A 72,089-nucleotide genomic window follows, 5' to 3' on the forward strand; every position below is an offset into this window, starting at 1 on the left:
CAGAATTTCTCTAACCATCTTTGTAGAAGTTTGAAAAAACTGGAGAAAAATGTAGTTCTAGCTTTATGCACGGATGGCGCCAATGAAGAAACACTAACCGGACCCCGGACAGATTACTGGTAACCTGGGGGTTAGAGAGATGTTTCCCACGAGGGGTTAGACCCTTGGAAGATGGTTCTTCTGATAACCTGCAAAACAGACACCGTGAGCTAGTCACTGAGAAGGGGGGGTTCCTCCTTGTGACCACCCTCCGGCGTGAGAATCAGACTAGATTGCTCTTTAAATATAAAAGTATATTAAGAGATTGCTAGAGCAGATATCAGGTATAATATGATGATAATGTGATAAGATATGATAAGATGAGATGGTCATACCATTTGTGGTATTTATAGCCGAAGGTAGGTTTCCAAGGAGGTATGGCCGGTTGCAACAGTGTTCCTGTTCCACCAACAGTAGCCTACGCACGTGCCCTGCTGGTAGTTGGTGGGTAGTTAGCGGCTGATAGTGACCAGGCCTGCTGTATACTATTCCTTTTCCACCAACTGCCGGCTACGCACGTGGTATGACAAGAGTTGGTGAGTAGGCAGCGGCTAATAGTGACATACAGTGTAGGAGCATGCTGCTCGCCATACTGTTGTCCATTAAGCTGTCGTATCTTTAGTCAGATCTTTTTCCCATACCTCGTCAGGTACAGTACAGAAGATCTTCCCGTATCGTACGGACTGGCTTATTTGGGCGGGAGTATTCCCCCTCCCGCCCTTGTGCGGGATTGTTCCCGGCTTCGCTCATTCCTTCAGGTGACACTGAATGAGAGCTAAGTGCCTTGTGCGTGTAGCCTTGCTGCGCGGGTAGCCTTCCCTAATGGCTTGTATCCGAGGCTGCGGGGACAGGCGGAGTCCTTCACCATTGGGAGGCATTTCCTGCGGGACCAGCTTGCGTACTGCGCGTAAGGACGTCACGTCTCTGAGCATGGTTGGTCTTGCGGATCCAGTTGGTTTCTGCGCAGACGTCCCTGTTTATGGTGAGTCTTGCGGGTCCAACTGGGCTCTGCTGGGACCTACCTCTTCAGGATTTCTTGGTGCAGCTATAATAACAACCATAGCCGGGCTTTTAAGTGTTTTCGCGCCGAATTACATATCGTTGTTGATCCTTCGATGCTTGGTTGGCGTCGGTCTAGGGTGCGGGCATGTATTTACATCATGGTTTCTTGAGTTTGTTCCCATTCCAAACAGAGGGGCTTGGATGGTTGTTTTTTCAACTTTTTGGACAGTTGGAACAATAATGGAGGCTTCACTTGCATGGGTAACTAAAAACTAAAAATCTTCATATTCTTCACATAAATTCAAAATGAGGTTGCGGTTTGCTATCCAAAAGGGGTTGCGGCGCAGCTTGTTGCCCGCTTACCTGCCACTTCATTGTAAACCGCTTGTTTGTGTTAAATTGCTATATTTGATATTTAATAAAAAAAAATGATTTATTTCTTTTACAAAAGTTAAAAAAAAAAGAAAAAATTCAAAATTATAATTTAATTTCATTGTATTGCAGTGGATCATGCCTACATATGGTTGGAGATTGCTTCTTGGGCTATCTGCGGTACCGTCTCTCGTGGCACTACTGCTTTACGGTCTAGTGCCAGAGTCTCCGAGATATCTTTTAACACAAGGAAGGTTAGCCGAGGCCCGACAGGTTCTCATGAACGGGGCTGCACTTAACCGAAAGGAGCTTCCGGTTGGTCTACTCGTTTCTGATCGTATAAAGACTATGTTTAGTGAGGATGATTATGAGTCGTTAGAAAGTACCGTGTTACTCTCGTCAAGTAAAACGAGCAGCTCTAAAACGAGCGCTGGGTCTATACTTATGCTTTTTTCACCCAACTTGATACGAACGACGCTTCTCTTATGGTTTTTGTACTTCGTCAACACGTTTTCGCTAACACGCTTCTCTTGTGGTGGCGTTGATAGCCGAAAGACAAGGGCACATGCACCGATCAGCCGGTGTCCCGATGATTGAGTGCTATGTGCCTATGTCCAAGGCTTGATGCAAAACTACTATCGAGCCGGGGGTCTCACCGGAAGCAGCCTCTCTATCCCTATGGGATAGAGGTAAGGCTGTCTACATCTTACCCTCCTCAGACCCTACCATAGCATTGCTATTGGTGGGATATACTGAGTACGATGATGATGATGATGATGATTGTTGACTTCACAGTTAAGTGTGGGTCAGAGTGAATGTGAAAAGTCGCTGACTTTACACTCAGAAAATATTAAGGATCCGAATCTGTACGTAAACGTGTTCGTCACTAGCTTGGCAGAGCTTCCAGGGCTCGGTTTAGCAGCTTTTATATTGGACCGAGTAGGTCGGAAGATCTCCATGGAAATCATGTTTGTTGTTGGGTTTGTTCTGTTACTGCCATTAGTCGTTCATCAGAATGAAGTGATGACTACCGGTTTTCTGTTTGGAGCCCGCATGTTCATTTCAGCTAGTTTTATCATCGTCTGTATCTATGCGCCAGAGGTATATCAGTCTTATGTTAATGCTTAATACTAGATTTTTAGTTTGAGGTGTTCTATGATGATTGTGATTTGATAGGTGTATCCTACAAATTTAAGAGCCACAGGAGTTGGGATAGCAACAGCAATAGGCAGAATTGGGGGCATGGTGTGTCCGCTGATAGCAGTCGGGATGGGTAGCGGTTGCCACCAAACACTTCCGGTGATTCTGTTTGAAGTTACGATACTTTTGTCGGGTCTAAGTGTTGTGACACTTCCATTTGAGACCAAAGGAAAGGAATTAACGGACACCGTAGATTTACATGTTCAAGTAGAATGATTTCTGTTCATATCTAGTGGATTATAGAACATAATAGACTTGTGTATTACAGTTAAAATAATAATAGATACAATGCATCCGCTTGGAGTTCTCTACTTAAAATTATTTGTCTTAAACGACTTCTCATTAAACGTTTTCTGAAACCGAATGCAGAGAACTGTAAAAAAGTTTTTTATAACTTATTTGATGGAGACTACTAAAATAACAAGTAAAAAATCCCTTCTATTAATTTCAAAAACAAAAATTACATTTTAGTATGGTCTGAACCTATTTCAAGCCGCAAATGTAAACTAAAACCTCAGTTAATCTTAGCCTTGGGTCGCCTTGGCTTTAACACGAGCCATAGTACAAAGAAGACAACCAAGAATGCGGGAATGGTGGTCGAGTCAACCTCAACCTTAACTTTTCTCTGCTTGGTGCAGTGAATCTGGTGCATGCTGGCTACTGTAGTGTTCACATACTCTACAAACCTGAAAAAAAATATAACAAATAAGTAATTAAAAAAGTGTTAAATGTTGTTAAATATCTTATGAGTTGTGACTAACCCGTTGGAAGCATCTTCCAGACTAGTTAAAAGTCTCAATGCATCCACAAACCGTAGTTCTCCAGCAACTGTTGAAATCTAAAGGATAATATACAGATATCAGTTAATTATTAATTAATTAAAAAGTGATATGTTTAAGTAATTAACTGTTGAACTTACTCTTTTCCATCTGTTAACAACATAGTTATATTTGTCCACCAAGTGTCGCTCATGCGTCTGGAAGGCCTTGAAACTTTGTTCAGCTGGCATTTATTAATTAGCATTAGCATTATTACAAATGATAACTGAAATAATAAGTAAAAAGATCAGCAGAAGTCAAGTATATACATGTGCGGTCCGCCATTAAACGATGAATTGCTGAGTTAACTCGCTGTATAGACTCCTCGAGACTTGTTAGCATATAGCTGCGTGCAATTGTGTCTAATAAAAACTGCGACATATGCCACCCTTGTGAAGTGACGGATAAGGGGTTGCATCCCACGGACCATAACCAATCCTGACATGACACGTCATCCAAAAATAATCAAATATGAAAACATAGATTCAGCTTCTAAAGAGTAAACCAGTTTAAAATTCAACATATTATATACCTCAATTGCAGTTTCATGGGCTTGACTATAAACAAGATGAAGTGGAAGCAATCCCGCAATGTGTTCAGAAACAGCAGCCAACGCAGCTTTTATCGGCCGCTTTAAGTTCCACAACAGAGATTGACCATTGCATTGTAGATGGCTTTCCCATGATGGCGGGTCAGATTGGACAACAATAACCATATCAGAAAGCGCCTTCGCCTGATAATGTTTATCCACTAATAACGACTCCCCGTGTATAAACCAGAATACTGGAACTTCTAATGTGGACCTACCATGAGCATGAGAACCTTTAAGAGAACCATGATCACTTAACCGCTGCAACTGATGCTGTAATATAGAAGAGTCAAGATATGAACGAACGTTTCTTCTAAATGTTCCATTAACAAGCAATGAAGGTACAGCAGAGGCTCTTCTAGCTACAGAAAAGGCCATTGCCAATGCAGGATCCTCTGAAAGTGGTAACCTACAAGAGATTATACAAAAATTAAATCAAAAGATACCAAATTTACATCGATAAAGGTCAACTTACATGTGTTGACTAAACATTGGTTTCTGAGAAGGTAATAGTAAAGAAGAAAGTCCATCTGTGATAGCATTTATATCCACAGGCAATGACTTGATGTTCCTGACTTTCTGCATTTAGAAAACAAAACTAAGAATATGTTTTCAACTTTTCATCCTTAACTAAAATGATTTACCTCCTGTGTGATGAAAAATAACTGGAAAGATATTTTCTCGTAATGATGGAAAGCCCCGTCAGCAATGGAAGGTGAAATGACGTGCCTCATAGAACCCCATAATGTTGCGCCCATGTGTGCAAGAAAAGTGTCACGTGCAACTGTGTAGTTGTGGGAGTGCTGTAACATTCATTGTATGCATATTCTATTAAATTACCATATAAGAGAAAAACCACTATAAATGATTAAATAATATAGCATACCTCATAAGAAATATCACTGAACAAATTCCAATTCTCCATCCGTTTTAAAGCATCTACGGCCTTCTGTTTATGGCTTTCAACAGAATCGTCATTTCTAAATGACTCAAGCTCGGTTTTTAAGTCGTGCATTCTCTCCTCAAGCTCTGGATTAAAATAAATAAATTTTGTTAGATAAAACATTAACAAATAAATAAATATGAAAAAAGAGCTCATGTTGTGGACTACCTTCACAAAGAGAAAGTTTTGACCTTCTTCCCCAACAATGCTTGAAAGCAAATAGTTCATATATATCTATCTCTGCTAACAGGATATCTATAGCTTGATGATCATTCTGGCAAATTAAAGTATATCATATTAATGTCACCAAAATCAATATATCATTAATATTTGATAAAGCTGTAATTAAAATACATACTTCTCCAAATGCAGCAAACTTCTCCTGAATTGCATCTTGCAAGTGATCTTCAGCCTCTTCTTCCGTAATTTCTAGCTCAAAAGCATCGGCATGTTAGCAAAATGAAAAATGTGTAGCTACAATAAGGTATATAAAGTATTTTGATAGTGATTTAGTACCTGCAACTGCACCAAGTGTTTTTTCCACATTAGGTAAGGTGAGCTCTGTACGCACACCTTCTCCACCAACAGCAGGCCCCCAAGAAAAAGGGCCCGCACTTAAATCAATAAAAGCCCATCTGTCTTTTCCAATCCATGTATCTGTAAGGCATTCTGCATGGACCCCACTCAAATCACCAGATTTCAGATCCTTTGTCCATTGAAGCTTCATGTCTTCGTTTTTTCCATTTAACAACTTCAAATAAAATGAAGCACAGAATTATTTCCCATCTATGAATGATTTTCAGATAGTGTACCCCATTTTAACTTTATATTTACTGATATTTAATATGACAAACCTGGGTAACTTTTGCTTGAATAATATCAGCCACCTCATTCTTTTCAGATAGCCTCTCAACATTGTTCAATGCAATCAGGCAACTATCATACCATTCTATCTGAATTGGCATTAATAAAAGCATGTTAAGACTTAAGACCATATGATCGATAGCAATACCAGTTGTGAGAAACGAAATGTTTAAAAACCAGTTTCTTTAAATAAAGTGTAACTGGATTTTAAAAGTCTATAAAACAAGGTTGGTCACTGAATCTTGCTTTTGAGGTTGACAGCAATTGTAAACAAATATTTATGAGAAAAACACAAGGTGGTTTGACTTTTACTGACAAATGTGAGAACTGACCATGTCGGTTTCTTCTGTTGTTGTCCAGGAAAATTTTGCCATTGGATGTTTTTGGTACAAGGGTTTCTTGATTTTGTCCATAGCTGACCATATAGCTGTTTCTTGGAACATTTTACACAAATTAGACATATATTTAGGCAGTAGTATTGAGTTTAGAATATCAAAACTATAATATAAGATTGCTACAAACCAAATAGATTTTCTGTCTGTCTTTCTGATTGAAGGATTTTGTCTTGTAAACTTTTATCCTGCATGCAAATATATGTTCAGTCAATAGGCCACTTGCTAGTTCTTAAAATACAACTTAAAGGCCATCAAGAACAACTTAATAGTTGACCAAATTAATAAAAGTACCTCCTTGAGAAAATTTATTTCACTCTCTGACAATCCTCTCCTGCAAAATTTCATGGCATCAGCTACAAGTATGTCCATGTTTGCAGACAAGATATAAATTTTTGATAAAAATTGTAAAGAGAAATATCATATAGCAATAACCAAATAGTATCTCAAAAGATGGGAAAACAAATAAAGAAAACTAACTAAACGACTACACACCTGTATCCATATCTGCCTCTCCTTGCGTCACGCTTAGGATTCATTACAAAGATATTATATGCACTTTCTAAATCAAGATATTCCACAAGGCTGGTGAATAGAACATCCATCAAATCCACATCCACTTGCCAAAGACCATCATGCCTTCAAAGAGAAGAAGTTCACAATTAGAATGGTGAAATTTAATCATATGTTGTAAATTGAACAAATGCAAACATATACCAGGAGACTCATCTGCAATTACTGATCCTATGCACAAACTCTAAAGTTTGACACTCGTGATATAGAGGTATAAACCAAAGTAAATGTAAAGCGTGAGAAGAAACATCAAACATGTGTAATGAGATCTACCTGGTATGATTAACATCATCCTTACGAGAGAGAACACCAATAGCATGCTCAAAAATGGAATTGACTTTCTCACTCGTCTGAATAGCATGAACAGAGAAGCTGCAGGAATAAATGTCCCAAAGGCAGAAAATTAGTAAAAAAAAACAAAAGAACCAGCAAACCCTATACTTGTTAACAGCAAAACAAATATAAACATTACTTGTAATTGATGTGACTAACAAGAGGAAGGTGATGCTGATGATTTCTGTATATCCTATTTTTGTAAAATGGAGCAAGAACTTCTTCGGCTAGTGGAATTCTAGTGTGTTCAAATATATGATCAATCTTTGTGAACCAACGCTCAATTTCCTCAGCATGTAGCTTGAAAGCTGTATCAACATCACAAAAGTATATTCATCAGCACCCAACTATATATTAGGTCAGGAACATAAGAGTTAAGTCATCAAAGATACAGAAACTTGAAAGCTATATCATATTATCATATACCTTGGTTCCCAGTCCCTTCAAATCCTATAAAGATGAAATTCACAGGAACTGGAAGATACATGTGTTCAACCTCTAAAATTTGTAGATAATTGGCAATATTCCCTGAAATAAAGAAAAAAAAATCATGCTTCTTTCATGCATAAGACCCGACATAATGAGGTTGAAGATTAATCATGTTTCACAGAACCACTAGAATACTAAGAATGCCACTAGGGTTTAGTAAAAGATGAAAAAATAAGTACCTGCCTTGGTGTAATTAAGAATGCTTGATTCTTCAACCGTTGTAGTCTCCAAATCATCAAAATCTACAAGTATCCAGTAATAGATAATAAAAAAAAACAATTATGAGACGGGTAAACAAGCTAATAAAAGAAGAGAAAAGATGCATGCATACCGCTTCGTATGACGGATTCACTCCAGAACTTGCTCCTCTCTTTGAGATTAAACAATGAAAATACTGATGATCTTCCAGTTTTACGTGTGCCAGGAGATCCATATGACACACTTGCTGTTAACTAGTATAAAAAGAACACAATGCAACTATCAGTAAACAATTGTTACAACTACTACATTAAAAGACAAGTATAAAACACAATATAGAAAACAAGGTATTACACTCATTATAATCATAAAACAAAATGCAAAATTGTTAAGTTGATTTGGTGTCTCCTTTCTCTACCATCACTGATTAAAGTCTACCTAAATATGCAATAGCAAGTTGTGGTATCATCCTACAAGAGAAAAAGGAGAGTGCTAGCACAATGTGCCTACAACATGTATCATAAGAAAAGAAGCTGAGAATAAAAATAATCCATAATGTATAAATATAGAGTCACGTAGCTTGAAGTTGACTCCAAACATCCATGAATTGCAATTCGCACAATTAGGAAAGCAATTGTTGGCATGTCTATTCGGTAAAGAGAAAATGAAAAGTAGCATTCAACTAAATGTGAATGGCAATATGTGCTTAAGCCTGCCACTTAAACCTACATGCATGTATAAATATAATCTTTGCAAGTACAATTGCACTTAGTATGTTCTCATTTTGAGTACTCAACTTTCTAATATCCTAACAGGCAAATATAACTGAAGTATATATAACATTTGAATCTAGCACTTCTTAATGTTACTATCATGGTTGTAAAAATCACGCCTAGGCACGCGCCAATTAATCACTAGTCTGTACTCCACCCACTAGATGTCGATTAATCGCTATTTGGTCAAAATCACGCGTGTGTGTGTATCACAATTAAACGCTACCGCCTGACTAGTGCCTAGCGAGTTCTACAGCACTGGTTACTATTGATATAAAATTACAAATATAGCCATTAATAATCTAACACTAATGTTTCCTAGTTCTAATACTCACTACTTGCTAGTTGCAGATGTTAGTAAATCAATCATCAAACATTACTACCAGAAGATATTATTATTCAAACTAAAGAGCTGAATTCTAAAACGTGTATATTTGTTAAGGATTAAATAGTAATAAAATCGATAAGCAGTAATTAATCGGAAATGAAATTGCGGTTAAATAAGTTACCAGCAACAGGAGAGAAATGAAAGGAAGGAAACGGATCGAGTGATGCATGGATCGAATTTAATAAGAAGGTAATTGAATCGGATCGTGAAATTGAGTTGTAATTGGTGCTGATTTGTGCCCTACATACGAACAGAGTAAGGATCTATTGTCGCCAGAGGGTGCGACTGATGAAGACGATGCGCAGACTGGAAGTTGTTATTTGGGCGGCTTTTTATCCGTGGGTAGTCGGGTCGCAATATGGATGCACTCGGGTCGTGAAGGTTATGGGTACTCGGGGAACTTAATTATCCAAATCTTTCAACCAATCACATGAAGACAACTCAAAATTACCAAATTAGTCGGGGTGGTGTTCAGTATAAACAAAATTACCTGAGTGCCACAACCCAATCACGTTTCAAGCCAAAAACAATTTTGATCAAGGAGTAGTACCCGAAAAGGCGAAAATCCAACCCAAAAGTATTTAATTGTGCCACTTTACCCGCTCCGGCTGAACTACTCGATCGACTACCCAAATTACACCCCTAGTACCGTAGAACTTAAAGCATGTAAAAAGCCATAAAAGTAATTATAACAAAAGTGAAACCTTCTAAAGTTCAAATGTTGGCTTAAGACAATTAATTGTATACGCTAGTTTAAGCAAGCCTTGTTTAACTTTTCATTAAAAACACCACGAGACACAGTTTTCACTTAAAATACCATCTGTAACAATCTAGGCAAATCTCACATCGGCCGTAGACAAGAGAGATCCTTCGTTCATAAGTAAATGTTCCGCCTCTTAAATCACCTTGGTTCATAAGTAAATGCCCCGCCTCTTAAATCACCAATGCGTTTTGGGCTTAATGGTAATTGAGGAGAGAAGAGCTCCACAGTTAAGCGTGCTCAGGAGGGAGTTGTAGCAGGATTGGTGACCACCTAGGAAGTATTCACCAAGGCAACCAAAAACAAATCCATAAGCTATTCGTAGGCAAAGCGGACAATATTGGTGGTGCGAGGGGCCGGATGTTACACCATCAATATCCCATATCAATTGAATTCGTGTCAAATCGTAGCCACAATGAGCGGATTCCGCCAACCAAACACACTTCCTTTTAAATATGTTTTTTTTTTGTATCGTAAACTATACAAGTGTCAAAACAATTATACAATCTAATGTTGTTGAGACCGAATCGACTGGTCGGCCGGACCGGGATTCGGTCCATCCACCGATCGGGTTCTATGTAGCACATTCGGTTCTCAAAAAACCGGCCAGTTCGAACCGGTTCGACTAGGAAACCAAACCGACTAAACTGGTTTACAATGAATTTTTTTTTTTTTGAAAATTCTTTTTTTCGGCCTTAGCGTCATTTTTGGTCAAAAGTTGTTCAGTCGGTTCAACCGGGTGAACCAGTTCCCGTTCGGTTCGTTGTTCGATCCGGTTATGAAAACATTGGTACAATCATTTACTAATCCATTTTCTTTCTGGGTTTAGTATAGTTACCGTAACAAACCTAGGGTTGCTCACGAGTCGAGCCAGGGTGGTTTCGAGCTCGGGCTCGAAATTACACGAGGCAACTTAGCTAGTGTCACACCCCGTTAAACGATTTGCGAAAGCGTAAAACGAAAATGTAACAGACACCTCTGGTATCAACCACATTGTTTATAAAGAACAATACAAACTACTTTACAGTATTTTACATTGATCTAACTTCAATTACAACTAGGTGATACAAACTAAATCCAGCCCGTTATGTGGCTTGCTTCCTATTAGCACACTTGCATCAATTCACCCAGCATTGATCGCAAGTCATACACGTAGCACATTGACTTTCTAATCCAATCGAGTACCTGAAAAACATGTTAAAACAGGTCAACTACAAATAGTTTGTGAGTTTCACAAGTTTCAAGAAATCTGTTGTGCGTACAACAATCACAATTTGTAAATACGCAAATGTTTATGTAGGTACGTTCACAAGTATGTTTGTTTATATGTTTATGATGTAATTATGCTAAGCTACAGTGAAGCATTGACTGTCTGTGCTGCGTGCATCCATTTCCCACGCCCAATCAACCACTGTGGCTCCCATTCCGCCCACAACATGCCCCGGTAGCTATGTCTAACACTACATAGCCTATTTGTATAAGTATGGTCATGTGCAAACGACGCTATGTGACACGGCAACCAGGCCGATTTCGTTTGGGTTTGTCAAACCAATAGTACTATTCACAAGCCACCGACTCGAAGTTAATCACTGTGTTCATGGGGACTTTCGTGTGTTAGCACTTAGATAATTCCCATCATCAAACAATTCATAGTGTACAAATATGTATCAACATGTTTTTCACCCCGAAAGTTCGTAAAAACAGTTTAAAAGTGGGGTCATGAAACTCACGGTTTAGTCGGTATACAGTAGTGCGTCAGCTCGTAGTTTACTTGACTTGCTATCACTAGTCCCTATAATCAATATTATAATAATATTAATATTTTAATAATATTATAATATCAATACTAAATCGGGCTGTAAAGCTAGTCTGGATATAGCTGTTACATCCAGAAAGTGTCAGCAGGCTTAGATTGTGATGTTGTTCAATGTCTAATACTTAAAACCGAACTTGGCTCAGTTTTCTCGTTTTCCCAGCTGGTCCAAGTTGTTCGTTTATGCGTTCAGAAAACAGTTATGGGGAAGTAAGCTTGGGTAAATGTGTTGGTCAATAAAATGATTAAGTTATAAAGAAAGATCACACACTGGGGTTCCGGATTCGCTAATGGGTCCGTTTCCGTTTATTCAGTTTGATTTGAGGAGAAACGCGTACAATCTATCCAGGTTGTCCAGGTTTCTCATAAAAATGTTCGTTTTTACATAATTAATCCAAAAATATGATTTTTGATTACTCTTGGTGTTTTGATATTCCCGCAGGTTTGTTAATCACGAACTTATCGGTTTTTATCAGAATTGAATTTGTTTAATTTTCAAATTAGCATAATTAATTAATCTTTAATCATTAAATTATGAAAATTTAGCCACTTATCAAATAAAATATGTAAATTTTAATAAAAATATTTCTGGAATTATTTATTGGTTTATTAATTTATAAAAATTCATTTTACATGCTATATTTAGCCTGAAAATCGTCTGTTTATCCCAAAAATTCCAGAATGTAAAAAATTCCTGGATGATCAAATTATATCCCAAAACCATATGTATCAATTCCAGAATGTAAAAACCCTGTTCAATATTCTTTTCGGGCCAAAAACGACTATAAAAACTCATATGAACGCAAATACATAAAACATACTTAGGCTTTTCCAAATACTCCCAAATTTCATATGTAATCAAACTATACCAAATCTGAGTTCCCCAAAAATTTTCATAATTTTTCAAGCATTTTAACTATTTTTCCCAGATAAACGTCCCAATTCGGTAATAAATTAGCCAAATATTCTCGGATAGTCGAAAAATTACCAAATTTGAATAGGGACTCAATTATATGGTCCCTGATGTGCCTGAAAATTTACATTACCTAACAATATGCACATCACAATCGAATCCTAAACATCCCGTAAACGAGTGATTCGGCAATACCTTAGCGGTTTTGGTTTGTTTTCGCCCTTTTAATCAAGTTTTTCGGGTTCTTGTGCTTCTATGAAAGATAGTTATAGATCCTATGTCACAAAACAAGCAAGTTTCATCAACATGGAAGACCCTTAACTTAGGGTTTCGGCTAGGGTATAAAACCGAACTTTTGAACCGTTAAAACGCCGTTTAAACCCTATAATCCGTGTTTATGACCAAAAAAAACTATCAAACTAGGTTCCTAACCATGTGTATGATCAAAACATATTTTTGGATCATTTTTAGGATTTTTTCATGGTTATAAATGATTTTTGATAATCAAGGTTCAATATTTATGCAAATACCATGATCAAAACATGCATATAATGAACAAAATAAGTGAATTTACCTAAGGTTTTGGTTGTGCCAGAAAGGGCAGGAGTTATTCTCTGGAATGTGCAAGAAAATATGATTTAAAATATCTATTTTAGTGTTTAAATAATTAGAAAGCTTAATAGGGGTGGTAAGTCTTCAATTGCGCCCGGAAATGTTGGGCCCTATTTTGGGCCCAAATTTTGGCCCATAAATTTATTTTTGCATGCCCGCATGTTAAATCCCGGGCCTAAATTTATTTCGGGTTTGGTTTTTTGCGCGGAAAATATATCGGGTATGACAAATAGTGCGAAAACGAGTGTTTTTCGGCCATTTTTGTGTAAATTTATAAAAACATACTATTTGTTTGTAAAAACTGAAAATATTTTCACGGATCGCTTAAAACATTCCCATTAAGTGTTTTGTAAATCTTTTTCGGCTTAACGGACGATACAATGCTTGTTTTGTAACTCTCTTTTGCGTTTAAGTTCAAAGCGGGTAGTTAAACGAGTATGTTTTCGTTTAACTGGTTTGCTATCGTACTAAAACCATAATATTAATATGTTGCTTATATTAAACGTATGTGATGTGCTAAAAGTAGTTATTAATTTATTAACTAAATAAGCGCTAATCTAGACACTAAGTAATAATTCTGAACTATTAACTTTACTAAAACTACTAACCGGCAAGTGAACCAATCGACTCTATACAAATAAGTAAGTCCGGATATCGAACCCACATGACTCTTTAAATTACGTTAACTAGCTAAATTTATACTTAACTACAGACACGACTATTTATTTATTATTATGGGGGGGTTTGCTAAAAACTAATATTAAACTAATTACTAAGACTTAAAGATGACTCAAACCTAGACTTAATTCAAATGATGACAAGCAACCACCTAGGGTAGAATCCCTAATGTATCAATTATCAAATAGTTGGAAAATGCGATGTTATGGAACTGGAATCTTAAAATAGCCACTTAAAAAAAACCCGAACAGGACCCCTGATCCTTCTCAAAAAGACACCTATGGATTTCTATTAAGTTCTTAAAAACACGTGTTCTAATATTAGACTTCCTTACGGTCGTTAATTTATTTTATGACAAGTACCTCTATAAGAAATCCTACCTTACAGCGCGGAAATCAAATGTAGTTTAAAGTATTCACTCGACTAGATAAACAAGGCTGAAAAATCATACCTAGACGGACTCCTTACGAATAACTAAATATAGCAATCTTAAACAACCAAGACTTATCATATAATCTATCGCCTTACAGCTATTTAGATTAGCAGCACACTTAGGTCTATTTAATTTATTAATATTGTTCCTATGGTTTTATTGCAAATCAACCATAAACTAGTCAAAAACACACAGTAGATGACCTAACAGAATCCTATTATATGAAACAATCACTAAGGAAACTGTGAAACAATAAAATTCACCAAACAATCCTAAGCACACATATGCATCGAATAAATAACAAGAAACTTCTTACTTAATCATAAACCATAACAAAAGCAAAGTCCAAACTAAATCCAATCTCAACAAAAGTTCATCATAAACCTTGGTGGTCTATGGTTTAGCCAACAACCATACTCAAGAACAAAAGAAAATAAGTTCAAATAATGAATTCATGACGAAAACAATAAATTCAAACCGAATAATAAGAATGTTTGGATTAGTAGGTGTTGAACCCAAAACGCTCTCTGCTTGAATAATAATAACCACCTTGCGGCTGTCCACTTTTTCGCTTGTTTAACTTGTGGCTGTCGTGGCTCTCCCCGATGTCTAAATCCACCAAAGATATATATATATATATATATATATATAAGGAGAGAATCAAGAGAAAACTTAAAAACTCCTAAAGAATTATTTTTAATTAAAAATAAAAAAAATATTTTCAAAATTCTATTTTAGCCATTATTCTTATATTTTCTTATATTTCACTCGAAAAAAATAAAAAATAATAAAAAAAACCGTTGTGATGCGCATACATATTACTTTGCGATACCGTTGTATTACACATGTGTATTACAATGTATTTTTGAGTTTAATAGTGTTTTATTGCTTATATTAAATATTTGTGTATTGTATATGTGTAGTAGTGTTGTATTATATGAAAATAATAATAATAAAATAAAAGTCGATGTGGTGCACATGTGCGTTAATGTTGTATTACACATACGTACTAATGTGTATTCGATGTGTGTATTAGTTTTATATTGTATATATACAATAGTGTGTATCAAATATATGTAATAGTGTTGTATTCTATGCAATACAAACACTTTTGCATATATGCAATACACGCTATTACACATGCGTACTGTACTAACAAGAGTTTTTTTTTTTTTTGAACCAATAACAACATATAAGAATAATGGAAAAAAAAAAAAACTTCAAATTTTTTTTTTATTTTTTAGAAGTTTTTAAGTTTTATTTTTAAAAGGAGTTATATATATATATATATATATATATATATATATGATAATACTTATCCCTCAGTTAGTTTGTGGCTGTAACGATGTGGCGGCTTTCACTCAAAAGAGAATAATCATGTTAACAGTGGGCCTGTAGGGTTCCAAAGCTTCATGGGCCGACTCCTCCCACTAAAAGAAAATAAGGCTGAGGGGTGTGGAGCGCGAGAAAGGGCGCGTGAGGCCTTCCGCTCGCGCCCCGGGGCGCGAGCACCACACCACCGAGGCGCGAGAGGGGCGCGAGAGGGGCGCGAGCACGCAGACCAAGGCAGGGGCAAGGCCAGTCACGGCTGAAAATGGGCGTAAAGTGGCTTGGGAATGCGTGCATAGCCGTTGGGGCTTTAATAAATAGAGCCGTTGGCTCTTTAAGTTTATTAAAAAAAAAAAATTTCTCTATATAAACCAATATCAACCCAATATCACATACCACACCCAAAATCACATAAAATACTTACCACAACCTCAAAAAAACCCAAAATCACCCCATCTTCAAAACCTTTTTTTATTAAAACATGGCTGGAAATTGGTACCCAAACCTAGATTCAGATTACAGTTACGACGATTTATGGTCGGCACCGGACCAACCGATGTTTTATTCGGGGTCGCAACAATCATCCGGCTTTCAACCATCCAACATACAACCGTCTCCTAACTTTGTTGTTCCGGAGACACAAGAACCAGAAGGTGAAGCTGCGGGACAAAGAAGACGCGTCCACCGGAAAAAACAAGTTGCAACGGACGGGTCGGGTTCGGCTTCGACTGGAAGGACGAAACGGAAAACCACTCCGTGGTCATCGGATGAGAAGGAAGCCCTGTGTCGGGCTTGGATAGTCATTTATGAGGATCGGCGTTGCGGTAATTGTTTTAACGTTTTTAAAAATGATTTTTAATAAAAAAGTTAAATAAAAAAGTTAAATGACTTACAAATTTATTTATGCATTTTGCAGCGGACTACCAAAAGAGCAAGGTCTTTTGGACAAAGGTTAGGGAGACGTTCTATTCGCTCGTTGGGAGTACAGAGCGGAACGCCGATATGATTTCGGGTCGGTGGACCGAAATCAGAAAATTTGTCGGCTTGTTTACTAATCTGTTCAACAGGAACGCCGGTCGTATGAGACCAAGTGGCAGTGACGATTTGGCGGTTTATAATTTCACTGTCGAAGAGTGGAAGCAGGAGTGCCTGCGGAGGTATGGGACGGTGAAGACGTGGGACGATGTAAAGGTGTGGGAGAGGTTGAGAAGGTGTTCTAAGTGGGTTGAGCTGGTGGCGCCGGACCTTGATGCGGAAGTAGGGCCGAAACGGACTAAAACTAGTTCGTCTGGAGCGTACAGCACTTCCGCCGGGTTGGATTCGACCTAAACGTTGCGGGGGAGGAAACGTCTTCACCGCCGAGGAGGCGGCCATTGGGAAGGGACGCCAGGGGGAAAAAACCGGCTGAGGGGGAAGCCGTAAACATCACCGATCTTGTTGAATCCCTCAATAAATTCAACAAAACCATGGAGGTGGTCTCTAATGACAAAAAGGAAAAAAAAAGAATGAGAGATTTGGACTTCCTTACAAGAGACTTCAGTAACCTAAATCCGGTCGACCAAATGCTGATGGAAAAACAAAAGGAACGTATCCGGAAGAGGTTGATCGAAGAAGACCAAGCCGAAGAATAAGAATAATGTTTTTTTTAGTACTTTAATTTTTTTTTAGATACTAATGTGTTTTTTTAATTAATGTGTGTTTTTTTAAATAATTTATAAGTTTTTTTAATAATACGTTTTTTTAATACATTTATAAAAAAATAAAAAAAAACCGCTCGCGCCCCCTCTCGCGCCCCTCCACACCAGGGCCCGGGGCGCGAGCACCACAACCAACACCCATCTTATCAAGTTTCTCTCTCTGCCACACGTCACAATATTATTGGCTGGAGCCCCCACTCGCGCCCCCCACACCCCTCATCCTAATATGTTGACAATATACCTGCGGCTCTCTTCTGACACAAGACAAAAACCCCATTTTAGCATCTCACAATTATTATTATTATATTTATTAACATACTTAAGGTAGAGTTTATTTTCTTCTTTTCTTTTAATCTAAATATTGTATATAATAGTTAATACATTATAATAATATTAATTAATAATATGTAACATATGCTCGACCCTTCATTCGTCGATCTTAAATTTAGTAAAAGTGTTCTATTTTAGTTTATAATCTCTAGAAACCATTAAACTCACATACGAACCAAATAATAATAATATTCAATAAAAACTTGACTCAAAATGACTTAAAAGTGTAGAGAATATTTATATAATAATATATATATTGTAGACCACATCAGCATGTCACTTATAGATGCCCCCCCTCGAGATATCTAGGTCATAACCAGACCCGTTCGGTTAAACGTTCGTTCGTTACGTAATAAGCGTTTATTCGCTTAATTGGTAAATACGTACTGAGGTGTATCTGGTTTTGTCGCAAATGTCACAGCTAGGCTCTAGCATGATTTTGAAGTTAAACGAGCTTAAGATCGAGCCAACGAGCCAAGCCTGGTTCGATTTTGGTTTGGTTACGAAAATGATCAAAATCCGCTCAAAATGTTTCAAATCGACTTTTTATAGTTGATTTTATTCAAGTTTTTATCGATGTGACACGAGCCCAAACGTCGAGCCGCTATATACAAACCAAATTCACCACTAGTCCACTACCTCGTCACTGCTTCTCTTATCTATACAAGTTTCCCTGTTCAAAAAATATCCATACAAACCCCCACCGGCGACCATCTCCGGCCACCGTCCATCAAATTCCGGTGAGTTTCATTCCACCACCACCCTTCATGGCAGACAAACTAGTCCTCCCTCTTCTCCTCCCAAACCCACCACTCTCAAAACCCTTCTTCGCCCAAGACCCACAAAACCATAAACCACCCAATCACCACCAACCACCGCCACCAACCACCGCCAATTTAACCAATTTCCTGCAACCCAATTCAACCCACGCAAAACCCATTTCCCCGATCACCCCAAAACGCAGAATCGGCAAACACGACGACCCAAACAAAGGTAAACCATGGTCTTCACATTTATCCCCAAAAGGTCAGCTAATTCTTGAAACCCTAATTTCCAAAACCTTCAATTCCACCCAAATTGATAATTACTTAACAACCCTTGTCGAGTTTCATGAAAAAGACTCCGAATTCGATACAAAGTCGTTATCTTTAGACATATTAGGCTTAATCCAAGGACTAGGGCATTACAAGAAAGTTGAATTAGCTTTAAATGTGTTTAATTGCGTTAAGCAGCATTATAAGGATTCGGGTAAACTGTTACGCGGGTCGGTTGTGGCGGTGATGGTTTCGATGCTTGGTAAGGACGGGCGGGTTTCGGTTGCGTCTTCGTTGTTTCGTGGGTTGAAGAAAGACGGGTTTTCGGTTGATGTTTATGCTTATACGTCGTTGATTAGTGCGTATGCTGGTAACGGACGGTTTCGTGAGGCGGTTTCGGTGTTTAAGGAGATGGAGGAAGAAGGGTGTCAGCCTACTAAGATTACTTATAATGTGATACTTAATGTTTATGGGAAAATGGGTATGCCGTGGAGTAAGATCGAGTCGGTTTTTGATGGTATGAAGAAGTCGGGGGTGGTGCCGGATTCGTATACTTATAATACTTTGATTAGCTGTTGTAGACGCGGGTCGTTGTATGAAGAAGCTAATAGGATATTTGAAGAGATGAAGTTAGCAGGATTTGTTCCTGATTATGTTACTTATAATACATTATTGGATGTTTATGCGAAGTCACGTAAGCCGAATGAAGCGATGGATGTTTTGAAGGAGATGGAGGGTAACGGGTTTTCCCCGAGTGTTGTGACTTATAATTCGTTGATTTCGTGTTATGCTAAAGACGGGCTGTTTAACGAAGCGATGGAGTTAAAAGGTAAAATGTTGGAAAAGGGGATAAAACCGGATATTTTTACGTACACGACGCTGTTTTCGGGGTTTGAAAAGGCAGGGAAAGACGATGCTGCCATGCGGGTTTTTGATGAAATGATTAGTTCAGGTTGTAAACCGAATATTTGTACGTTTAACGCGCTTATAAAGATGCATGGAAACCGGGGTCGGTTTCTGGAGATGATGAAAGTTGTTGAGGATATTCAAAAGTGTGGATGTGATCCCGATATTGTAACGTGGAATACGCTTTTGGCGGTTTTCGGTCAAAATGGAATGGATAATGAAGTTTCGTCGGTGTTTAAGGAAATGAAACGGGCCGGGTTTATACCCGAGAGAGAGACGTTTAATACGTTAATTAGTGCTTACAGTCGATGTGGGTCGTTAGATCAAGCAATGAATGTTTATAAAAACATGTTGGAGGCTAAAATTAGTCCCGATCTTTCAACTTACAATGCGGTTTTAGCAGCGTTAGCTCGTGGAGGTCTTTGGGAACAATCCGAGAAGATTCTAGAAGAAATGATAAACGAGGGGTGTAAGCCTAACGAATGTAGTTATAGCTCGTTACTTCATGTGTACGCAAACGGGAAACAAATCAAAAAAGTGCGCGTTCTTGGTGAGAAGATATACTCGTACGAGATCGAACCGCACGTTCTTTTGTTAAAAACTTTGGTTTTAGTCAACAGCAAAACCGACCTTCTAGAAGAAACCGAACGCGCGTTTCTCGAAATGAAAGACAGAGGTTTCTCACTCGACATTAACACGTTAAACGCAATGGTGTCGATATATGGAAGAAGACAGATGTCAATGGAAGCGAACGAGATCATTTCATACATGAAAGAAAGTGGATTTTCGCCCAATTTAACGACATACAACTCATTAATGTACATGTACAGTCGGTCTTCAGATTTCCCAAAATCTGAAGAAATCTTGAGGGATATTGTATCGAAAGGAATCAAACCCGATGTTATATCTTATAATACTGTGATTTACGGGTACTGCAGGAATGGGAAAATGAAAGAAGCGTCACGGGTATTGAACGACATGAGGAAATCTGGTGTTGTGCCCGATGTGATCACATATAACACGTTTGTTGCTAGTTATGCTGCTGATGAGTTGTTTAAGGAAGCGATTGATGTGATAAAGTACATGATTAAACAAGGGTGCAAACCGAATGCGAGTACTTATAACTCGGTTGTTGATTGGTATTGTAAGTTTCATCATAGGGATGATGCGGTTTCGTTTATTAATAATCTTCGTGAGGTGGATCCGCGTGTGTCTAAGGATGAGATTAGTAGATTGTCTGCGCGTGTGGCGACGACTGCATAAAGATGTTGTAGTGTACTTATGTATATATGCAACTTAAAGGTGTGTATATGAGTAAAGTAGGAACCAAAGTTTTGAGTTGATAATGTATTTGTTGATGTCAGGAGGAAGATGTAAATGATGCTATTTGTGTTAAATGATTGGTTTTAGTCTAGAAAGAACTTTGATCCTGTTAAGAAACATTTCACCTTTTGTTGCACAATATTATAGTGTGTCATATTAAACGTTTCACTGGCTGACATGACAGCGGTGTGTTATGTTAGAAGCCATATGGTTTGTACGATGTAACAATTTGCTTTATATGGCCGATATTGTGTGGCAAATGTGACACGTTTGTGATTGCAAAAGATATGCAGGTCGTATAGCCTCATATGACCCATATGATATGGCTCGTATGGTATGACATGATGGTGTGCGTTTTTTGGAAAAAGGGTATGTGTTTCTTGAATAAACGAGATTATAAATCTTAAAATGTTCGATATATAGTTTTATGCTAATTCTTTAGTCGTTTGGACCAACTTAATGCAGTTGACCGATAATAATCTAAGTTGTTTTATGCTCTTATTTCTTTGAAATTATCCTAAAGCATGCAAATGATGAATCAAGATTATTTTATGATGAAGTGCTTGTTTCAATTCAGAATTTTAAGTGTTTAATTGTTGAACTTTATATTGAATTTTGAAACATTTATCATACACTCCTAAATCCTAATTCAATCATGGATTAACAAATTAGTGGTTCAAAATTTCATCAATATAGCTATTCTTTTGACTTGTTACATGGATTTGTTATACCCATCTTGATGCTACTTTTCTAGTTCATTCCTTGTATACAAGTGTAAATATTTTAATACAACAAAACTTGATTGAGTGAGTTTTCTTAAACTACAAAGGGTATAGTACTTTTTTGTATTAATGCTTTAAATAATCTAATAATAAATAACTTATATATCTATACTATATATATAATAAATATAAGACAAAGACAAATTAAGACACTTATTTTAAACTTTTACATAAATAAATGCATAAAATACATTTTATTAATTTAAGAAATAGTTACAATTTTGATCCTTTCATGAATTCATGTTTACCTATTTTAATACTATATAAAGTAAAGTGTCAAAATCATCCTTCAGATTTGGTTAATCAGGCAATTTTCGTCCAATAAGTTTCTTTTCTGCAACTGGGCCATCAAGGTTTTCCACCTTTTGTCAATTGCATCTAAATTGCTAACTCCATTAGTTTCCATAGTTAAATCAAAGATAGTTTTGTCCTTTTACATGAATACCTTTAATAACTAAAAAATAAAAATAACAGATAATCTTAAGCCACCATTACCACCCTTCTTCATCCTAAACCTAGGTTTGAGTTATCAAAACCACCACCACCACCACCACGGACCACGGTGGATGAATGGAACACCGTAGTCACCACAACCTGTGTTGTCATCATCGTCGAACATCAAACTCTATGGATATCATTGGCAAGAAAGAAACTTGTATAATTACGTATAAAAAGGGGTCACGTGACGGTTTAAAATATACAAGTCATTAATGCATGGATATATATTCGAATATACAAGTTTCTTAAAAGATAAATATTTACAATCTCATGTTTTCATATAGTTACGTATATAGCTCTTTATCTTTTGGGTTTTGATCAAATACAAATTAAATTAACATGCTAAATGTGCGAATCAAATAATGTAATTATATATACAAGTAGCGTAATTACACAACATACACAAACAATGTATACAACAACTACTTTGCATAATAACACTACTTGTATATATAATTACACTATTTGATTCGCATGTTTAATACAGTTTTTTAGTTTGTACGGTAACTTTCCTCTTATCTTTTAAATAAAAAAAAACATAAACAAACTTGTTACAATTCAAAATTTAAGGAATACTTACAATTTTGACCCCTCATGTTTATTCAAACATTACTCAACTTTTTGTTTCTTCTTTATATTTTACAAAAATATAATTAAAAGTACTTAAATTATATAAATATCAAAATAATCAAGACGAACTTAAGTCGAGCTCTGAACTTAAGTCGAGTTAACCTCATAGCCTTGGCTCGGCTAGACTCGGCTCTCCAACAATTTTAAGTATTATTTCCGATTGTGTCGTACGGACACCTAACTAGTTTTGTAAAATGACACGCCAAGTAGCAACATAAATTAGTATAGAGAGGTCACCTAATACGTAATACATATATGGCTATCTCTTCACCACGTCCATGCCAATTTAAGATGAAGTCAATATTAATATATTATCATTTATCATCAAAGATGCCGTTCAACTAAATGAATAAATAAGCATTTATCAAAGACAAGTCACATGCTATTGTCACTATGTTGACGGGGAATTGTACGAGTCAACCGCACTTTGAAGGTCATACATTTTTGGGTGCATTTACATTGCAGTCAAAATAAATTATTAAATCGACGAAAAACTATTGTTTTTTTTTTTTATTTTTCCTTTTGTAAATTTTGCCAATATCATAATATATATTCATACATTATGAGTTGAATTACCGCAGAAAATTGAATAACTTTAAATGTATACATTTATACAACTTACATCCTTACTCGTAAAACAATTATTAAATTATTGTGTTATTGAAGTTCGATTTAGTTGTTTACATCTATTACTCTATTATGGCAAGCAGTTTTCCTACCTTCATACACACATGTGTCGTTAAAGAAATGCTAGGAAGTATCAAAGTTCTCAACATGTTCGAGCACGTTTTTTATGTAGCTACCGAGCATAAGAAAGACTAACGTGAAGGGCAAAATGTTTAAGTATCAACTTGAAAACGTTCTTACATACCTAAGTTTCTAGTCACTCCTGCATATTTTTCAAGAGTAACTCAACGGTCAATTAAATGTATAGACAAGAAACGTATGCACCACTTCTTGCATCCCATTGGTCGGAAGTTGCGACTACTCGTCTGATGAGTGATATGATTACATGAATGTTTCATAATCATAAACCGGGCATGCTATGGTCCCTAGGATCCGAGAATGCTCCATTAAGCGTGTGAGGATGGGCGGATGACACAAGCTCATTCAAGGGGGGTGTTTGGGATTCTTTATTTCAATCCCTTATAACTTATTGTCATAAGTTACAAAAATGTAGCTTATGACTTATTCCTCTCACAATTTTCAACTTTGCCAAACAATTTATGACTTTTAAGGAGGGTAAAATTAGCAATCCCAAACACCCCTTAAGACACCAATTCTATGTATTTATTATTATTTAATAATAACTTCATTAGGTAATTTTTTGGTAAAAGAAAACTTACACAAAGCTTAAATATTTTGTTACCGGATACATTAAATCTTAAGTTTTTCAATAAATTATACAAATTGTTTAATTGGGTACCGCATAATGCTGTAGGCAACACCTCTAATATTCGTTTTTATGGTATTTGATCAACGTAAAACACGTGTTGATATCTTTTTGATCATATCACGACTTTATTCTTCAGGTCTTCTATTTCGGTTGCTAATTGCTATCACGAGTGCCGACACCGGAACAAACCGATACCGACCAAGTTACGTTCGCATTACGCGGGAAATCCCACTAGTTACTTATTAACAATTATAGATTGTAATCTGTAACTTCTTTTTTTATTTTTTTACCTTAGACATAAAGACTAAAGAGTAACACCCAACTACACGAAACATATTATTATATAAATACCTCTCTCTATATATATAGGGTTTGGTCGTGGTTAATTATTCAATACAGGTCACGATGGAGACCACATTTCTTATTAGTTTGTGACAAGTGTCTTCTGGCAATATATCCCGATGGGAACGCCGTCGACCATTGACCATCGTTAGGTCTTGGTCAATTTCTAGCAATTTGGTAAATTTTATTTATGTAACATATTTTAATTCTCTAGATATATAATCCTTTTGAATTATGTAATAATCACACTTTCAAGTTATAGTAATTTGGTGTATAGATCTTTAATCGAATAATTTAAAATAAACCCGGGAACAAGCACGAAAGTTCTGTTTTGAAATTGTGCTGCAAATTTTGATCAAAGATCGTTTTTGTATAGGTTGAGAACCAACACAAGTACACAACGATACATTGCAACTTTTCTTGAAATAGTTGACAGCTATAAACATCAACGGTTGATGGTTTTATAAGTGAAAGATTCGATGGAAACCTATTAGATGACCAAGTTGTATTGGGTGCAAAGTATCATTGACTACCTTTTTTAATCAAGTTTTCACTAGTCATGTAAATCTAAAGCAACTTTCGGTATATGCATTTAAAAGGAAAAATAAATTTTCTGTATCTCCGCCAAAGGTGTTGCCCTTGCACCCAAAACGCCATCTCCTTGTATATGTGCTGGAGGACTAGAATCATGTAAGGAGGTGTTTGGGTGATCTTTTCAAAATTGCTTATTTGTTTATTTGATTTTTGAAAAACAAAAGCACTTTTGAAAAACTCCATTTTGAAGCTTCTGGAGGGGTTTTGTCACACACCTTTTGTTTTTCACAAATAAAATAAACAAAATTTAAAAGCTCACCCATGCACCTTCGCTTCCATTAAAGGGTTCTAGTATATGTGTGTTTCTATGTGTTAGCGGTCTTCACTATGATCTCCAAAGTATTCTCGTCAACCTAATCATGAAATTAATCGAAGAACATAAATTTTTGTGTGTTTGTATGTGATTACATAGCTATAGTTGATTAGTGCATGATTATGTGTTTCCAAATATGTATGAGTTTAACAAGTTTTTATTTTTGTGTGCTCGTGTATGTTTATGCTATGGTTGAATGTATGCCCGTCGGTAATATCTTCAAGTATCCTTGGTAAACCATCGGTAATGACTTTCAGCAATGGATTTCTGACGAAAGTTTTCGTTGGTGGTGATTATTTGTCTAGTAGTGTAGTGATGCTATGATTTAATACATTTTAAGTTACATTCTTAGTCTAGCTAGTATTTTCATTACATTACATTTCTGGTAACTAAAAGGTAGTTTAGGTTCAATTCTAAAGATTTTATTTTATAGTACTTTATTCAAAATTCTTAATTTATGTCTTGAAATTTCAAATTCAAGAACTAATCACTAAGTTTTTATTTAGTTGATGATGTTAGTGATGATGATCTTGATGATGATACAATATTGCATTAGAAAATAATCATATAGTATAATATTGCACTAGAATGCATGCATTTAGTGGAATCATGCGATTTATTATATTCATAATTAGTCATGAGATTTTTATTATACTAAGTCAAGTTGAGCTTGCATAAACATTTTTAAAATTCGAGTGAGTTGTGGTTTTCATCATGTAGGTTTTAGTCCGATAGTTTCAAATTTGCAATTTTCATCCATGTGATTTCATTTCACATGCAATTAAACTTGAATTCACTAATCTCGTTAAGTCTGGTCGTTAAACCTATCAGTGTGTCCTTCACGTGAGAGGCAGTTTTGTCCTCCCCCCCAAAAACTGCACCCCAGCCCCTCATGTGAGGGGGCCTGCGAATTGGGATTGGGGTTTATTTGGGAAGAAAAAGAACAAAACTACCATCATGTGAAGGACACGCTGATGGGTTTAACGGCCATACTTAGCGGGATTAGTGAATCGGGTTTAATGGCAAGTGAAATGAAATCACAGGGACGAAAATCACAAATTTAAACTATTGGATTAAAACCGCAAATTTACACAAACCACATGGACGAAAACCGCAGTTTATTCTTAAAATTCTTCTAAATTTAACAAGTTATAGTGACTTGTTTAGTTGCTCACAAGCGGAAACAAAATGTCACTGTCTTAAGTGATGGCATTTTAATCCCACAATAGTAGTTCCATATTAAAAATTGATTGCATGTAATAAGTTTTTATAAATATTTTTTAACGGCCATTTGAATCACCGACGAGTCATCGACCCTCTCGGTCTTCAGTTTACCCTCTCGATCTTCAGTTTACCCTTGGGAGAAAACCCACCGTATATGAGAAAATCATTTGGCTCAGCCTCAAACCCTCTATTGGTTGTAGTTTTCTTTTTAATAAAAAAATATATATTTAGATGGCTTAAATATAAATGAAATACAATCTTAGAAATATTAAAAATCCTAAATCAATTGGTTATATTTCTCAAAAAGACGTTTTGTTTTAGATGTACATATTTACGACCAAGATCATTGTTATAAATTATAACTTATGTTATAGGAATAATATAATTTATAAATAGTAAACTTAATATATTTGTAGCTGGGGCCTAACTTAATGAAGATAGATCAAATATAAATAAAAAATTTGTACTAAACATACAAACTGAACAAAACCATCACATCACATTTCCCTCCTCTTCCTCATTCAACCACCATATCCCCATCTCCATCTTCTTCCTCATCCACCACAAAATCACCGGACTCCAATCACTTTACTGCCAACCTCCGCTACCTTTCCTTCAACCAAGGCTCCGTTGCCTCGCAATTCCCCACGGCAGCACCTTCTCAATTCCCCACAACGCAACCGCCTTCTAATTCAATTGATCCTCTGGCCACCAAGCCTCCGCCTCAAACTCCCAACCGTCAAGCGCTTATCAATTTCGTCACCGTCCGCATTCGTCAAATTCCGGCCACCGGACCTCGTCGATCGTCGTTTCTTATTGTCGTCGTTCATTCCTAGGTTACAATTTTGTGAATCAAATTGAATATTTTGCGAATATTGATTGCTTAATTGAAACCTGCAAATCGAAGTAATACATAAATTGAAGCTAATTGATATTTCCAATTGAAAAAAATTGTCTTGGATATTTGAGGAAGATGAAGAAGCATGTTCAATAATTACTCTATCTACAATATAATTACTCCATTTGAAACACGTAGTGTAATTTGAGGAGGAAGAAGCAGATACTACAATTACTCTACTTACAAAATAATTACTCTAATTGAAATAAGTAGTATACTTTGGTGTAATAGTATAGAGTAATTATCTGTATTAGTAGTGTAATTATTAGTACACTATTTTATTTTTTGTCGCATAATTACTCTACTTAAAAACTGTAATTACTCTATGTTATTTGTATGTTTAGTATGTTAATTTAATTTGTACAGTAACCTTCCTCTATAACTGATATATGGACATATTTGTATTAAAAAATTCCACATTTATAAAATTATAATAAATAAATAAAATGATAATGATAATTATCAGTTATTTTTAAAGCGTGATATGCTGTTATGAACCTGAATTGGAACTTTCAAACTGAGTAGAAATATAGAATAGTCCAACGCTTTAATAAATTAAAAATATGTGTGAAATTTACTATAGCACAATTATATGTTACTTGGACGATTAAATAATAAGAAACAACATGTTACTTATTTCTAAGTTCACTATTACATGTCGAAAGTGTTCGCAATATTTTCTTAAGTTTTAATAGTTCAGGGAAAAATAGTCAATTTGCCAAATCCCGAATCTTTTGACTATTTCAAAAAATACCCTTAAAAATAAACTTGAAACCCGAATCATGTTTAAAATACTAACTTTCATACTTTTGACATTTTAAAGTCAACACTTTGAACCCATAACAAATTTGACAATAAATCTATTTTGCATTCTCAAACTTTTAAAAATACTCAAAATTTTCATTTTTGACCCATAGCAAATTTTGACTTAAATGTAGTTAACTTGTACCAAACAATCTATTTACTAACTTTTGACCCGTAAAATCAAATTTAACTTTCATAAAAAACCCGAAACAATTTTCATTTGAGAAACATGATTTGTTGTTGATTTTTGGAATTCACCAAGTATTTTAAAACACATAGTAAAATAATATGTTAATATTTATATTTATAAAAGGGAAAATTCCCAAAATAGCCCCTTTTAGTGAGAGAAGTCCCAAAATAGCCTTTTTTTCCTCAAAATTTTTTATAATTTGGACTGTCAAGACGCATTGGGAAAAGATAAAAATAAAGATGATATTTCGAAAAAAATTCAGGTAAAAGACGAGATTTGGGGAAATAATGTCGGTAAAGTCCAAATTATTTGTAATCTTGGAGTAAAAGTTCAAAATTTTCAGAAACTTTTTTACTCAAAAAAACCGTCTTGAGATGTTTCCTACATTTCCCATCCAAATTTTCAAATTCTTGGAAAATTATATTTTTACAATTATACCCCTGAACCACCATCACCACCTTGAACCACCACCATCACCGACGCCGTCGGCCCCACCCCATCACCACCACCGAACCACCCCCACCCCATCACCTCCCCTCTACCGCCTCCCGTCGTATCCCCACCGCTCTGAGATAAACTTTTCGGGATTGCCAGTTTCATTTGATCCACAAGTTGTGAATCCATCTGGTGATGTGGAAACCGGTCATTCTTATCAGCAATATCTGGCCGAGAACCCTGTGTACAGAGTGCCCGTGTTGCCTTCCAAAGAAACAGAGAGATCATCCAGTGCAGTTGGGGGTGTGATTAATATCGGTACTCGTTTGGTCCGCTGCTTCTTCCCCTGTTTCCGCATTAGGGATGCTCAAAAGAGTTACAGTTTCTAAATCATTGGATTGTTTGGAACATTAATATTAATAAAAGTTATTATATACTGAGATGGTCATGTAAGAATGTATAATTTGGAGATGGTCAAAATTGTCACCGGTGATGGTTCAAGGTGGTGGTGGTGCTGGCGGCGGCAATGGTGGTAGTGACGGTTGTAGGGGTATGGTACTAAACCCGGTTTTACGACCCTAAATTTATTATATTTGGCTTATTTTATTATATGGACTACTACAATGTTATTGGGCTGAGGGGGTTTTGTGGAGGTAACCCTAACTGGGCTAGGCCCATTAGGGTACCATGATGGTGGCCATGAGGCTCCCAATATAAGGAGGTCTCCACCTCCTTATTAGGGGTTGGTCATTCTCAATAAGAGCCACCACCATATTTTTGTGTCTGTGAACAAGAGATCCTGGAGATTTCTTAGCGGTCACCTCCACACCCGGAAAAAGTCATTGCAGATCCAAACCAGCCGGAGAAGAAGATCAAGACGTGGTTCGTTCATCTCGAAATCCGTGGAAACATCGTCATGGATCAGGTCAGATTCATCTCGTGCTTCGACACGCGCGCAGGCTTTTATTATTCACATAGCTCGTAAGACGCCGCGCGCGCAAGCTTTTATTATTTTTACAGCTCGTAAGACGCCTCAAGCGCGCAAGCTTTATTATTCATATAGCTCGTAAGACGCCTCGCGCGCAAGCTTTTATTATTCATATAGCTCGTAAGACGCCTCGCGCGCAAGCTTTTATTATTCTCATAGCTCGTAAGACGCCGCGCGCGCAAGCTTTTATTATTCTTATAGCTCGTAAGATGCCTCGCGCGCAAGCTTTTATTATTCTCATAGCTCATAAGTCGCCTCGCGCGCTTGGTTTATTATTTTTACAGCTCGTAAGACGCCTCATGCGCGCAAGCTTTATTATTCATATAGCTCGTAAGACGCCTCGCGCGCAAGCTTTTATTATTCACATAGCTCGTAAGACGCCGCGCGCGCAAGCTTTTATTATTCTCATAGCTCCTAAGTCGCCTCGCGCGCAAGCTTTATTATTCTTATAGTTCGTAAGACGCCTCGCACACGCAAGCTTTTATTATTCTTATAGCTCGTAAGACGCCGCGCGCGCAAGCTTTTATTATTCTTATAGCTCGTAAGACGTCTCGCGCGCAAGCTTTTATTATTCTTATAGCTCGTAAGACGTCTCGCGCGCAAACTTTTATTATTCTTATAGCTCGTAAGTCGCCTCGCGCGCAGGCTTTTATTATTCGGCGTGCTATATCTTATTCATGCTAGTGCACCATTATTATCATAAAAACCACAACACGTCACCATCATGAAGAAAACCTCCCAAAACTCAAAGACAATAAAGATAAGGCCGAAGAAAAGGGAAAAAACCGTCTCACGCCCTAACACACCTCATAAAGTCCAGCGCTCCACCTAAACGCTTGCGCGCCCAGGAGCAACGCTGGACTTGGGGGGGCTTGTAGGGGTATGGTACTAAACCCGGTTTTACGACCCTAAATTTATTATGTTTGGCTTATTTTATTATATGGACTAATACAATGTTATTGGGCTGAGGGGGTTTTGTGGAGGTAACCCTAACTGGGCTAGGCCCATTAGGGTACCATGATGGTGGCCATGAGGCTCCCTATATAAGGAGGTCTCCACCTCCTTATTAGGGGTTGGTCATTCTCAATAAGAGCCACCACCATATTTTTGTGTCTGTGAACAAGAGATCCTGGAGATTTCTTAGCGGTCACCTCCACACCCCCAAAAAGTCATTACAGATCCAAACCAGCCGGAGAAGAAGATCAAGACGTGGTTCGTTCATCTCGAAATCCGTGGAAACATCGTCATGGATCAGGTCAGATTCATCTCGTGCTTCGACAACGGTGGTGGTGATGGGGTGGGGCCGACTGCGTCGGTAGTGGTGGTTCAGGGTGGTGGTGGTTCAGGGGTATAATTGTCAAAAATATATTTTTCCAAGAATTAAAATATGGACGAGAAAGGTAGGAAACATAAAAAAACAGTCTCTCAAGACGGTTTTTTTGAGTAAAAAAGTTTTTGAAAAATCTGAACTTTTGCTTCAAGATTACAAATAATTTAGACTTTACCGACATTATTTCCCCAAATCTCGTCTTTTACCTGACTTTCTTTTGAAATCTCGTATTTATTTTTATCTTTCCCCAATGCGTCTTGACAGTCCAAATTATAAAAGATTTTGAGGAAAAAAGGGCTATTTTGGGACTTCTCTCTCTAAAAGGGGCTATTTTGGGAATTTTCTCTTAAAAATATATAGATATTATATAAATATAGTGTAAAGGAAAGTGAATAATTATTTATTTATTACATATATTAGGGTATATTAGATTTGAAGGAAAAAAATTTTGAGAATTAACCAAAACATTACAAGTGTCCACGTTTATTTTACTTTGTCAATAAGTAGATAGGTAGATAAATTTATGATGCACAAGAAAGTAATTAAATTGTTAAATAATTTGCGTTATTTCATATACTGTTTACATACTTTTATTAAATATGAATTTAATATCTTTATAATTACTAATAATACGTTTTCCTTAAAAAATTAATAGAAATACTATACTTTAAGAAATACTATTTATCTTTATACTCTTACCATTCTTGAAACGTTATTTCTTTAAAATGCATTAAGCCAATTTTTTGTGTCTATATAATGGATTTGATTTCTTATGCTCATATTACCAATACAAAACCGATAGTCATGAAGAGTTTGTTTTTCTTGTTCGTTTACCTTCTTAACACAACAAATGCCTCTTTAATAAGAAACACTCAAATAACAACCCCGATATCTAACATAACAAAAAAGTTTTGTTGATTTGATTACTGGAGCATTTTTATCTATAATGGAATTAAAGATCCTATCACAGTTCGCGTACAATCCGGTAACGATGATCTTGGGTATCATACAATTGCATTAAACAACAATGAAAACTGGAACTTTTGTCAAGGCATCGACACTTTATTTTTTGCTCATTTTCGTTGGAACTCAAAGACTGCATCTTTTGATGTTTTCGACGATGCTACAGCCAACAAATATTGCACAAAATGGAAAATTGGCAAACCACGAAGATGCTTCTGGTTAGTTAAAGAAGATGGGTTTTATATAGGGGCTCATCTTGGTCCGGATGGTATGACCAAACTGCATGATTGGCAATGTAATAATGTATGTAGTTATCAAATAGTCTTGAAAGTTTTTAATCGAGATTTTATAATTTGAATAAATTAATGAAATGAAATGAGTTATATATATATTTTTTTTCTGTTTTCATTTATTTATCATAGTTTTACTTGATACCTGGTAGTATCATTATCACTACATATATTACGTATGAAATGGTTCATTTTTAAATTTGATAATAAACTAAAATGGTTTGGTAAAAATAAACTATAGGCTATACGTCATTCCTAATATTTTAATTTAATATTTTGAATGTGTGTATATTATTTAGTAACAAAAAAAAAAAAACTTTTAGGCTATGTGTTACGGGTTTAGGCGTGCTTGACCATGCCATGTAGACGCTGCAGGTGTGGAACACCGTCCCTATTCCACGAGCCATGGCTGATGGGTTTGTGGGAGAGGCAATGAGCGTGAGGAAGAGTTGATGATCTTTGTGGCACGATTTCTTTGTAAAAATATAAAGTTGTTGGCTTTTGTAAAAAAAAAATATTTAAAAATATTACCTTATAAATTAACCCATTTTCTCTCGATTTTCATACCATCTTCAACATCTTTATACAATTTCTCTCTCTTCTCAAACACATCATTCTTCCAAACATTAATCCATTCAGTCAAAACAACTCATTATTCGAAAAGAACGAATTCAACCAAACGACCCAAAACAATTTAACCCAAACTCTCTTTATGAGCCCGATTTTAAACCGACCCAAGTGAATCATTCAGCAATTTCATAAATTGAAATCTACTATACATCTATCAATCTACACCCACACATCAACCAATTTACGCCCACACCTGATACCATTCCCCATACACACCTGAGCCTAATAGCATTTCCGAACATAGGTAGAAAAAAAATGGAAACAAACAACAACATGAAGTCTCGATTTAACCATACGCAAAAGAAAATTTCAAAATATAATCACTACATTTCATTTAACAAATTTTATATATACTAAAGAAAAAAGATACCACCACTTAACACAGGACGTAGCATAGTGAAGGCCAGGGGTGGTCCCGGCTTGTGTAGTAGTGTAAAGTAACCCGTTTTTTTGCTTGAAAATTTGTAAACGTAGTGTAAGTTTACTTGTTTCCAGTCGAAAATTTGAGTCTGACCCCCTCGTTTATGAAAGTCTTCATACAATTTAAGTCCACCCCCTCCCCGCGGCGTTGTTTTCGTCCAAGTTCCGTCACTAATCTAACAAACATGCAACCTCTAAAATATGCATTAAATATGTTTTTTAGTTTTCTATCATAATCGTATTCGTAGCAACCACTAAAAAAATCATATCCTCTGATCTGCCACAATTACTCGTGAGAATTACTCATAACATTCAATCCTCTCTATCTTTATTGTCTTAATACTATATACCATTGTCTTAGATCCTCCGCAAGCACGCATCATATAAGATATCTCTAACCAAGGCCATCTTTAAAAATTCATCGAAATTCCAGAGGATCGGAACGAGTATAAAAAATGGCCTCTAAAATATATCTTAATAGAAAAACTATAAAAAAAGACTTAAAATATATATTTAAGAAAATGAAAATTTTGACCCTCATGAAAATCTATAGAAAACCTATAGGTGACTACCCCACTTAACAAAAATTTAGGTAAAAATGTAAAATTACTCATAATTAGATTGAAGATCTCACTCATACATACATTCAAATAACCAATAATTAGGTTTTTTTTAAACATACAACAAATCTTACAAATGGGTTATTAACTTAATTCACCAGATCAGGATACACTCGTATTTCGATCCAAAGAAAACCGTCGCCTAAGGCCAACGCTAACACTCGCTTGAATACACGACAATACGGCGAGATAAACCTGTTCAGTTCAATGATCCAACTAGTGAACGCTAACTACTCGCCTAGTCTCCCAACACCCAATGCCGCAAAAACTAAATGTTAAAGGCATGAATCTAAGCTAGATCATATGAAACACCAAGTCTCTTCCTTACAACTCCATCGTAATCTAACTTTCAATCCGAGGAAAACCGTCGTTTAAGGCTAACGCCCGTGAACACTCGCTCGAGCACACGACAATGCGGTGAGATAAAACCTATTTAGTTCAATTATTCAACTAGTGAAAAAATGAACACTACTTACTCGCCTAGTATTCCATCAACATTCAATGCCACAAAAACTAAAGGTTAAGGGCATAAATCGAAGGTGGATCATATCAAAAATTAAGTCTTTTCCATACAATTCCACCGTAATCCGACAACCAATAATTAATGGAACTGTTCATCAGCTGACCCTAGAGTGGACCCAACTGAAATCAACCAAAGCCGCCCAATATAAGACTTTGTTGCACACCATTTCACTAACCCACCAAATTCTTCCAATTTCAATATCAACATAACGAAATCAAACGCATCTTGACAATGGAATCCGAAGCTTCATCGTAATTTCCCAAACCCCATCTTTTTTCTTCACTAACTTTTATTTAAAAACCCACTGCGAAATTTCGTCGAACACCTGGCGTGCAATAATATTATCTTTTTCCAATTTACAGGTTCGAGACCAGTGAGATGCAGGCGAGGTTTCTGGGGTCAACGCCCATGTTGACCGAGTCATGGAAGCTCTGTGCTCGAGCCAACGTGATGGCGGCTCAAGGGTTCTTGGTCGATGAAGTGGGTGGTGTTAGTTATGTCGCGTTTTCTGGGGTTCAATCGCTTGATGGTTTGGAACCGTTTTGTGGGACGATGGTGCCTTTGTCGGTTGCCGGAGTCTCGCCGGTGTACGACGGACGGATGTTTCCGGCGGTGGAGAAAGATGGTGATAATATTGTTATGGTGGATGCTGGTTTGCTTCAGTTGTTTTTGAATATTTATCATACACCTGTTTTTCAAAATCAGGTTTGTTTATTATTATTATTGTTATTATTATTAAGTATGTTTCTTAATTAGGCTTTGTGTTGATTATTTATTTATGTTGCTCATGAGCTACTTAAGATTGGCTTGTTAAAAAGTAGAAACTTGAATTGAGTTCGAGCTACAGCTTTTAATGAAGCTAATTTAATAAACAACGAGTCTGTTCTCAGGCTATAATTGACGTTAATTTAATAAACGGGCTCAAGCCCGAGTTTCACAATTCAAGCCTGATCTAACTTATGAGCCTAAATAAGCTTTTTATTTATGTAATTTTTGTTTAATGTGTTTATATAATAACTGTTATTATGTATAAGTTATGATAAGAATAATTAATGTATTATATATTATATACAAGAAAATATTATTATAAATATATATATATATATATATATAAAACAATTAAATAATTAATAAATATAAATGAGTTGAGCTTGAGTATGAAAAATTACGCACGTGCCGAGCTCGGGCTCTCTTAAGTTAAAACAAGCTGAGCTCGACTTGGCTCAGCTCCTTAACACACCTAATTATGGGTGCAAACAAGCCGAGCTTGGCTCGTTTAACTTACACAGAGCTCGAGCCTAGTCGAGCTCGGCTCATTTCGATCTCTATTTCTAAAGCTCGAGTTTGGCTCATGAGTAGTTTTTCAAGCTCGAGTTTAACTTACACAGAGCTCGAGTCTAGTCGAGCTCGGCTCGTTTTGATCTCTATTTCTAAAGCACGTGAGTAGTTTTTCAAGCTTGAGCTCGGCTCGTTTACTACTTATTAATTAACTTTTATATATTTATAATTATTTTATATTTTTTTGTCAATTATAATTTTATATATAACATAAATGTTATTTAGTTAATTTTTCATAACAATATATATTAATTAATAAATATATATATTATAAAAATTAAAAATATGACAGGCTCGCGAGCCGGCTCAAGCTCAATAAGTGAAGCTCGGGCTCGGGAGCTTACTTTTAGGCTCGAGCTCGGGCTCGGACTTGTTTAAACTTGTTTCGATCGAGCTTTTTCACTAGCCGATCTCGAGTAGCTCGGCTCGTTTGCACCCCTACCCCTAATTTTACTATTAGGATAGTCATTCTATTATTGTTATTGTAAGCTGGTTAGATTGATAAATAATATCTGTTTTAAAGTTTAATTATTTCAGTCTGTTGATTTTGTAGATGTTTGAAATCAAGTAGAAGCAAAAACCAGTGGTGTTCACTGGCCACTCCATCGGTGGCGCGGTGGCCGCGCTGTCGTCGCTTTGGCTGTTATCATATTACCAATCAATATCATCTCCACCCTCAGTAATCTGCTTCACCTATGGGTCACCGTTAATCGGTAACGACCCACTTTCGAAAGCCATTCACAGGCAACGATGGGGCGGCAATTTCTGTCACGTCGTATCAAAGTTCGACATAATGCCGCGGTTATTATTTGCGCCATTAGCTCCTATCACCACCCACCTACACACCATGCTAAAGTCCTGGCACTTAACCATGAATTCCCCTTTCTTTATTCGTGATCTTGGGATCCAACTCACGGACCACGAGAAATCCGAGTTGTTTCGTTTTGTACTTGGTTATGTCGAGGCCACTGCCAGATCGTCTGAGGTTGTTACGAATTCGTTTACGCCTTTTGGGAATTTCATGTTTTGTTCGAGTGATGGAGCGGTTTGTGTTGATGATGTTGTTGCTATTGTTAGAATGCTTCATTTGATGTTAGTGTCGGGATCTCCCAGTTCGAGTATTAATGATCACCTCGAGTATGAAACTTACGTCGAAAAGATTAGTTTACAATACTTGAACCGAACCGAAGATGAGTTATGTGAATCTAACACTTATGAAGCCGGACTCACACTAGCCTCGCAGTCAGTTTCATCTGGTCAAGTAAGTATGATCAGTATCGGTTTATGGTTTAAGGTAGGGGTGCAAACGAGCCGCGCCGAGCCCGAGCTCGACTAGACTTGAGCTCGGCTCGTTTAGCTTACACAGAGCTCGAGCTCGGATCGTTTCAAGCACTATTTTCAAAGCTCGAGCTCGGATCGTGAGTAAATTTTCAAGCTCGAGCTCGGCTCGTTTACTATATATCAACTATATTTTATATAATTATAATTATTTATTATATATTTTTTTTCTATTATACCTTTATGTATAAAATAATATATCTTATTTAGTTATTTTTATTTATTTTTTCATAAGATTATATATTTTAATTAATAATTATTAAATATATATTTTAAAAAATTATATAAATGACAAGCTCGTTTAGGCTCGCGAGCCGGCTCGAGCTCGATAAGTGAAGCTCGGGCTCGGGCTCGGGCTCGGGCTCTTTTATTAAACGAGCTTATTTTTAGGCTCGGGCTCGATTAAGCTCGGCTCGATTGAGCTTTTTAACGAGCCGATCTCGAGTAGCTCGGCTCATTTGCACCCCTAGTTTAAGGTTTAGGGTTACTAATACTAATAGTAATTATTATTAATTTTTGTTAATAGCAACACATGGTTAGGCCCGTTAAAGATTGTCTAAGGGTGGCTAGGCGAATAGGGCTTACACCGAACCTCAATAGCGCAGGGTTAGCTATCGGTTTATCAAAGATTGCACCACTGCGAGCACAAATCGAGTGGTACAAAGCCGTGTGTGACGAATCCGACGACCAGCTCGGCTACTATGTTTCGTTCAAGTTAAGAGGTGCATCTAAACGAGACTTCAAAGTTCACATGAACTGCAAGAAACTTGGTAAGTTTTGGGACAACGTTATCGACATGTTGGAAAAGAATCAACTCCCCCACGACTTCCATAAACGAGCGAAATGGGTATACGCGTCACAATCCTATAAGCTCCTCGTTGAGCCACTCGACATTGCTCAATATTATCACGATGGGGACCATCGTAAAAAGGGACATTATTTGAAACACGGGCGACCACGAAGGTATGAAATCTTTGATAAATGATGGAGGGAACGCGACATATATGGTGAAAACGATAACAACGGTAATAGGAATAGGAGTAAGTTTGCGAGTGTAACACAAGACTCGTGTTTTTGGGCGAAAGTAGAGGAGGCTTTGAACTGGGTAGAGAGTGTTAAGTGTGAGAGTGACCCTCGGGTTGTTGCGGGTTTGTGGGCGAATATTGAGAAGTTTGAGCAGTACTCGAGGGGTATGGTCGATAGGAAAGAGGTATCGATCGATGTTTTGGCTAGAAACTCGAGCTTCATGCGTTTATCGGAAGATTTGAGGGTGTTAAAATTGCAATTGCCTTATTTTTCTCCTCAAGTTCCTGTTGTTTTGGATAGGAAGGTGTTACCATAGATATGCATACATTTACGTGTTTATGAAGTTGCACTTTGGGACCATATAATTTGTAGTGTAACATATGATATGGTCATTGTATTATACAAATTATGTACATGATTATTTTACCTCATGCTAACAGGGCTGCTCAAAATGCCAAAAAGCCCGTGGCTCGTGGTTCGTTCGAAAATAGCCTGAAAAAAGCTCGGCTTGAAAAAAGCTCGATTCTAAATGAGCTCGGCTCGATTTCTAAGTGAGACGAGCTCGAGCCAGGGTCAGCTCGGTCTTAGCTTGACTCGTTATAAAAATTATACATATTATAAATATTATACGTATTATAAAAAATAACAAAAGTAAAACATATCAAGTTATAAATTCTCTAATTTATAAAGTTTATATGATATGTCTTTTATATATCAAAATTTGTAAAATTAAAAATAAAAAGCTAATAAATAAAAAATAAAAAAAATTAAAGGAGCCCAGCTCGACGAGCTCGGCTCGAGTTTTAAATGAGCCGAGCTCGAGCTCGGTTTTTCAGCTCGATAAAGAAAACGAGTCGAGCTCGAGCCAGCTCGATTAAGTTCGAGCTCAAGTACACCCTGACTCGACTTGGCTCGATTACAGCCCTACATATTAATCTTGTTGTATTAGATCACCTAGAAAAGAATTTTATTATTATTATTATTATTATTATTATTTTTTATTATAGATATGTAGCGTTCTTGAGTGTTTTTTTAGGTGTTTTTAGGTATAGTAAACTTTGTAATGTAAAATATGATAGGTCGAGATTTGGTTGATTTATCCAAGGATCCTAAAATCAGTAATGGTTAACCATCTACCGGCTTTTGGTATCATGTTAATGAACATTTTCAGCATTTAATGGAACGGTCACATATCATCGAAATGGAGGAACATAAGGCTAAAGGTAACAGAGTTTAAAGGTGAACTTCACAACAACATTCTCAAAAACCGAAGACGAGGTTTAGGTAAAGACAGGCATTTTCAAGTCGGCTAATGCCCGGTGCCATCAAGATTACGTGTTTACTCTTTCAGCAGTTAAAAGAATTTGTAAAAATGGGTGCAGTTGATGGTGATGAATCAATTTTCAAAGTGGATAAAGCCACAATCGTTAAATGATTATATTCCAGGCTTCCAGCTGTTTCGAACGCTCGTTGTGATACTATTTCAAAATCTAAGATAACATCAATCATTTGACAGTAGATGATACTGATAAAAGCTAAATCATATTGATCTTTTAATTAATGTTTACAATTTATTATTGTTAAAAGTAATAACTAAATTATATTAAAATATTAATGAAAATACCACTTATCATTTACTACGTATGTTGAGTGAGTGAGATCCTCCTATGTTTATAGGGCTATAAGCGAACCGAACGTCCGGCTGTATGCTCGGTAAAAAGTTCGTTTATGTTCGTCTGTTTAATAAATGAACCGGACACAGACAAAAAAAAATTGTTTGAGCTTAACGGACGAACACGGACAAAGACCACATTCGTTCAATGGTGTTCGTGAACGTCCGGTAACGTCCGCCCGATTACATCCGGTAACGTCCATCCGATACGTCCACTTATTATTCTTGTGTATGTTGAAATTCCTTGGAAAATGAAGAATTTGAACATTGTTTCTCGTGAAACGCTAGAAGTTTGTGGATTTTGAACACCAAAACATTATATTAATATGATTATGTGTTTGGTTACTATGTTAACTTGCTAAGTGTTAAGTAATTTTGGATATCATGTGGTGTAAAGTTTATTAGTGTTTATGTTAAGTATTTTGATATATTTATGTTTGTTTGTCCATTAACGTTCATTAGTGTCATTGGTGTTTGTTTTTCCATTAGTGTCCGTTAGTGTTCGGTTGTCCATTATTGTCAGTTAGCGTCCGTTTACAATACTAACGAACGAACACAAACGGACGCAGATAAACTCAATTCCTTAATGTACGAACACAGACACGAATTTTCGTTCGGTAAGATGTTCGTGAATCGCCTGTTTGTCCGACAAAATCTTAACGAAAGAGCACGGACAAGGTCTCGTCCGGTTCGGTTCGGTTCGCTTACAACGCTATATATTTATGTAGCGATGCTTACTTCTGACTTCTTAAGCCATTTGGTATACATTCATGTCTCTTAACTTTACGTATGTCGTACAACTTTTTACTCAAACTCATCTAAAGGAAGTGGTTTAACCCCACTTAACCCTCGTCAATTTAATTTAAAATCAATTCTTAAATTATTGCGTGTGAACTGTGAGCGTAGAAGATTTTAAAACTCATTAACATTTTAACCCAGCTTGTCTTTAACACCACTTAACCTATGAAAAAGGTTGCGTCCCGCTGAATAACCTTTGTTAAATCAGCTTTAGCGCTCATTATGTTAAAAGACGCTTAATAGTATCTCCCGTGTTACCATGTATATAAAGAGTTTAATTCGTTCATATGATACTGTTCAATATTGGTAAACTAAAGTTTTAAGAGATATATTTAACGTTACATTATAGTCGACTCGCTAAGTTAGTGTCTTTTTAACTTTTTTGTAATAAAATTGGATGTTCAAATAAAATATATTGTAACATTTTAACGTTACATAAACTCAGATTGATAATAAAAATAATAATAATTAGTGTTTTCGACGCGCTTTGCGCGGGAACTTGACAACGGACCCGCATATTAAAACGCGAATACGCAAACACATCGTAACGAATATCACTTCCGCACAACAAAATAAAAGTTTATCTAACTATCATAAGGATTTGGTTGGTATTGGTTCGACTCATTACGGCATTAATTTGGTACCGACACTCGGTATGTGGTTACAATACAAAAAAAATATTCTATTGCGAAAATAACTCCGTTTTTATCGAAACTTACATAACTTGTTGCGAATACAACTTCGTTTTAACGGCATGACATATAAAAATATGAGCATGTCGTAACGGCATACTAAAGTTTTTAAAATATCGTATGCTAAAGATTACCAAAGAATCAATAACTTAAATGTATAACTAATAACAAAATCTATGTGGGAAGGAAAACACATGTTAAGTTACATACAAAAATCATGAAAATTTTAGGATGCTAAAATAAAAGGTAAACAAAGTTTAACAAAAAGAAATATCATAGATCAAAACCGAAACAATTTAAACCTTAGAAAGACTAAATTGAAACAATCTAAAATTTAAGTACTGATATGCACTATTACAATATATTTTAAAGAAAACACTGTATCAGTGTTTCTTCTTTAATATATAATAATAATAATAATAATAATAATAATAGTGTCGGCAAAACAATCATGATATTTTGTTATGATTACATTCATCTGTCACCCATTTCGTCATCATGTACGTCAATAAAATCTTTATTCATTTATTAATTTTTAGAACGACGACTTTTTATTTCTTAAGCCTTCCAGCTCCATAATTTGAAGAGTTCTGTTACCTATTCATACAAGATTATGTTTTTTTAATTGAGTCTGCACTGGATTTAGAGTTTGGCTTGGGCTTTTTTTGGGAAACTATACCGTCGGCTGCCACTAGACAGTCGTGTGAGCATAACTCTCTGGCGTAACACACGATGGGACTAAAACTCGGGTGGGCTCGGAATTCAAACTAACAACCTTACAATGCCTAGCTCAAATCTTTCATTGCCAACATCAAAGTGCCACATGTAAAAATCTAACTTGAGTCTTCATTAAATAACCCAAGCCTCTCACCACTAGACTATAAGTGAGAGATTTTCAATATCTTTATCTAATTTCACATTTTGATTATCAAAACTAGAAATCCATAAAACAGTGATATAAAGTCACAACAAACTTAATTACATCAAATAACACTTTTTTTAAATCCATTTGGTAAATTGCAAAATAAAAAATAACATACAGGAAGGGTCATGAAATGACAACTAAGCATAATATAGAAAGATCAGCAAGTATTACATCAATTATTATATAGAAAGATCGCTACTTGCCACTTAGACCTCCAACTCAATAAACCATTTTTTTACGTCAAAAATACAAATAGAGTTAATTTTTATATACATGTGACTTGTTCAATTATGTAACTTTATTACTGTTTTTAAATTCATTGCAACTGGATACTTGACAATTCAAAAACATGTCATTTTAGTATCTTTTTCCAACCCCGTCTATTTTGTCCGTTAAGTTATGGGTAAATTGGTAATTTTGTTTTTTATTTATTTTCTCTTTTGAGTTAAGTGTTATTTTCATACCCGTGGTTTCTTCGATTACGCAACTTTAGTACCTTTTTTGAATTTATTGCAGTTGGATACTTGTATTAGTTTTATATGCATAGGCAAGCCAAAAGATACATTATATATTACACTTACAAAAAAAACCATCTCTAACCCTAAATGAGCCTATCACCCATTGCTCGTCTGTAAGGCCCCGTTACCGGTAGCCCTACTTTCGTGTTGGATTTACTCATAAACGCAGTTCTAAATATCAGAGTTAATTAAAACATTCGCGGAATATAAAGGCTTTCATAAAACATTTCATCACAAAACACGTCTTGTCTTAAAACATCATTTTGTCTTTCAAAATAAACGAAACATTAAACTTAAACGTCTTGAGTTTTCCGATGCCAGCCTCTTATTCAGTGCCACGTGTCTCCTCAAGCGAGCTGCCTCATCCTACTCACCTGCGTGCATACTAAAAGTCAGCTACGCTGAGTGAGTTCTAGTTAATCATACACTATACAATACACATAAACTTATATTCTTTCATTCATACTTTCATACTTTCTTTTGTATTAACTTACTTTCATATCTTACGTTATAAAGAGCATTACGCCCTACATTCCTCGAGTATTATTAGGGCTCGGTACCCTCCTTCCTCGAGTATTATTAGGGCTCGGTATCCTCCTTCCTCGAGTATTATTAGGTATCGGTACCCTCTTTCCTCGAGTATTATTAGGGCTCGGTACCCTCTTTCCTCGAATATTAGTAGGGTTCGGTTCCCTAGTTCTCGAATATTAGTAGGGTTCGATTCCCTCTTCGTTACCATACAACCATACATCATACCTCGAGTATTATTAGGGCTCGGTACCTTTTTCGCAACCATACAACCATCATTTCATTCTTTTATTAACTTTATTACGTTCATACACATAAGCATACATATCATACTTACCTTATACATAGCGTTACAACCTGACAGTACGTGCAATATCCGAAGATCGTTCACGTACCATCAAGCAATCATTCATACATTTCACATTATCCACATAAGGCGTACATTTATCTCTTAGGATAAGCGTATTAACAAACATATTGAGTATGCACGCAGCCCCGAAAACATAACACATAAATGGGGCTAGAAACTCACCTGAACACGGTTACGTTCACCGTTAATCGTAATCCCTTTCTTCACGGCTGACTGTATAACAAGTATACGTATCAATTAACTATCACTACTCATATCATCTTTCTAGTCTTAACTACTACCCACAACGAACGGGGGTCCGGGGGCAGCGGGGTCTAGGGGCGGCAGCCCCTAGCAGGGTCCAAGGGGCAGAGCCCCTGGCTGGGGTCGAGCTGCCAGGTCAGCTTGGAAAAATTTTATTTCCATTAACTGTCTTAACACATTTTTCATTAGGTTTTTAATTTATTTTCTAATCGAACTTGACTTTAGGCGAAGTTAAACCTTAGGCGAACTTAGCTTTAGGCGAAGTTAAACCTTAGGCGAACTTAGCTTTAGGCGAAGTTAAACCTTAGGCGAACTTAGCTTTAGGCGAAGTTAAACCTTAGGCGAACTTAGCTTTAGGCGAAGTTAAACCTTAAGCGAACTTAGCTTTAGGCGAAGTTATCAGTTAGGCGAACTTGGCTTTAGGCGAAGTTACCAGCTAGGCGAACTTGGCCTTAGACGAAGTTATCAAGTAGGCGAACTTGGCCTTAGGCGAAGTTACCAGTTAGGCGAACTTGGCCGTAGGCGAAGTTAAGCTTTGAAGGCGAAGTTAAGCTTTTGCAGGCGAAGTTGCCCAGTTCGCAGGCGAAGTTGCCCAGTTCAGCTACGGGTTTGGTTTTTATCAAGCATTTTGGCGATTTTAATACCCTTGTTATGGTTCGACATCACCCACTAACGTTCCCTAACCATTTTCGGTCGTATATATATCCCGTATATACTATAAAGCTTGGATCTTTAAGTAAAAACGTTCAATACTACGTAAACTTTAAAGGTCAAGAACATACCTTTAGCGCTCGTTCGATCTTGGTTAGCTTGTTTATGCACTCTAGATCTCGTGTAATAAGATCTAATACCAACTAACGTTTACTCCCTCTCGGGTCTTGCTCGTTTATGGTGTTTGTGTGTGTTTGGAGTGTGTAGAGATTATGATGGAAATGAAATGAGGGTTTAGGGTTTTAGCATGGTTTAGGAGATATTTATATCCCTTAAAGCCCATGGACCTAAGGCCCATTCTCATTTAACCCATCTCAATTAATCTAAGTCCATGATCCGTTCTTTACTCGATATTAATTAATTAACAACGCGAAATCACTAAACGTAACTTTCTTTATTCAACATTATAAATTTTAGGATGTTACATCGTCGATCCTTCAAACCCTAAAAATTGTTCATCTTAATTTTGTTCATTTATGACCTAGTTAATCGATGTTGGTTCTCCAATTTCTGGCCTAATGGATGTTATACTGAAAGGTGCGAAGCTGTGGGTTTATTATTTGGCTTGAATGCTTGATCCTTCGATGTGTCAAAGAGCTACTGCTATCATACCCGGACTTTTAAACAAAATTAATGCACATGAAGAAAATGCAAGAACAATGGCTAAGATGAACTCAGATATCTTAAAGCTACTAGAAGAAAATTAGCAATCAAGAACAAAGACTAAAAATTATGTTATGCGTTTCATGGTTGTTATTCATCTTCTATCATGTATTCTAGTGGCCTTTTAATTATAATATGTAATGTGTAATGTTTCTTTTGTTGTGACTAAGTATCCAAAACTAATCCAAATATCAAGTTGCAATAAATTCAAAAAGGTAATAAAGTTGCGTAATCGAACAAACCACATGCATGAAAATAACACTTAACTCAAAAGAGAAAATAAATAAAATAAACAAAATTACCAATTTACCCCTGACTTAACGAACAACATAGACGAGGTTAGAAAAATTACTAAAATGACATGTTTTTGAAATTTCAGGTATCTAGTTGCAATGAATTCAAAAAACGGTACTAATGTTGCGTAATTGAACAAACCACATGTATGAAAATAACAGTTAACTCGATACAAATAATTAACATATATATATAGTAATAGTGGATGAGAAAATAATAAAAGAAAGAGAACATGAAAAGGATCACAAAACATCTAAAAAGTTAATATCAACATCATTCAAGAAGAAAGATAAACAAAATGGTAGGAAAAACTAAGAAACTAAGACAAAGCAGCTCCTATCAACGATCATATTGAGAGGCGCAATCTAACAAATTTTCTTTTTAACTTATCATACCATGCTAGTTTGATTTGACATATGCTCCTCAACTTTCCATCCAACGTGAGGGTCCCCAAACTTTTTACGGGTGTCACACTCGTCTCGTCTCGTCTCAATCTCAAATCCCTTATCTAAAATGTGTTCCACATCCGATCTATCCAAGCTTAAGAGTGTCTAGTTATTACACACTTGAAATTTTATATTTAAACAAATAAACAAGCAAATATATCAGTAATTTCAAACTCGTAGAGCAGGGCATGGAAGCATGAGATGGGGGTGATGAAGTCGTCAGGCGTGAACCTTACATTGATCTTAAGAGATAGAGAGATTGCTTCCAATTAGCCTCTGATTCAACAAACCACTTTTTAAGGTATAAAATACAAAGCACATATACCAGTAGCAGAAGAGGAAAAAAAAAAGATTTAAGAAAAAAAAAGAACATGAAAAAGAAGCAGCTAGAAAGCAACTAATTATACATATTGTTAGAACAAGTAATAGTTGTAGACTTCACAATGGACCCCTCCAATGGAAACAAATAGGGCTAAGGCAAAGAAAAAAATGAAAGTTGTTGAAGATCTAAATCAACTTTTGATGACAAGCTTATAAAAAAAATTGGAAGTGATAACATATTGCAACATTAAAATGGATAAGTTCTTTAGTTATCGAGCCCGAATTTGAGCATTGTATGAGAAGCTCGTCTAGGCAGCTAGGCTTGCCGAGCCTTAACGAGTCCTGAGTATTGTTTTTAAGTTTTAACTCTTTTGGATATCTATGTATAAATTTTACACTTCACAGTCAAGCACTCAAGCTTGAGCCGAACTTTGGCTCGTTTATGGTTCTACATGAGTTTGAGCCGAGCTCATGCTTCTTTAAGGTTTTTCTTAAAATATATAAAAATAACTAAAAACGTATATAAGTTAATTAATAAATAATAGACGAACCGAGTCTGAGCTTGAACAAGCAACTCAGCTGTCGACAACTAAGAACAATAAGAATTTTCTTCACCAAAAAATGTACTAAGCTTGTGACAATAAGGACAACACGTGACTCGTGTTCACTATATCGGCAGCCATGCAACAACAAAAAGTATGTTAGATTAATTTATTGCAAATGATCAATGATGTTGAGTATTATTTTAAAATAATAATATATATAACATGTGTTATCATATTGATTTAGTAGTTATTTAAATGTAATAAAACACAAACAACGTGTGTTATTTGGGATCAAAATCAACCCGGTCAAACTCTCCTAAAATTGTAAGCTTTAGTGTTCATTCGGTTTGAAACCGATGAAACCCGAAACAAAAAACATAATTATCCGAAACTAACTAAAACCGAACCAGATTAAACCAAACTGAGTAGAACTAAGCGACAAACACCGACACATGCATCTTAGGTAGCAATGAGCATAAGGGATGAGTGTTTTCGTTACCGGTACCGGTACCGAATTCGGTACCAATTTGGTATCAAGTTTTGAGTTTTCGATATCGGTACGGTACCGGTATTTCTTGAATTTTGCACGAAATACCGGTACCGAACACTCAAAGAATCATGTTTTTCATGAGCGGACTAAGCACATTGAAATCGATTGTCATTTCGTTCGCAAGAAGTTACAAGAGGGCCTCGTGACTTTGGTGCATACGAACACTCAAGATCAACTTGCTGACATTTTTACAAAAAGCTTACCCGGGCATCATTTTCACGAGTTTTTGTGCAAGTTGGGGTTTTCTCAACCTCCAACTTGAGAAAAGGGGGGGGGGGGGGGTTAACGTAACGTATAACTCTTATACGTTTGACTACAGACATATACGTCTGTATATGTTATACGGCGTGTAACTTACACGTCGTATAACATATGCACCCGTATACGTTTTTCTATATATATGGTTTCTTGTTTGTTGTTTTGATTTAATTTTCATTCTGAGATAATAAAGTTTTCTTACCTGCAACATTTCTTCTTTTATTTATGTGTTATCGTTTTCTACGATTACACGAACCGATACCTTACCGACACCGATTCAAACATTTTGGTACCGGCACCCGTATCAAGTATTTCTGATTTTCGAGATCTGGATTTTCAAGATCGGTATCGATACCATTCCGAGCTCATTCCTGATTAGCACAAGTTTTTAACGTTTGTGGTGGATCAAGAAAGTGTAAAAACCTTAAAAACACATGGGCGTCTTAAATATAAAACACTATTAAATGAATCAAGTTTTGCATTTAGTAAACTGCTGGCAGACAACGATAGGGCATGACCAATCAATTAACAACAAAGAGGTTGAGTGTTGTTTGTATTTATGCACTTCCAACAACCTTCCTTCCATCACACTTACTACTAAAATAATTGGACTGTGATCAATTCCAGTCAGTAACTTAATAAAAAGATAGAAATTTCCAAAAATACCATTTTCATAGAGAGATTTCATTTATGTCCTCGTAAATAAACACTTTTAAAAATGCCCTCTTAAGCACGTCGTTAATGACGTGCTTTTAAGGATGCGTGACGTGTTATTAATAACTCAAGGGATAACCTCTTTGTTCAGCAAAATTCTTCAGAATCAACGACCTATTAATTTCTTTAACAAAGCCGTCAGGGCAATTTGTTTTGTTTAACATTAACCTGTTGGGACGATGTGTCTACAAACCCGTCGGGACAACCTGTTCTTTTTCATCAAACTTGTTTAGACGGACCTGATTGGTACCAGCTGACAGCGGCAACGTGTTTGGAAGTGATATTTCTAAACTATTGATTTGTGTGTATATAAACAGAATCTCTCTCTCAGTTAGGGACATTTCGGGAAATTTACCTTTAAAATTTGTCCGGATGACTTGTTTACAAACTCTTCTGGACGACTTGGTTTTTTCAACAAACTCGTCTGGACGAACTGTTTTCTCTCACTTTGGGACATTTTGGGAAATTTACCTTTAAAATTTGTCTAGACAACTTGTTCACAAAGTTCATCTGGACGACCTGGTTTTTTCAACAAACTCGTCTGGACGACCTGTTCTCTCTCACCGAGGGACATTTTGGGAAATTTGCATTTAAAAACGCCTTTTTATAAATTAGCTTGTGAAAAGATGGCAGTAGGGTTTTACGAAAACATGCGAAAGCATGTTCGTAGTTTAATATGTCTGGTCTAATTCTGGAAACTGATGTATCCACGTGGGCAAATCTGACAGAATGTGATTAACATTTTATAAACTGATTGAGCCGAAAGCAATGACTTTAATGCAACTGTGGGGCTTTCGTTTATCGCCATTTGATGTTGTTTTCAAGGGAACACTAATCCATTTGCTACCTACTTCTTCACTAGATTTTTTAACTAAGTTTTCAAGATTCTAAATAAATCTTGATAGATTTAGTGTTCATGGAGTGGAATTTGAATGCACGCGGATGGGGTGGTTGGGATGTCGAAGTTCCTAAAAGTTTAGCGATTTCGAATGATCAAAATGGCAACGGTGGTGGTGCTGCTGGTGGTGATTATTCGTTTTTAGGGTTTTTGGATGATGAACAAGAAGAAGGGGGCTTGGTTTTATCGGGTGAAGCGATGGTAGGGTTGAAGCTCGGGCGACAGGTGGACGGTCACGATAAGTGTGGAATTAAAGTACAAGAATATTCATCGTATTCGCCAGGAAAGAGATCTAGAGCTTCGTACCAGAGTGGTACTCTTTTGCCGCGTTGTCAAGTTGAAGGGTGTAACCTTGATCTTGCGTCGGCAAAAGATTACCATCGTCGGCATAGGATTTGTGCGGACCACTCGAAAAGCCCGAAGGTAGTTGTTGCCGGGATGGAATGCCGGTTTTGCCAGCAATGTAGCAGGCGAGTTTTTGTTTATTAAGCGTGTGATTCCTCTCTAGCAAAAATGTTACGGTTTAAATTCTGATTTTACTAGAATAAAAAGAGATAAACTTCTCATATAAATTTTAAAAAAATTGAATTTCTTAAACAATACATAATTAAGAAGCTTTTTTGTAGTGATTTTCACATTTAAATAGGTTTGTCAAGTTTGGAAAATTACAAATTGACTTATAAAAAAATAAAACTATAAATAAATAAGTAAATTGTGCTAATCTTCACACCTCTTGTGTTAAAAGAGAAGTACTAAAGTTTGAGTATTTTCTGTCATTTCTTTTTTTTTTTTTTGGCGTACTATTTAAATAAGAGTTTTCCAACTCTTAATTCAGCTCACATGTGTTCTAATTATACAATCATTATTAGGTTTTCCAAACAATAGAATGAAGTCTAAAGGTACATATATGATTGTGTTTTGAAGGTTACATGAGTTGTCGGAATTCGACGAACGGAAGCGTAGTTGTCGTAGACGCCTCTCTGCACATAATGCTAGACGGCGTAGGCCCCAGCCAGAGGATATGAAACTCGGTTCAACACGTACGTTTAATCATAAACTAAACAAAAAATGCTTTTACTTTATAGAACTAATATTGTTTTGGAATGAACAGATCGAAGATCGCATATGGATTTCCTTGTGAACCGGATCACCCGTATCGTCTCCCATAATACAACGCCGCAAAGTTCTTCTAGTTTCAAAGGTGGCTTGTCGGACATTTCATATTCCTCTTTCCATGGGATCACTCCTAGAAGGGTTAACAGTCATGATGGTATGTTTCTTTTTTGCCTAAAACTTTTCTTATATCTTGAATTGAGATCATATATATATGGGAAGCTAATTAGAAATCATTACAATAATCTACACATTTAAATCAAACACATTTAAAATTGTGTAACATATTAATGACTTGTTTAACACATTAATCTAAACGAGTCAAACACGTTGATGAACCATAAACAAGTTGGTGATTTGTAAATGGGTTGACTAGTTAAACGGGTTGTTGCTTGACCATATAATTTTTTTTTCCTAATCAATTATAAGAGAATATCATGAAAACAGACACGTTGACTCAATTTTTTATTTTTGTTTTCCAAATCGACATTGACTAATATTTAAAAAAAAAAAATACTAAAATAGACATTCAAACCAATTAATAAACCAACCTCGATCAACAACACAATCAAATCAATACATGTGTAAAGGTCGGCTAACTTTTTGCCGCCAACTAATTAAGGCTTAGCCAACGCTTTACTAACAACCCAGAGATATCCCTCTTTTTAGTTTTAACTGCCCGCTAAGGCTTAGCTCTCACTTTACATGTGCATTATTTTGACTAGCTTTCTTGCCTTCTTAGCCGATTCTTTCTTTATGTCATCTTTGGATTGGCCCATTGGCCCATTTCGGACACACACACACATATTTCAACGGAGGTTGAAAATCAATGTTTATTTTGCTAATTTTCTTTGCTAAAATGCCCATGTTTGTGATTTCCCCTGATTTTAAACAGCTTAGCAGGTCAAACTGGTTTAGGTAATTAAATGGGGATTCCATTAACATGTCAACCCATAAATGACTCATTTAATAAAACATGTTAAGCATTTCAATTTGTTTCAACAAATAGGCTTAACATGTAAACAAATACGATCCATTTAATAAAACGAGTTAAGCGGATCAATTAACCTCAAGACGACATGTTTGTCAAACATATTATATATGTTGTTTTTTTGAACCATGTTAGTTACCGTCTCCCTACACAACTCAAAAACATGTTAAGAAAATTATGGAAATTAAAAAAGATTTATAGGTTGTTTAATGTTTTTTATTTTTTTTGGCAATATTTAAAGGTTTAGAAGCAAATTCTAGCTCCATTAATGCGATGGAAGTTAACCATTCTCCCGCCCTTGAAGCGACAAGTTCTTGGGGTTTTAGAGGTCATGAAGAACCCCCGTCCTTTGACCAGTTCATACATGGGCACAACATTGGTTTGATGCAACCTGAGACATCACTCGAGATGCAACCTACCCGTAACACTCAATTACCGCATGATTTCGACTGCTTTTAATCTGATTAGTTAGATTTGTTGTCGATCCATGGCAAGCCTTTTCAAGTAATGATTTTAGCCATTAAGGGTGTTAGGTCAATATTCAATAATGTTTCAGATATATGCATATGTGTGCGCGCGTGTGTTAAGGGCTAGTAATTGTGTGATGTAGTGAATTAAACCACAAGTTTAACTTATTTTGATTTCTAGGGTCAACCTTAGAGAAACTATTAATAGTAATTTATAAACGTCGCAACAACGGGGTAAGTGAAATATTGAATCTGTAGCTTTCTTGTATTTTAGATGTATGAAACGAAGTGATCAATAATTCAAATAAGCGAACGGTATTTTGGATCAATAAGAATAAAGAAAATGTTAAGAAAACTTTCCAAAAGTCTTAAAGTTTTTTATACTTAAACTTTTATATAGTTTGTTTATTATTTTAGATCATTGTGTTATTTTACTGTCAAACTCACACACCGTAGCTCCTGTAATACGCCCCAATGCCCATGATGGAACTTAACCCTCACAACTTGCAAAAGATTTCACCGTATCTAACACCTTGTTTTGATTGAACTACAAACCACTTGATAGATTATCCAAATTTAATTTACTTTAAGTACGATTAAAATATTAGTTATTTTAATTAAATTTATATTTCATTTATACCTTAATGCGTCACTTATCTTACCGGATTAATATTTCGGGTAATTAAGTTATCAATAAACAAATACTCATTCGCAATGTTTGAGAACTTTGATACTTAAACAAAAAAGTTTCTTTTATTTGGTTTATGTAAATCGTCTACTAAAGTGAATCTGATTTTTTTTTCCGACTTACACATGAAAAGTCCTAGAAGTAAAACAAATGTATGAATACGAGTAAATTAATGAGGGTATTGTATGAGTTTACCTATTAAGAGGATATTTATTATTAGTATTGGTTGGATAATTTATGACAATTATACAGTAAGTATGAGCGACATCTTTACTTAAGCTATCTTGTCAATTAGTGACCTATGTTAGTTTGGATAACTGATAAGACACGTTCACACAATTAGGTTTTATCTGAACTATCTGGAAGTACACCATTAATAAATAACATAATTATGTTACATCTTGTGTTTATGCATATGATAATAGTGTGCGAATCTTCTCATCATCATACATATGCTTTGTTGATTATCTAAAATGAATGACAAGACTAAAGAATTCCATAAACATTCACTAAATAAGTTTCTATGTTATGATGGTTGTTATGTTATTTATTGGTTGAATGCTTATCTTAAGTCTTAACCGATACTATTTCTCATATAATAAAAAAAATTACGCTTTACATGCTTTCACCTTTTCAACAAGAGTAAATTACGTCTTTCACCTTAGCGAGCCTTACTTTCAGTTTCTAAAGTTGAATAAGTTGGGACCATTTTACGAATACAATACTACGAAGTGATGCTTTGTGATAATAATGGTCGACGATGGGCTCACCGTGATCACAACAAATAACAAGATCCATGGGCAAGCCGATTCATTAGAGTAATTCCATCTACCTTAAACTTAATTAATAACTTTACCCAAGTCTTAACAGGACAAGACTTGTTATGGCTTGGTGAACAATAGCGACCATATACAAGCTTTTTTAAAGGAGTCAAACTTGTAATATGAGCATACCACGAGATCATTCGTATGGTATACTCTAAAGCTAAAAACCAACACATTATTGAGAACTTTAGAAATTGGATGTTTGGTCCACCCTTACGGTCAACCTACCGTAAGTATACAGTGACTATTTTCAGCATAGGACAACTTGAATTTAAGTTCTTCATAGGCTTAAAGCTATGGTGGCCCTATAGCTCTTTGGTGACTTGGTGACTTGGTCTACAGTTTTTTACACAAGAAAATTTCAAAATTTTACACAAGAAAATTTCAAATATGAATAATTTGATGCATAACTAAAATATCCATAAATTTACATACATGCCTTATGTTAGCTTCAAGTGTTAAAAAAACATATTTGCATAAATCTGATTCATTAACACCGTTTTCTTTAAAGTCATACCTTTAGGCACCAGTTCACGCTTAACCCAAATTACTAAAAGTGTGTGCACGATACTGAAAAAATTGATCCAGAACTAAAAAAAAAGCGAACCAAAAAAGGCCGACGGTTTTGAAGTTTTTTGTTTTTGTAAAATCGAACTTATGTTAGGTTTTGGTTTAATAAAAATTGAAAAGCAAACCAAAATTATAGGTTTCATTTATTATATTTTATATTAAGTGGTTTATAAGACTTTACTAAATATTATGTAAGTTAGATACTTTAACCCAAATGTATAATAACTAATTACTTAATTATTTATAAAATAATTTGGACCAAAATTCATTATTTTGTGCTAATTTTTTTCGCCCAAATATTTCAAACTTAAAAGACAAAAAATAAACCGAACCCAAATCAAAACCAAAAAACCTAAACCGAACTGTTTTTAAAAATTCAAAAACCAAAATTTCGGTTTTAACCAAAAACCAATCCAAACCAAACCATACACACTCGAACATTAAGATTTGATATCACTGAACTACCCATCAGGGATGAGATCAGTACCGTACCGGTGCCGGCACAAAAAAATCACAAAATTTTGGTACCGGTACCGAAATGTTCGATTCAATACCGATATTTAATGCAAAATTCTAAAAATACCGATACCGTACTGAACCATACCGATACTGCTACCGAAAACTCAAAACATGATATCGATTCAGTACTAAATCGGTACCGATTCTATACTGAAATCAGTCGATACCAATACCGATACCAATACCGAAAACGCTCATCTAATAGGAATTTTGTGAATGAATGACTAATCATATAAACAAACTAGTAGTGATGCTGGCCCTGTTATCAAGAATAAAAATAATATAAATAACAAATAATAATAATAATAAAAATATAAATAAAATAAGCAAGAGAAGGAAGACCAGTTGTTCATCCATTTCTTTCTTTCTTCTTCATCTTCTCTCTCTAGACTTTCATCGTCTTCTTTTCGTCGGCGTCAAACCCACCAACATTCCCAATATTATTATTATTATCATCACGATCTTCTCTAATCACCATCTTAATCGTCAATTCGACTATCAAGAAACAAAACCCTAGTTTCAATTTGTAAGTTTTCGTCTCTTTTTAATCTAATTGTTTAGCGTACTGTTGACGTTTGCATCGTTTGACTGTAAAAATGTAAGCTTTTTAGGGTTTGAGCTGGGTTAAGTGTTTTGATTTTGTGGGGTTTATGGGTACGTGTTTGATTGGGTGTAATTTGGGGGTTTTGTGGGCATGGAGTTAATTGATGTGTTTTGATGATGGGGGTTGGTAATTAAGTCTTTGATTTGTTCATGCGTTGTGAAATTGAGCTTCTTGATGGTTTAAAGATCGTTAATTGGGGGTGATTGCTTTTGTTAAATTGAAATTAGGGTTCATGTATTTTTTAATCTAAAAATGTAAAAAGATTTAAACTTTGAGGTCTAGATTTGCAGTATCAGACTTAATTAGCTATAAATTCATTTAATTAGTATACGTTACTTATAATATTTTAAATAACTGGTTAATCTATTGTATCAACCAATTGGTTTTCGGTTAGTTTGGTCGGTTTATATGGTTAGGTTGTCGGTTTCGGTTCAGTTAATATCTGTTAATAACCAAAATTAAATTTTGGCTTTTTTTTTTGGAGGTTTAGAAATACATGAAATGAAGGTATAAAACTATAATTGCATTAAACGAACCCTAGTTTCAATTTGTAAGTTTTCATCTCTTTTTACTCTAATTGTTTAGCGTATTGTTGACGTTTGCATCGTTTCACCGTAAAAATGTAAGCTTTTTAGGGTTTGAGCTGGGTCTAGTGTTCTGATTTTGTGGGGTTTTGAGGTACGTGTTTGATTGGGTGTAATTTGGGGGTTTTGTGGGTATGGAGTTAATTGATGTGTTTTGATGATGGGGTTTGTTAATTAAGTGTTTGATTTGTTCATGTGTGTGAAATTGAGCTTCTTAATGATTTAAAGACCGTTAATTGGGGTTGATTGCTGTTGTTAAATTGAAATTAGGGTTCATGGATTTTTTTAATCTAAAAATGTAAAAAGATTTAAAACTTTGAGGTCTAGATTTGCAGTATCAGACTTAATTAGCTATGAATTAAATAAATTAGTATATGTTGTTTAATTTTTTAAACCATTGGTTAATTTATTGTATCAATTAATCTGTTTTCGGTTAATCGGTTGGGTATATACGGTTTTGTTGGTTTTTCTTCAGTAAATATCTGTTAATAACCAAATTAAAATTTTGGTTTATTTTATTTTATTTTTATTTGGGTTTAGAAATACATGAATGAAGGTATAAAACTATAAATGCATTAAACAAACCTTGGTTTCAATTTGTAAGTTTTCGTCTCTTTTTACTCTATTGTTGATGTTTGCATCGTTTGACCATAAAAATGTAAGCTTTATAGGGTTTGAGCTGGGTTAAGTGTTTTGATTTTGTGGGATTTAGGGGTACGTGTTTGACTGGTTGTAATTTGGGGGTTTTGTGGTTGTGGAATAATTGATGTGTTTTGATGATGGGGTTTGTTAGTTAGCTGTTGATTTGTTCACGCGTTGTGAACTTGAGTCCGTTAATGATGTTTAGATTCTTGATTGAAGTTAGTTGCTTTTGTTTAAATGGAAATTAGGGTTCATGAGCTTTTTTTAACCCTAGATTTGCAGTTTTTGACCGAACAAGTTATAAATTTAATGAATTAGTATATGCTGCTTAATCTTTTAAACCATTATGTGAGATGATTTGATATTGAAATAGGGGTGTGCACGGTTTGGTTCAGTTATTAGTCTAAAGTCTAACCAAAGTCATCGGCTAATCTTTTATATTATCTAATTGGTTTTAGGTTCGGTTTATAAGGTTAGTTTGTCGGTTTTTGGTTTGGTTCAGTTAATTTCGGTTGATAACTAAAACCAAAGTTGGGCTAGATTTATTTTCTTAGAATTACATGAAATGTATATATAAAACATGAAATGAAGGTATAAAAGATAGAAATATAAGAAAACATGAGTTGTTCGGTTCGGCTAATTTCAGTTAACCAAGGGTACAAAAAAAAACGGTAACTCATTGTTTGTTTTCAGTTAATCTGTTTTTGTTTAATTTTGGTTAGGTTTCGTCAGTTTTCATTTCGGTTAACTGTTTGGTTATTGCTCACCCCTAATTGAAACTGATCTGACTTTGTGTTGTATTTTGTTAGACGGGGCGGTGCATGGGTCGAAGTTTGAATTTTTACGCATGCTGAAGGGGTAATCAAAGTTAAAAAGAATGTTAGAGGCTCCAAAGTTTACAGGCATGATGGGCCTAAACAACGGTCACGATAATTTCATTGACCTGTCACAAGGGTTTTATCACAAGCTCGGTGAAGGGTCAAACATGTCAATCGACAGTTTCAACAGTTTACAAATGAGCAACGGTGGCGGGTCGGTTGCAATGTCACTTGACAACAGTAGTGTGGGTTCCAACGAGTCCCACACGCGTATATTAAACCACCAGGGTTTAAAACGTACCAAGAATTACACGGACGCGCAAAGTGTGAACCGAGGTCGAGTTTTACAAGGGTTAAGTGATGATGCGTTGGCTCGAGCTTTGTTGGACCCTCGGTTTCCAACCGAAGGGCTTGAGAATTTTGATGAGTGGACAATTGATTTAAGGAAATTGAGTATGGGGCCCGCTTTTGCACAAGGGGCGTTTGGGAAGCTGTATAAAGGGTCTTATAATGGTATAGATGTTGCTATTAAGCTTTTAGAAAAGCCTGAAAATGATGTTGACCGGGGTCAACTTATGGAGCAACAGTTTCAGCAGGAAGTTATGATGCTTGCAACACTAAAGCATCCAAATATTGTGAGGTTTATTGGTGCGTGTAGGAAACCGATGGTGTGGTGTATCATAACTGAATATGCTAAGGGCGGCTCGGTTAGGCAGTTTTTGACTAAAAGACAAAACCGATCGGTGCCTTTAAAATTGGCGGTTAAGCAGGCGTTGGATGTTGCTAGAGGGATGGAATATGTGCATGCACTTGGATTGATTCATAGGGATTTGAAATCTGATAATCTTTTAATTTCGGCTGATAAGTCGATTAAGATTGCCGACTTTGGTGTTGCTAGAATTGAAGTACAGACTGAAGGGATGACACCTGAGACTGGGACTTACCGTTGGATGGCACCGTAAGTGAACTTAACTTTTTAAATATATTTCTTTAATTGTTTTCAAAATTTTTGTTAGATGCTACTTTAGGGTATTAAAATTAACTGATATCCGGCTAATTCGACCGGCCTGAATCTTAAACGGGTGGTTCGGTTCGAGCATTACATATTCCATAGAATATAAATTACGCTCACACATAGAAGGGATCTTGAGAAAATTTAAAAGGTATGAGAAAACTTAGAGAAAACCACTTTTGAACAAGATTTTTTTTTTCAATTTTTTTTTGTATTTTATTAATCTTTGCCAAAAAATGAAAGAATAAAAAAACTATATGTAGTTATTGAGTTACATATATGTAATGTAGCTCGTTAGCTACATGTATGTACCTCGTATGAGATGCATATACTAAGTTAATTTTATTTTTTTACAATACTAAGTTACTAACCTTATAATTAAAAGAATTGAAAAAAAAAATTATTGGTTGGTAGTAGACACACACACACTATTAGTGGGTTGACTGTTTAACGGATGCGGAATGTGAGTTTTTTATTAACATGACTGGTATGCTTACATTTATTGAACTGTGTACTTGTATAATTGTTAGGGAGATGATTCAGCATAGGCCTTACACACAGAAAGTAGACGTGTACAGCTTCGGGATAGTTCTCTGGGAGTTAATAACCGGGATGCTTCCATTCCAAAACATGACAGCCGTGCAAGCAGCATTTGCAGTGGTCAACAAAGGCGTCCGCCCCACCATCCCACCCGACTGCCTTCCAGTACTCGGTGAAATCATGGTCCGTTGCTGGGACGGGAACTCAGATGTGAGACCACCGTTCTCAGAGGTGGTTAGAATGCTGGAACATGCTGAAACCGAGATCATGACCACCGTTCGTAAGGCTCGGTTCAGATGCTGCATGAGTCAGCCAATGACAACTGATTGATGTGTGAAGGATGATTGAATATAAGAAAATGAAAAAACAGGTAAAGAAATGAAATGAAATGAAATGAAAAAAAGGTGATTTTATGTCATCTATGTGTATCTATTATCAGGTAATTTCTTTCTTCAGATAGGGTGAAAAAAGGAAGAAGAAAATTATGATATCAACTGCTGCTACTACTACTACTTGTTTTATGCGCTTATTTTTCGGCTTTTTTTTTTGTTGAATATTTATGGATTATGTTGCTAAGTTAGTAGTAATGGAGAAGATTTGTGTTGTATTTATTTATATATATAATGATGATGTTTCTTGCTATATTTCAAACACTAGCCTTTTCTTGGTTTTTAACAGTTGCGGTTTTCGGTTTTGATTGTTTGGTTAACAAAATGATAGGTGAATGGTGTGTTAAAATCATGGATTCATGGTTGTAAAAATCACGCTTAGGCAATGATAAATCGCTAGTAGTAGTCGGTACCCCCATTGACTAGTTGCAGATTAATAGCTATTTGGTGAAAATCGGTCCAACTTAAAAAAATTATAGAGTTTGGTATATGCATGTATGTTAAAAAAATTACATATAAATTTCAATCCGCTTAATTGCTAGTCTTTATTCCATCTCTCAATTAGCGTCGAACAGGTTTTACAACACTGATTAAAAGTCGTTGGACAAGTAGTTTTGTGAAAGTTGGTCATCTTTTGCATGAATCAACTTTTGGTGTTTAGTGTTTACTTTTACTAGACATCATTTGGAAAGGTACAAGAAAAAAAAGGTTGATGTGATGATCAAAATTTTAGTATAATGTTTTTTAGTGAACAGGTATGGTGGACCACCTTTGTATGAGAACTGTTTTCCACCTGGACATGAACATATCAATTTTAATCAAAAGATGTAACTTTGATGCTAACCTTCCTTTAAAAATACATAATATTTTATAAAAAGATATTGTTTCGGGTCTAAGTAATTTGACTATTAATACCCTCCATTTTGGCACCAACAAAAGGTTTATTATGTTAATGAATATGTGCAAGTCGGATCATTGTAGACGCGAAATAAGCATGGGAAATAAGTTTGTGTTAAACGTGTCTTGGTGCTTTCTCTTTTGCGATCATCATTCAATTTGTCGCATTAGTAATTTTTCCTTATTTTCATACTATCATGCCAAAAAAAAAAAAAACTATTGATTAGATATCTTGAGGGAAGGGTACAATAAAAACTATTGATTAACCCGTATAAGAATTTTAGTGAAGTTAATATTTTGATTTTAGAGAGAAAAAGTTTTAAATTTTAAAGTTAAATAACTTGAATTTTAATTCTTCGTATATTTGTTAACTTTTAAAAGTGAAAGTAAATTCTTTTTAAACTTTTTTTTTATCTACTCTTCACTTCCAACATTTTTATTCTATTAGTTAAAATCGTCTATTCTTTTATTATTTCCATTTGTTTGTTCTTATTTAAAGCAAAATATGTGAATTTAAGTTTATTTATTAAGAATGAGAGAGAAATACACAAAAACAATATGATCAATCACAAATTATTACAATGTTTTATATGAATAAGAGTAATTAGTTTTTTAATTTATTACCAAACCACTAGGTATTACTCATATTCGTAAATGAACGTAAAATTGGTTGACCCGAAACACGACCCGAACACGACACAAATTTAAATGGGTCGGCACAACACGAATAAATTATGGGTTAGATTAGGGTTAAAGAATCTCAATACGCCAATCCAAATCTATTAACCCACCAACCTGACACGATCGACACATTAAAAAAAATACACACATTACACATACACCACACTAAAAAAGATGATCATTCTTTAAATAATCAAATATTCAAATGTCAACTCTACTCGGGTCCACCATGACTACTCTTTGGAGGTGATTAAATAGGGGCGGTTCATTCACGTTTGGCCGTTGGCAAAGGTGGCAATGACAGGTGGTGGGAGACGGTGACATATTTCTTTAGCCTTTTTAAACTCTTTTTTCATATAAAATTCAATAAAATCACATAAACTACACTTTATACCTATATGGCTATGGCCTATAAGTCCGCATACATCATATTTTTAATCATACGTGTAGCTAAGTAGGTTGGATTGGGTTTGGTCTGACAACGCTTGTTCGATGGTTTCATCATCATCGTACTCAGTATATCCCATCAATAGCAAAGCTATAGTAGGGTCTGAGGAGGGTAAGATGTAGACAGCCTTACCTCTACCCCATAAGGATAGAGAGGCTGCTTCCGGTGAGACCCCCGGCTCGATAGTAGTTTTGCATCAAGCCTTGGACATAAGGCACATAGCACTCAATCATCGGGACACCGGCTGATCGGTGCATGTACCCTTGTCTTTCGGCTATCAACGCCACTACATGATGCCTGATTAACCGTCCGTCACTTTTAACGTTATTTTCACGAGATTAGTAAAATAACGTTAAAATTAGTGCAATTTCACTTTTGCCCACCCGAGGGTTCACACATATATACATCATATGTGCGCACCGCAAGCAGGGCTAGCTTGTTCGATGGTTTAAACTGTTTAATTTTCCAAAAACAGAAATTGACATCAACCTCTTATAAACTAATCGTAATTGTAATACATACACTTCTATTTTTATTGTAAATTAGTAGTTTTAGCGCATTAGTAGGAAAAACTAAAGCACAATAAACAAACAAATCAAAAATTGGTTGTGGTCATGTCAACTTAAAATAGATGTATCATGTTCCGCGTTACCACGTACAAGATCTATTTAACACTTTTAAATATTATTATCGAGATATACCTTAAATCTATCATATTAATTCAGGATTTTAATTTATTTATATTTTTTTCATACTGGTGTTTTAAAAGATCTCAATGAGGATGATTATTATTATATAATACAATTGAGAACTTTGGTGCCGCCAACCCCCGTTGGTCAATTGACGGTACCATATTGGTCAAACATTTTGTTTTACTCTCGTTTACTTCTGGTATCATAACGAAAACCGACCGAATGCCATTTTTTTTTATAGTTTTGATATCGTAATGAACGTGATGGAAACCGACCGAATTCGCGTAGACTCACCGCGTTTAGTTTTAGTTATGCTACCGTAACGTTTGTAACGAAAACCGACCGAATGCCAATTGTATTTGTTTTTTAGTTCCGGTACAGTAACGAACGTGACGGAAACTGACTGAATTTGCGTAGATTCACCGCCTCAACGTACGGGTTCGACAACGCTCATGTCTAACCACCACCCGAGTTTTACCGACTGCCAACCCATTTGTCCACCTCCATTTTCATATACTTTTTGGTTTTAATTTTGGTTTTAGTTCAGGTATCATAATGCATGTAACCGGAACCGGTCGAATTTGCGTCAAATTAAGGCTTCAACGCTCTGGACCGACAACGCTTATGCTTTATTTTATTAATTAAAGAGTAAAGTGCCATTTTCGTCCTTGTGGTTTGGCAAATAATGCGAATTTAGTCCAAAAAGTTTATTTTTTGCATATAGACCCTCCATGTTTCCCAATTCTTGCCAATTACATCCAAATCACTAACTCCGTTAAATTGAATCGTTAACTCAGGGGTAAACATGTCTTTTCATTCTTTCTTTATTACGTGAGTACAGTGCCAAAATCGTCCCCGAAGTTTGGTCACATTTGCAAATTTCGTCCAAAAATATTTTTTTTCGCAAATAGACCCTCGATGTTTCCCAGCTGTTGCCAATTTCGTCCAATTTGTTAACTCAGGGGAGTTACTGTCCTTTTACATATTTGTTTACATTGTTATTATTATTACGCTGAGCTAAACCCCTTATATGACTAAAAATAAAGAAGAATAAACATGCGCATACTATATTGGATTTAAACATAAGAATCGTGAAGTGTTATATATGTCATCGAACAAATACATAATAATAATAATAATAATAATAATAATAATAATAATAATAATAATAATAATAATAATAATAATAATGTAAACAAACATGTAAAAGGACATTAACACCCATAAGTTAACGTTGAATTTAGATCGAGTTAACAATTTAGACGAAATTGGCAACGGTTGGAAAAATCGAGGGTCTACTTGCGAAAAAAATATTTTTGGATGAAATTCGCAAATATGACTAAACCTCAGGGATGATTTTGGCACTTTACTCATATAATAAAGAAATAATGAAAAGACATGTCTACTCCTGACTTAACGATTAAATTTAACGAGGTTAGTGATTTGGATGTAATTGGCTAGGAATGAGAAACGTGGAGGGTCCATACGCAAAAAATAAACCTTTTGGACTAAATTCGCATTATTTGTCAAACCACAGGGACAAGAATGACACTTTACTCTTATTAAATATCTCTAAGTTATGTCACAATCAGGTTTTATAATAATAACTAGGTAGCAAGCACGCCGCGTTGCGGCAGCTGGCACGAATTCGGTTGGTATCGGTTAGGTTCGTATTGTTACAAACATTAAACCCAAAACACAAATTAGTAAAACACCCAGAACACTCGTATAGCATATGATATGAACAAAAATTTAACATATTTAAAAAACGTTTATTCGGTCGGTAAAACACGGTTATTGTAGCGGTGAATCAACATGATGAATTTTGTTAGTATCGGCTATGTTTATTACGGTTCAGAACTAAACCCAAATAATAATTCCGTCAAATTTACATATTTAAAATAAAAATATGGGCGTTACTGTGGCGAGTCGACGCGACTTTGGTCGGTGTCAGTTAATTCATTACAGGTACAAAAACCAAGCCTAAAAACTAAATTCATCATATTATCATACAAATAAAACGTACTATAAAACAAAACTAATAAAAGAACCTAATACAACATAGTGAGTAGTGACACAATATCTTAAATAAGAAAGGAAAAAAAAGAATGTAGCTTCTGCTGTGGAGGCTCAAACTCGGGAAGATGCAAAGCCCAAGTTGTTTGGAAGGGTAGTCATAGCCACTAAACCAAATAAGCATTTCGTTTAAACTTTGAAAGTAAATTTATAAAAGGTCAAACTAATGCTTTAAGAAATTGTGATGGCACCAAGCTTTGTTTTTTATCTAGAGAAAATTATTGTTTGAGTCCCTATGTTTTTAGGACGGAGTCATGTTGAGTCCTTGAAAAAAAAATTGAACTGCTTGAATCCTTGAGGTTTAAAAAATGAACATGTTGCGTCCCTCAGTTAGATGGGCGTTAGTTTTCTGTCAAAAAAAGTTTGAAATTACTACTATACCCCTCGTTCATTATAAGTGGTGAATAAACACAATTGGAGCCCTAATTCAGAGTCTCTTCTTCCTCAAGTATACGATGGCTATTGCTTAGTTTTGCATCATCAAACAAAGAAGAGACTAGGGTTTAACCTCCAAACTCACCGGTCAAACACTATGAACGGGTTTATTCTTTCATGTTTCATCTGATTTATGTCTCCTCTCATAACTCTATGCTTCAAACGTGATCAGAATCTGCTGGGTTCGCTGGAGAGCTTGTCGGAAAAGCGAGGTTTATCGTAACCCTTTCAGTTACTTGAATCGAAGTTCAAACCACTGAACCACTAGCTATTTCGTCTAGTCTCGCCATCTAGCACCGGTACTTCCTCCGTAAGCCACCGTAATCGACATAGATCGGTGAAACCCTATCTCTTGCGCCATCGCCATTGTTCACCTGTGGCTTTATCGTCTTTGTTACAGGTCGTTATGGCTACCGCTGTTGCTAAGGTGCCATCGGGAAGGCTCACCGAAGAACACCCACACCATTCCAACAACCACAATCAATAGATATAATATAGAGTGTGGAGTAGAGATGTTGAAATCAGGATGTGGATTGATTGATTTGAGGATGAAAATGATAAATGGTGAGTGATAGGGTTTTGATTATAATTGATTTGGGGAAAGTGAACGATGATTGAGTTCAGATGGATGGTTGCTGTTATCAGTGTTACTATAATAATCAATATAAAACGACACTATTAATACTTAACGTGACATATTTTTTTATTTTTCTATAATCAGAATATGTTTTTTAAAGAAAATTGTAATTTTAGGATTTCTGTAAATTTAATTTTTTTTGTGTGAAAAGACAACTTTGCCCCTCATTTTAACGGTGTTAATAACAGAAAGGCTATTGAGAGACTCGCTCGGGTTACTTTTAGAACCACAAGGACTCAACCTATTCATTTTTTATTTAAAGAACTCAAACCAAAGGGATGCAAAAAGAAATTTTCACTTTTATGTATGTATATATAATATCCAAATGTACCAAGTTTTAATGGTAGACGTTAGCATCACTTGATCAACAAAGATACTTTCAAGTTTAGAATTACGTGACTGATGACTTGAGCAATGAACGAATATTACTCGAATCTCGATTAACACTGGCCTACATGCCTCCAAATCCATTTTGGCAGCAACGATTACGTCATTTCAATCTCAATCAGTCGTTATCATAAATCTCAACTGCTCTGTTCATGCATTCCGTATTTTGCGTCAGTTTCCGTTGATCAGTTCATCGCAATCTCAATTAGGTTATATTAGCTTAATCGATGGAGGTTATGAGTGTTTCCGTTAGTTCTCCGGTGTTTGTATCGATTCGGAAGAAGAAGATGACGGTTAGTTACCGGAGGTTTGCGTTCAAATCCACGGCTGATTTATTATATTTATCGAATCGGTCTTCAATCGGTTACGGAATTCGAGCAGTTCATCTGGATGAGGTAGAAACTGTTTTAATTGTTGTTATTAACCTAATTTATTAGCTTATTGTGTCTGATTTGAGGAGATTTTGATAGCTGCCTAATAATTGATTGATTAACTAGCAATAATTTTAAATTTAAAGTGATATGATCATGTTAATGTGTGTGAGGATTTGGAAATTTGCTGTGAAGTGCATATTTAGTGATTAATAAGACTGTGTTAGTGTGTTACTTCATTTAAACAAGATTACTTGTGTCAAACGCTTCATATCTAATTACTTCTCAGCCAAAGTTTATGCTCATCAACAACAAAGTTTATTTGAATGTCGTTAGTGATGTACCACCATATTTTTTGGTTTTTTGTGCTGGTTATCTTATAGAATTAATGCTTCTATGAAAAACTTTTAGCTTCAAAAACCATCACAAACACTAAAGTTAACAGATAAATGTAAAGTTTATTACGCATTTCGTCTGTTAAAAACAAATCCTCTACTTTCTAGGGAAGTGATGCTTTAAAAAGCAGAGTTTAGTTCCCTAAGATTGAATTATATCATACATAAGATCCCAATTGCAAATGCTTGATTGATTTTACCAGTTTGCGTTAAGTATGTGAGAGCCCTACTTGTGCAACTCTTACCTTAAACATGACTATTGATAAGCGTATTTAGTGGTTGATTACTAGCTAATCTTTCATAACAACTTTTATTCTGAATCATTGATATGCTGGCACATTCTTTTATACTTAACAACTGTTAATGAGCAAATCATCTCAATGTGGTTATGCATTTTATAGGTAGCTTCTGACAAGCCAGAATCGTTAACCGGTTTGGTCAAAGATGTTGACTGGCCATCTCCAAGCGATGAAGTCCCGTTTTGGAAGAGGAAGTTTCAAACTCGTGATATCAATCCAGAGATTCCTGTTAACATAGAGAAAGATTCTGATCTTTTGCATGTTGTTCATGTGACTGCTGAAATGGCACCAATAGCAAAAGTCGGTGGTCTTGGTGATGTTGTAACTGGGCTAGCTCGTGCGTGTTTATTACATGGACATAAAGTTGATATTATGCTTCCTTTCTATGAGTGTATCCAGAAGGACGACATTCAAGAATTATCATTATTGACTACATATAATTCGTATTTTGATGGAAACTGGATCCAAACTAATGCATACAGTGGATTAGTATCAGATATTCCAGTTATATTTATTGAACCAATGAACCAATTATTTAAAGGTGAAGGTGTATATGGAGGTTCATACAATGAATTGGAAGCTTATTTATTTTTTAGCCGTGCGTGCCTTGAGTGGATGCAGGTTTGTAGGTTGTTATACACATTTTTCTAGTTGTGATGAAAAAATGGTTATCATTCATTGATTTAGAATATTATCTATGATGATGTATTATTGATTAGGTTCTATATCCATATGTACACATTACCTTCAAGAAATCTGAGAATATGTTTAAGAAGTCATTGATTAAATGCAGGTGACTGGAACACAACCTGATATCATACATGTCCATGAATGGCAGACAGGTGCACTGCCACTGCTCTACTGGGACATGTACTGCTATCTTTCACTTCAGGTATGACTTTAGCTTGAGGCTGCAGTCTAGTTTGTTTGTTTTTTTTTTCCCTTTTTGGTGATCCTGAAGGTTCTAAGAGAATCCGTTAATAGAACTAGAATTTGTACTTTGTAGAAACCAAGAATAGTATTGACAATCCACAATATGGAGCATTATGGGGAATGCAGGTATTCTCATTATTATTGCTAATTTGTTATTGATACACATGTGATATGTTTTCTGTGTGTGCATTAACTGAACATAATTATGGTTTATGATACCGTTTTTCTTATTTCCTGTGTTTTTTCAGCAGTTTCATACCTGATTATCGCGTTTGTTTTCATATTAACATAATTTTAAATTTGAAAACATAGGAGTGTCTTAAACATCTGTTTATGCAAGCCAATGGTCTCCCAAGATTTAGATAAAATCATAACTAAGCATACTTTGGTTCTTTTGGCAGACAAGAGCAGCTCAATAAGTGTGGCCTTGATGGATCTTTATATGCAACTGCTGACAAGGTAAGTCATAATATTAGTTATGTTTCATCTCATCTCTTACCAATGAATGGATTACTTTCTTCTTTACCAAATTTTCAATTGAAATTAATCATCTTTGAGCTATGATATTAAGATGCAGTTTTGTGTTATCTTGTTTTTAGTTAACTATATTAGATGGAGAAATTATTATTATTAATTTTATTTTTGTATATTTCAATTAATAGGCAATTGATGATCGAACCATTGGCCACAATCCTGAAAGGCTGAGTTTACTGAAAGGAGCCATTGTGTACAGCAATTCAGTAGTGTAAGTAGTTTATGGACTTCTGCAGGCAATTCAATTTGACCAATATAATACATGGCATGTATACTTGATAGTATTTTCATCATGACGAGGTATCATTATGCCAATCTGTTCGGTTTAACCCACAATGTATTATTTTGCCTGAAAAATGCAAGTAAATAATCAAAAAAGGACTTCATCATTGAATCTAAGAAACTCTTAATTATTACGCTTTCTACACTGCTCATGAGTTATGACAGGTTATTATTGTTTCTGTTTTCCAGTACGGTGTCCCCAACTTACCTCCAAGAAACACTTTGTTCTGGATGGCTTGCAAATGCTTTGCTAACAAATCGTTACAAGTAAGCATATTGGGCATTTAATTTATTCTACTCGTGTTGCCACTTTGTTATAACCCGACGCGTGTCACCATTTGATGCACTATTTACATTTTCTTTTGTTTTCTATTTTAAAACTTGAATTTTAATCAACTCATTTCTGTTTCATACATGGTGCTAGGGTTGCATATTGGATTTCCTGGTTATGTCATATCCTAACTGTCTGATTATCATGTACTGTAGGTACCATGGTATTCTAAATGGGATTGATACTGTTATGTGGAACCCTGCTTCTGTAGCATTCTTGCCTGCCAATTATCATGGTAATATACCAATATAAATCATTTTTGTTCATATTCCTTATGGCTTATCAAATAAATGCACTGCACTAACATTTTGCTGATTCAGAACATAACAAAATTATATGGTTATCCTAAATAGTTTGATTTTATAAAGACAAAATACGAAAATATACATGTATAGCCATTTCATATACACATCACTCATTAGACTTTTTTCACATCAACAATGACTTAAAAACAAATGTCATACGCTGCACCATATCATATATAGATGGACATATATTAATTATTATTCGTGTATAGATCCACACATATATTATTATGGAAAATTGGATTTTAATAATCCAAACTATTAACCTTTGATCATTATTAATCCAACTTACAATATGACTATTAGTAATCCTAACTTTTAGTTTTGTTACCCGCAACAATCCCAATCTAATAAATCACCAACTCCGTTAGTTATATTCTATAAGATATTATGAAATTACCCAAATACCCTTTTTTAAAAAAGAAAGAAAAATATATGAAGTATGGGCTGGGACTTCCAACATATACAAAAATAATTAATATATTTAAATGTATTTTATTAATTATTAATAAAAGTGGTCCAACTTTGTTGTCCATCCCGTCATCTTTCGCCACCGGTGACCACCACAGTAGCTAGACCTCCTCCACCGGCCGTCCACTACCATAGACAACGGCTTCCAACAAACACACCAAGTTCCAACTATAACAACAAATCGGAGCTGCAAGATATATAGAACTTTTATACCTATCATTGACGTCGATTGCTACCTACCGGAGGTTTTAGCGGTGCTAGTTTATCAAGCCGAAAGAATCCAGCTCTAATTAGGTTTCCACCAATTTCGAATTTCATTAGATCTAATTGTCGTAAGTCGTAACGGAGGAGCCCATTCGAATCCTAGGGTTTCAGTTTCGACTTCTTGCGAACGGAGCTGGGCCACGCCATCAGTAACGTCGCCGCCTTCGTTGTTTTCGGACATTCTTCCCGGCGCCCGTGCTCGTCGGAAGAATAAGGCATTTTACAACGATTCGTCTACAATCGCCTCCACCGGCGTATAATGGAAGCAGCGATGTGTGCGAACCTCCGAAGACAATGATTCAGCGACGGATCAAGCAGTTGCAAATCGGTAATGTCCGTCGCAACGGCGGACAAATGAGTCTAACTGAATTACTTTTTCATCCCTTAATCCTTGGAAATCCTAACCGGTTATGAGCTTGACCGAAGAACGCCAGTTGATGGTGGATTTTCCGGCGATGTTAAGGCTCCGGCGAAGTCATTGGTGGTGACTGCTGGTCTTGGGGACGACGGGGATGGAGCCAAGATAATATTTTATTAGTTATTTTAATATTTTATGGCCCCGCCTAATTTGTTTTGTAATTATTTCAATCAAGGGTGGTTGTTTGGGTATTTCACATCATCTTAAAGAACTTAACTAACGGAGTTAGCGATTTGTTAGACTGGGATTATTGTGGATAACAAAACTGAAAGTTGGGATTGTTAGTAGTTACATTGTTTGTTGGGATTGATAATGGTCATTGGTCAATAGTTTGGATTATTAAAATCCAATTTTCCTATTATTATTTGCGTAACTCATGACCATATGCGTGAAATTGTCGTGACATGAGTTTAACACAAAAATGGCTACTTTCGTGATTTTCTTTTTTAGAAATATAACTTTTAATGTAAATGCACCGCTCTAACATTTTTCTCATTTAATCAAGCTTGCGACACTGGTGGAAAGGAAGTATGCAAACAGTATCTTCAACGGGGGCTTGGTTTGGCCTTTGAAGGTAGGGTGCCTTTAGTTGTTTGCATTTCTAGATTGGTTGCTCAAAAGGGTCTTCATCTAATTAAACATGCAATCAGTCATATTGAAAAGCATTTAAGTTTGTTACATGTTATTTTACAACTAACTAGTCTTATCATATTCACACAGAATAAAATACTCAAATTAATATATGCCCTTCTTCCTTGTTTATTATAGGGTGGACAAATGATAGTGCTGGGAAAAGCTCCAGATGGTAGGGTTCAAAGAGAATTTGATGATCTAGCTAATTTGGTAAATTTTTGTTGAACTGTTTGTCTTTGTTTTATTATTATTATTATTATTATTAATCTAATTGCCTATCGCTTGTTTTGTTTTTCTAGCATAACAAAGGTTCTACAATCCGAATACTCTTGATGTATAGGGAACGTGTCATGCATAAATTAACAAAGAATGCTTTGAATTTGCTACAAACTTAAAATTCTCTCCTTTCATAACATTATATGTATGCTAATTGCAGTGAGGAGCTGTCACACATGCTGTATGCTGGTGCTGACATGGTGTTGGTTCCTTCTATATATGAGCCATGCGGACTTGCTCAGTTGATTGGAATGCGTTACGGATCGGTAAATGATTCTGTTAAAAAACATGCTTCTTTCCTTGCTATGATATAATTATCTGCATAGTATAAATGTCGCCGTATGGTTGATTATTCAGGTACCAATAGTAAGGAAAACTGGTGGTCTTGCTGACACTGTTTTTGATATGGATGATCACTCACAACCTGAAATGGCCAACGGGTAATCATTTTCTGTTGGTTTAAGGTTTTTTTAATTTTTTTTATGACTTACATTCTTAGCTAAGTAGTAGGTTTAACCCTTTGAATAACTAACATTTTAATTATTATATATCTTTTTCCTTAAAAACTGTATGAAAGTGTTGCGGGTCAACCTTACTTCCCACAAATAGGTTATGTATTTGAATACTTGATCAAGTATATCTTGGATTAAAATGTTGTTATTTCTTTTTCTATACAAGATTCGTCTTTGAAGGGATTGATGAAGGTTCTCTAAGTCAGGCTCTTGATCGCGCATTTTTCTATTACAGTGAAAGTAAATTCCCATAATCACTTCATATTATTACCAATCATTTCCGTGTATTAAGAAATCTTTGTACTATTCGTTGCAGAACCAATAGAGTGGGCGAATATAGTTCAGAAAGTTATGCAAATCGACAACAGCTGGAAAGTACATTGATTTATACAACTCAATAAGAGTGAGATGGTGACCTTCTGAGTGGCACCCTAATTTTGGAAGTGATACAAAACTAAGTTCCCCCTAATTTTTAGCAGCTATTTACATAGTTCATGTGAAACCTTTGACATGCTTTGCATGTATTAAGTAG

The 72,089-nt window shown here is 35.6% G+C and overlaps 6 protein-coding genes and 1 pseudogene across 7 annotated transcripts in view; 5 read left to right on the forward strand and 2 right to left on the reverse strand.

Annotated features, from left to right (window-relative positions):
• Positions 1–3,039: 3,039 nt before the first annotated feature.
• On the reverse strand, positions 3,040–9,197 carry LOC143630946 (uncharacterized). Its single transcript, XM_077099823.1, has 22 exons — positions 9,095–9,197; positions 7,946–8,066; positions 7,794–7,856; positions 7,552–7,653; positions 7,265–7,433; positions 7,066–7,164; positions 6,715–6,858; positions 6,514–6,553; positions 6,350–6,407; positions 6,160–6,254; positions 5,818–5,916; positions 5,480–5,714; positions 5,322–5,392; positions 5,132–5,237; positions 4,907–5,049; positions 4,665–4,823; positions 4,496–4,599; positions 3,964–4,429; positions 3,701–3,869; positions 3,533–3,615; positions 3,375–3,451; positions 3,040–3,299 (listed from the first exon to the last, which is right to left on the reverse strand). Exons 1-22 carry the CDS (start codon positions 9,140–9,142, stop codon positions 3,128–3,130), a joined length of 2,823 nt encoding a protein of 940 aa, XP_076955938.1. The 5' UTR covers positions 9,143–9,197; the 3' UTR covers positions 3,040–3,127.
• Positions 9,198–18,305: 9,108 nt separating this feature from the next.
• Positions 18,306–20,741, forward strand: LOC143630947 (uncharacterized). The gene has a single exon (XM_077099824.1). It carries the CDS (start codon positions 18,306–18,308, stop codon positions 20,739–20,741), a length of 2,436 nt encoding a protein of 811 aa, XP_076955939.1.
• Positions 20,742–34,882: 14,141 nt separating this feature from the next.
• LOC143630842 (lipase-like PAD4) lies at positions 34,883–38,691 on the forward strand (annotated as a pseudogene). The gene is made up of 4 exons (XR_013153248.1): positions 34,883–34,922; positions 35,034–35,376; positions 36,563–37,270; positions 37,874–38,691. The product of XR_013153248.1 is annotated as a lipase-like PAD4 (transcript).
• Positions 38,692–49,537: 10,846 nt separating this feature from the next.
• Positions 49,538–52,082, forward strand: LOC143630903 (teosinte glume architecture 1-like). Its single transcript, XM_077099793.1, has 4 exons — positions 49,538–49,989; positions 50,444–50,559; positions 50,631–50,789; positions 51,865–52,082. Exons 1-4 carry the CDS (start codon positions 49,538–49,540, stop codon positions 52,080–52,082), a joined length of 945 nt encoding a protein of 314 aa, XP_076955908.1.
• A 2,976-nt stretch (positions 52,083–55,058) lies between these two features.
• On the forward strand, positions 55,059–59,221 carry LOC143630948 (serine/threonine-protein kinase STY13-like). The gene is made up of 3 exons (XM_077099825.1): positions 55,059–55,217; positions 57,331–58,297; positions 58,882–59,221. The coding sequence occupies exons 2-3, from the start codon at positions 57,399–57,401 to the stop codon at positions 59,219–59,221; spliced, it is 1,239 nt and encodes a 412-aa protein (XP_076955940.1). The 5' UTR covers positions 55,059–55,217; positions 57,331–57,398.
• A 6,539-nt stretch (positions 59,222–65,760) lies between these two features.
• Positions 65,761–71,941, forward strand: LOC143630904 (uncharacterized). The gene is made up of 15 exons (XM_077099794.1): positions 65,761–65,928; positions 66,701–67,219; positions 67,392–67,490; positions 67,605–67,657; positions 67,933–67,990; positions 68,194–68,276; positions 68,537–68,614; positions 68,834–68,913; positions 70,642–70,817; positions 70,905–70,979; positions 71,069–71,116; positions 71,213–71,311; positions 71,403–71,485; positions 71,724–71,797; positions 71,874–71,941. Exons 1-15 carry the CDS (start codon positions 65,761–65,763, stop codon positions 71,939–71,941), a joined length of 1,761 nt encoding a protein of 586 aa, XP_076955909.1.
• Positions 71,942–71,973: 32 nt separating this feature from the next.
• Positions 71,974–72,089, reverse strand: part of LOC143630843 (YTH domain-containing protein ECT4-like) — a 3,282-nt gene continuing 3,166 nt past the window's right edge. The window contains exon 8 of the mRNA XM_077099745.1: positions 71,974–72,089. This exon is cut by the window's right edge and continues 661 nt beyond it. The gene's annotated coding sequence lies outside the window, so the exon portion shown is untranslated.

Source organism: Bidens hawaiensis, unplaced genomic scaffold (assembly GCF_021521415.1).
Source record: "Bidens hawaiensis isolate Kalapana, Puna unplaced genomic scaffold, B.hawaiensis_p1.1 tig00005851_1, whole genome shotgun sequence".
Classification (NCBI taxonomy): domain Eukaryota; kingdom Viridiplantae; phylum Streptophyta; class Magnoliopsida; order Asterales; family Asteraceae; genus Bidens; species Bidens hawaiensis.

Coding starts and splice junctions, on each gene's coding strand:
- LOC143630946 (XM_077099823.1), bottom strand. CDS start 9,142: ATGCATCACTCGATCCGTTTCCTTCCTTTCATTTCTCTCCTGTTGCTG. Junction 6,554..6,714: donor AGAGGCAGATATGGATACAG/GTGTGTAGTCGT, acceptor GAAATTTTGCAG/GAGAGGATTGTCAGAGAGTG. Junction 3,300..3,374: donor CTGGAAGATGCTTCCAACGG/GTTAGTCACAAC, acceptor ATTTTTTTTCAG/GTTTGTAGAGTATGTGAACA.
- LOC143630947 (XM_077099824.1), top strand. CDS start 18,306: ATGGCAGACAAACTAGTCCTCCCTCTTCTCCTCCCAAACCCACCACTC.
- LOC143630903 (XM_077099793.1), top strand. CDS start 49,538: ATGGAGTGGAATTTGAATGCACGCGGATGGGGTGGTTGGGATGTCGAA. Junction 49,990..50,443: donor TTTTGCCAGCAATGTAGCAG/GCGAGTTTTTGT, acceptor TGTGTTTTGAAG/GTTACATGAGTTGTCGGAAT. Junction 50,790..51,864: donor AAGGGTTAACAGTCATGATG/GTATGTTTCTTT, acceptor CAATATTTAAAG/GTTTAGAAGCAAATTCTAGC.
- LOC143630948 (XM_077099825.1), top strand. CDS start 57,399: ATGTTAGAGGCTCCAAAGTTTACAGGCATGATGGGCCTAAACAACGGT. Junction 58,298..58,881: donor ACTTACCGTTGGATGGCACC/GTAAGTGAACTT, acceptor TATAATTGTTAG/GGAGATGATTCAGCATAGGC.
- LOC143630904 (XM_077099794.1), top strand. CDS start 65,761: ATGGAGGTTATGAGTGTTTCCGTTAGTTCTCCGGTGTTTGTATCGATT. Junction 67,491..67,604: donor ACTGCTATCTTTCACTTCAG/GTATGACTTTAG, acceptor TGTACTTTGTAG/AAACCAAGAATAGTATTGAC. Junction 71,312..71,402: donor TTGGAATGCGTTACGGATCG/GTAAATGATTCT, acceptor TTGATTATTCAG/GTACCAATAGTAAGGAAAAC.